At 46.7% G+C, this 72,089-nt stretch overlaps 2 protein-coding genes and 3 pseudogenes across 2 annotated transcripts in view; all 5 read right to left on the bottom strand.

Moving 5' to 3' along the window:
* Positions 1 to 21,458: 21,458 nt before the first annotated feature.
* LOC121836794 lies at positions 21,459 to 22,314 on the bottom strand (annotated as a pseudogene).
* Positions 22,315 to 32,827: 10,513 nt separating this feature from the next.
* LOC115323424 lies at positions 32,828 to 45,984 on the bottom strand (annotated as a pseudogene).
* A 1,342-nt stretch (positions 45,985 to 47,326) lies between these two features.
* LOC115323419 lies at positions 47,327 to 54,458 on the bottom strand (annotated as a pseudogene).
* Positions 54,459 to 67,342: 12,884 nt separating this feature from the next.
* Positions 67,343 to 70,699, bottom strand: LOC121836788. Its single transcript, XM_042291996.1, has 2 exons — positions 69,778 to 70,699; positions 67,343 to 67,416 (listed from the first exon to the last, which is right to left on the bottom strand). The coding sequence occupies exons 1-2, from the start codon at positions 70,082 to 70,084 to the stop codon at positions 67,343 to 67,345; spliced, it is 381 nt and encodes a 126-aa protein (XP_042147930.1). The 5' UTR covers positions 70,085 to 70,699.
* Positions 70,700 to 71,963: 1,264 nt separating this feature from the next.
* LOC121836786 overlaps positions 71,964 to 72,089 on the bottom strand; it is a 2,550-nt gene continuing 2,424 nt past the window's right edge. The window contains exon 5 of the mRNA XM_042291994.1: positions 71,964 to 72,067. Within this exon, the coding sequence (XP_042147928.1) occupies positions 71,964 to 72,067 (104 nt within the window). The remainder of the gene's footprint in view (positions 72,068 to 72,089) is intronic.

The raw sequence follows: 72,089 nt of genomic DNA, 5'->3' as shown, positions 1-72,089 counted from the left end.
GGATCTCTCTTCTCCCAATGTGTTGGGAATGTCTTGCAACTTGTTGTACGAAAATGAAAGCCTCCGCGATATCCCGGCGGGTCGGGGGGTCGGTGACGGTGAATAGTCGCTGTCGGGCGGTATGGGGACCGCGAGGGTCGGCGTTGGCAGCGACGGTGGGCTGAGCCTGTACAAACGACGCCCCGGCGTCGTAGGGAGATCGTGGAGGGGCGATGTGAAGGGGGAAGTTTGTGGGGAACCCGGCAGCGGCGTGCTGGGTCCCGGCGCTTGGCTGGAACTCGCCTGCGTGAAGTGGCGGCCAGGCGTCGGTGGTCGTGGCCCGGGTGAAGGGGGGCTGGGTGTCCACCGAATAGGTGGGGGGGAAGACAGATCTAGATGGTGCGGTGGAGACTGCCGGCTGGGCGGGGATGGCCTGGGCTGCTCCAGCGGAGACGGTGGAAGTTCTGCTGAGAGCGTCAGCGACTGCCGCCGCCATCTCGACGTTATTCTCTCGTAAGAGAGAGCGTCCTTTGGACCTTCTCGTTTGAACCTCCTCCAAACATCTCAAAACTTTTTTCTTTTTTTTTGCATTTGGTCCTGTTCACACTATGACCAAATGGCATGTGGTACATTTTCAGCTCAATTACTTTGTGTTTACAAGTGTCTTCCCAAATTTTAGCCGAGTAAACGAAAAATTCAAGTTTATGCTCTTCAGCTCTCAAAGGCAAACACGAAGTTTGTCCCCATGCTTGGCTTCTTCAGACACTGCGAGCAACACAACAAAGTATGCATCTATGGTTTTGGCATTTGACAGGCGTTAATGTTTGGTCTGCGTCTCCATCTTTTTTGCTCCCAAAACATTAATCACTCATCTTGATTTCAATTTTCAAAAGGAATTAGCAGTACCGTGTGAATCCACAGTACAATTACAGTGATAGCTGCGGCATCTTATCGGACCCTAATGTATTCCTTTGTTCCTCCACCTTATACGGAGGAACCATCGCCAATTACTGCTCGGAAAGTGACACACTCATTCATAACCATAAAACTATCTAGACAGATGATGTCATGCTACTACTCTCATAGTCGCATGATATTGTCACAGATGTAGGCGAAGAGACAATGAATAATGAATGGAAGCAAACGTTTAATGGGGCGAACTTGTGCCCAAAATAAACGAACAATGAAAAGGGTACATGAAGATAACGACAGAGCGTTGTAGGCGTCGGAGTCAGCGGAAACGCAGAGTCAAGCGCTGGCGAAAGGGTGTGTCATCGTCAGGAGTGTGAGTGCTTCGGCAAAGCCACAGTCGTTTCCTTATCTGCTACACTCAATATCTCGAATGTTCGACCTAGAATGTTCGGAAGTGAGGCGTGCACACAGACCTTCAACTGCCCCTAGAAGGTCTTGTGGTGCAGGTCACGGTGCGACAAGTTCATGCGCACACAGAAGCCTGAAAAGGCTGTGACACTTTTCCCAATAGACTGAATCCCCTTCATTTCGCTCTAGTTCACTTTGGAGAGAGTAATCTTCGCCTCTCATGCAGCTCTTGTTGAGAATTGCTTCTTCTCCATCTTGCATGTGATACAGACAAGCAGAAGTTTGGCTGCCAAGCAATGCCCATCAGCTTCCACACTTCACCTACGTGAGAAGGTCATTGAGAACCCTCATATCCACGACAATGAACTGGGTCCCAGCATCGCTTGCTTGCCTGGCCTCCCGCATTGATTCTGAGAAGATTGAATTTGCGCTGGGTCGCCAACTTTCCTGACAAGCCAAGTTTGCATTCCTCTGATCGTTCGGCATATTGTGCCTGTGCAACTGTGGAGTAGCATGCTGAGTCGACTCGAGCAACGCTGCCAAAGCTTGAGGAACTCCCTGTGCTTGGACCCTCTATGTCTTCGGCAGATAATTCGGCCAAACCTTCTGGAAGATCAAAGGCTTCCAGCGGTGCCAATCGCAGTGGCGCATTTGTGGGAGACCTCTTTGGTTTGTTCCATGTGCGTTTAATCTTCCTTCCGAAAGCTTGCCGCGTGTTCGATTTTGACTGCTTACTGTGGGCCATTTCGAGAATTCAACAAAACTCTATGTAACAAAACAGAGCAGCGATGTTCAACACACATGCACAAATGGGCACTAAACAATGTGTGCTTAACCAAGGAGGGACCAGACCAGATAGGCCGGTTGCAAGGGGACAAGAGCAGACAACTCTTTCGCCAATGCGTGAACCGAGAGGAGTAAAGTAGAAAAGGAGCAGCGGGCTGCGTCTTGGCCAATAGCAGGAATGCGCGCCGTGGCACACGCTCTGACATATGCACACCTAGTTAGCTGGCCAATGAGCGATTGCAATCGTGGTCTTAGAAACTCGCGGAATGCAAACGTTCCTCGACATCGTCATGTTATTGAATGGCATTAGGACATAGGGGAAGGAAGCAGCTTTCAAACAAGACCAAGATTGCCGTGATATGATGAGGAATTGCGGAACTCGCTGGCCACAAAGTTGAGTGGTTTCTTTCTTTTGAACTCGTGTTTCGTAAGCTGCAAAAACACTCTTATTTATTTTATTTTTTTTGGGGGGGTTAGACATTGCTTTGGGCATTGAAACTTTGGAGACAGGTAGTTTAGACTATATTCAATCCAAATATGTCAGTTTCGAAAAATGAAAATTTCTTTTTTTTTTTTTTACTTTCTTAGGACCCGCTCTTCCCACATGTCATTCTATCAGATTTTCCTTCAATTTGTAAGCAGACTCGGGAAACTGCTCATTTGGCTTTTTTTCTGCGCCGCGGAAGCATTGTCGAAAGGTCTATGCTGAAAGACGAATACTTCCTAATTAGGCTGGACTTTACCCTGTCGTATTCCTCCGCTTCTTCTTTTGTGAGCATCGCCACAGCCTCTGCTGCTGGACTTGGAAGGAGCATCTGGAGGTGCTGCGGCCAGGTTTGTCTAGTGAACCCTACCTTCTTGCAAGTGCATTTGAAGTTCACTAAGAACAGACCAATGTCCTCTCCAATCTTGAAGGGTTGCATGAAGTTCTTCACTTTAAATGATTTCCCTTTTCCTATGCTGGAGACCAGACTGCCCTCCTGATCGGGTCTTTCCCTGATAAGTTTGGCATCAAGCCTCCTTGGCTCGAGCTCCTGCCGTTTAAACTCTGCCTGTTGCAACTGGTGTTGCTCGCTGCGTCCCTTTTTTTTTTTTTAGCTTTTTTTTTTTGTGCTTTTTGCACCTCACTTTAACGCTCGGATAGCAAGGCGTCATCTTCTCTGGTGTGTAGAAACGCCTTTATAATCTGCGGTTTTCTTCTAGAGCACAGCTCTTCAGTGCTTGTTTCCGTGCATAGCGGCTTCACCATTGCCGTCGGCGTAACCCTGCTAAATTGAGCGATAAAACTGACATCGCATAACCTCAATACCAATTCAGTTTTTCCCGCTAAATTTAGCGGGAAATTGAATTGGTGTTGAGGTCGTGTGACGTCAATGTTCCTGCTAAATCTGGTGGAGAAACTGAATTTGTTCATGGGTGACGTGACACGAAGTCGTGTGGAGGAGGAAGATGGGAGGGTATGGAGGAGGAGGAGGGAGGGTATGGAGGAAGAGGAGAAGAGAGGAGGAGAAAATGTGGGGGAAGAGAAGACGATATGGGAGGAGGAGGAAGGGCATACCCTCTCTTCCATACTCTTTCCTGCTCCTCCTCAAGAGCTGTGCTCTAATTTCGCATTACAGAGATCCACAGCTAACTTAACGCAGATGAATATCAATTCCGGCTTGCACAGCAAGCAAATTGAGGTCCATGGTCACACCATATACTGGTACCTAAACTACTATGTTGACGTGCAGCTTACACTGAGTCAACAATGGCTAAACATCACCTGCTTTCAGCAATTAACCCAGTAGTTCAAGCCTGGTGAATACTCAAAGGGAAAATCCAGACACTCATTCACATGTGTGATCCCTGGTGCTCTAAACTCGTCAAACACAAATTTAGTGCCGAAGTTTACAGAGCACACTGATTGGACTATCACGATAATGACTTCACAATCTTGTCGCCGGCGTCTAATCGGCGCGCTCCGAAAACTTTTGGCTCCAACTTTTTGTTTGACGAGTTGAGTGCCCCTGGTCTTCATAGCTTATCCCATCGCTGCCAGCGAGTTGCATAGTCAGGGACTCTAACCAGTTAGTGTGCCAGGAGTGGAGTCGTAGTGTCTTCTGCCTTATGATTAAGAGGGACATCACGGTATTGTTGATTGTAATAAAGCCAAGAAACTTGTAGACTATATGAGGGTTTCTTTCTACTCCAGGACCTTCATAATTTCTGTAAGCTTACTAGGGGCTTCGGGAGAATGTATCATATTTCCTGGACTATAGTCCGCACCCAGTGCATAATCCGCAGGGGCAGATCTGGGATCAAAAATAAATGTTTTTGGTTAGATAGTATGCACCTGGTGCCTAGTCGAAACGTAAAAATTATACAGTGCACACAATGACCAATGCCTGCTGTATTAGTTCACAAAGAAGCTTTTATCATACATAAATCAATATTAATAACCTTTGTTATTCATAAAATCCTTCACGACTTGTCAAAGTGAACGATCTAGAAAAAACAAATTCTTGTATAGTCTGCACCTGTAGATAATCTGCATAGGGTAAAATTTCAAGTTTTAAACATGCATAGTCCGTAGACTATGGTCTGGAAAATATTGTAATGTTACCCTTACAAGAAGTTCATTCAAAGTTTTTAAGCCTCTGGCATGGCTTGCCAATTTCGTTGCTACTGCTTGGAAATGACACATTTGGGCACCACCCATCCCTCCACTGGGACCTTGAAAGGTAAAGCGCCGTTCACACTCTTGCGACCGAGTACGACCGAGAGAGACCAGACCGGTTTTTAAGCTTTTTGCGACCTCTTAGGACCGGATACGTTGCAGCGGAGCTGGTCATAAGAGATCGCAAGAGGCTTAAAAACCGGTCTGGTCTCTCTCGGTCTTACTCAGTCGTAAGAGTGTGAACGGGCCTTAGCCCTTCTGCGGCTGTTGGGTGGCCGAGGACGTATCGCAGCTCTGCAGAAGAGCGTGGTTGGACTTGTTCCTTGAGCCATGCAACTGGCCTTCTTCCGTTCACAAAGGGAGGAGAGAGATTCGAACGCAGGCTTTTTGTGAGCAGCTCGCACATGGAGCTCCGCAAGAACACCTCAGAATACCGATCTAAAAGAGATGTAATCTCAAATTCATGCCAAAAACCGTCTTGCATACCACCGAAAGGACCACCATCAGAATTCTCACAAATGTAGCGAGTTTCTTTAATATTAGGACCACTTTTTGCTCGGACCAGGCAGTTCGGCACGAAGCCTACCGAGGAGTACGGTTCTGTGTGCGCCCACCTTGGCTACGGAGTTCGTCGCCCTACCCACAGAAGCCCTCGAATTCAGTCCGAGACCCTCGGAAACTGCGTAAAAGCCTGCTTGAAAGAACCAGGAGGCCCAATCAACTACCCTTGCCGGTCAATATTGCCACCAAGATGGCACAATTAGCTAGCGATTGCACACAAGCCTCGTGGAGTAGTCGTCTGCTCATGGCTGGGGATCTGCATGACACCACTCCTCGGAAAATTTTACCGGGGACCCAGAAGCGTCTAGAGAACCATGAAAGTGTGATTATCAAGCTGAAAACAGGACCTGATCTTTGCCAAGTACCCCATAGCCTCGCCATTGTCATTGCCACCGAGCTCATACCAGCCAAACGCAGAAACCTACGTCAAGGTCCTGACTTTAACAAAATTTGATCACCATGGACACGTACATATCCAGTGCACAAGGCAAACTCCTGTGCATCCAATCACTTTGAATCCAAGGTTGAGAGCACATCGCCCGTAAGGCCCTCCAAGCTCGGCCCAGAGGACCAGCCACCCGGCAACAGACCCCCAGGACAAGAGTTCAGCCACAAAAGACCATTGGAACCCAATGGGCCAAGGCTCTCCCGAAGGTGAGCGATATATATCCATTCCTCTCTTGCGCCCCACAACGCTCCTCAACAGACGTACCCATGCACACAAGCATCGACCTACTGAGAAGCCTTTACCAAAATGTGCCATAACCCTCCCATTAGAAATCGGGTTTGAGCCATCGCTATCGGGATCCAAAACAATACGCAGGCCCCCAAACCCTAATAGACCCATCGCTGTAAACCGCTCAACTGGCCAGGAGAGCATAGATATAGGCAGATCCGGGCGAAACCCTGTCACAACCCTTGTGACCACAAAAACCAGCCTGATTGCACTCATTTATCTTGTGCACCAACTAATGCAACAATGAAATGCAACTTCAAATCGATCATATAGAAGCCCCTGTTAAATCTCCTCACAAGGCGCAAAAGGTTCCAACACGAGGAACCACACAAAAGGAACAGAGCAGTCGAAGAGCATACCGACTTCCAAGACCTGGAGCACGAATAAGACGACGCAAGATAAAACTACCACTGTACTATGGCAATGGAATAATAGAGGTCTTCGAAGAAAGAGAGTGCAACTAGCTCATCACATATAACAAACAAAACCCAAGCTAAACATCATCCTCATGGAGATGTCAGGGATCTCAACATCCCAGGCCATCGAAAATTCACACAACCCAGCATCTGCATCAAACAGGAATGCAAAAAATGTGTCCATTGCAACCTCTGCCCCAATCATCATGACAGCGACGTACTTCGCCAAGCACATACTACCCAACCGACTCTTCACTGACCACCTCAATGACCATGAAATTGTAGCCATTGAATGCCAGCCGTCAAACCAATCCCCACCACTCACATTCATCAATGTGAACTGGCGACCGAACACAAAGATCGCCAACACAGTGGCCCCAAACCATAGTTAAACTTTCAAAAGGCCTTTGAATCATGGGGGGTGACTTCAACAGTTGCCATTCTCTTTGGGGATATGAGAACACAAACCACATTGGCAAAACACTACGCAACCAGACAGCACAACAGAAGCTTCACCTCAGCAAAATGTCGCCGAGTCGGCAACAGCGTAAATAGAGACATCAACCCCGATCTCTGCTAGTTAAGCAATCTCACGCACATAACATTCTTAAACATTGGGGAAACTCTAGGCAGTGACCACTAGATCCTCCAAATAGAAGTTGACCAATTCCCCATCAATCGCAAGAAATGTGACAACCCCAATCAAAAGCACCTCCCTAAAGCAATTATCGCCAAATGGGAAAAGGTCAGAAGTGTCTTGGAAAAAGAGCACCCCAAAACACTTCGCCGATTGGACTAATGACATCGGAGAAATGGAAAAAACACAGCGCGAATCAGAACCTTGAAAGGACCATCCAAAATATCACTCGGGGAAGCTTGAGCCCATGCCCAGAAAATCGTCAACGACCACCGGTTAGAGCTATGTGACATATATTCTACGGCCAACTCCACATGGCCAGGGTCTGGAACATTCTGAATGCACTCATCAACGAAAAGAAGCCACAACACTCATTGGAAACAATAAGAACTTAAATGGGGATACCAAAACGAAGGCTTTGCCACCGAAATTCACACGCTCTTCTACGTCTCCTCCACACCATACAGCCTGAAACTGCATCAACCCAACACCTCCTAGAAGAGAAGGCTGTAGTGCTCTTCTCGTGATGTCGCGAAGGAAGGCCATCGGGGGTGCGCATCGAAACGAAGGTAACGCGCGTGGATTGACCATCGTAACCCGCTTTTAGTCACATACGCGTGTCTTGTTAGCTAAAATGAAAGCTTCACATAGCAAGGGGTCTCAAAAATATGTTCTTACACGGGCAAAATATTATACAGCTAAATAATTGGTACGAAATGGTAGGCGTATAAGAGAAAACATTGAGTCTTGCAATTATTGCTGTAGGAATGCATATTTTACACAGAAATAGTTTGACAAAATGGCGAGACACGCAGTGATTGGACAGAGCAGAACAGATCACAGTTAAAAGTCAGGTAGACATAGTCAACGCGGACACTGCTTGACAAGTGTCACGATCATTTAAGCAATGTTGTCGCGTGCAGTCACTGAATTCTTGCATTATACCCCGGCCACATGGCAAAAGTAATGTAATTTCCATCCATTGAACATATGGGGTCGACATATCGGCTTGCGACGCTTGTATAATCACTCAAGACCACAAGCTGATTAAGTGCCATATCATTTAATGAAAATATATTAAGTTTTTCGTGTGGCAGGGGTACTAAACTTGATATTTACAGTCAACTAATTTACTTCTCCCTAAGGGCTCGAGCTGCCTTAGAACAAAATATTTTATTTTGTATACAATAATACTATTACCTTAATACAGTTAAATTTCTAGTATAAAAGTGATAAAGGCAGTAAAATAACTTTAGTATAAATAAACACATAAGCGCAAACAATGCACTTTGTATAATCACACAAACTTGTGATTGTCGACTTGGCACCTTTACTGGACAGTCATGCACCTTTTCAAAGGTAAATTGCAATTGCATACTTTGTCAGTGTCACGTCTATACTCACAAACATCTGCCGTGGAGACGGCACGAGCATGTGGCTTTATAAAGTGCCTCTTATGCACGAGTCCTACAAACAAAAGCATACCAATGGACTTGATTGGATCTTTAGTTTGAATAAACCGAGATTCCATCCTGGGCCGCATTGGTACTTGTATGCACTTGTCATATGTGTCAACTTGTGCAGCCAAGGTGTCCGTCGTCCTGCTGATGTGCACGGGGAGCACTCAAGTCTAGGCACTGAGGCTCGTCTTCTTCACGCACTGCCTCACTGCAGTTCAGTGTCTCAACCTGGGAGGAGGAAAGGGTGTTATCGTCCACTTAATACAGTTCATCCACTTCCCCACAAAGTTCAATATTGGACAAATTACATTACATGCATTTGTATTTGTTAGTGCTGTATTTGCTCTTGCCAAGGATTTCTAATGTGAACCAAATTATAGTTTAGTAGGGGTATGTCCCAATAAGCAAAAATGACAAGCGTTCTGCCTTAGACACAGATGAGAACTGTCAGCCAATGATGAAGATATGCTTTTGACTCTGTGACCATCTTAGACAAAGGTGAAGAGAGCAGTAGGCCAATGATGAATATATGCTTTTGACTCTGTGACCATATGTTGCTACACTGACATTTTGTTTCTTAGACCATTAACAGTAATTAAAATCCCCCCTTCCCCAGAATTTTCTACACAAAGTGCACGTGCAGGCACCTGAAGCCCTCCCAGAGATTTTTTTAGCCTTCCTCCAGATTGATGATTCTGGACAAACCCCTGACCAAGACAATCACAACAATTCCAATGGAGTGAGAATAATAATAGAGGGTGGCTATCACAATCTTAAGTCCCCATTTGTGTATAGTATAAAACCCTTAGTGTTTGCGTGCTCCTATGTTTTCAAATTTGCTAACTGTTTGACAGGAATATTTTTATTGTCTGTAGAGGTGAACTCCAGCCTTTACAATTTGCAGAGCTTAATGGTCGCGAATATGGCCCCGTTGCCCAATTCATGAAAAACCAGGGCCGCAAAAATAAAAGGTTTTATAGTAGTACCGAGTAACCTGCATGCTGTCACATTTATAAAGGGGAAATCTCGCTTGAATGCTTCACCACAAAAAGCTAATCTTTACAATCTTAAGAATACCAACTCACTGACTCGGAAATTTAACGCTTGCCCAAAAGGCTGGTATTTTCCACAAATCTTCTCTCCACAATTTCAATATTTACAAATGTTACATCCATGAGGTTGAGCATTTTATTCTTGGGGCACAGGTGCTAGCGCAAATGAAGCTCTTTGGCAGGCTACGCACTCCCGCCTTCTAAAATAATCCACAAACCTAATTGCATGCTTTTGCAGAACGATCAGCTGCAACCCTTAGCTCGTTTCATCCCCATTTTGCGTGAGCTCCTCGGATTCGCTGAGGTGCCTGCCTCTTATGTAGAGAGGTGCTCAGAACTGCGTCGCGCTTCAGACAAGCAGTTTTGACATTCATGCCCATCTTACTCATAAGTCTCACTTTGTCGTCGTGTGACGACCACCGTACGGGAGTCGCAGACGTACCACGTTGGACCCACGCTAAGGAGAGACAAGGTGAAAATTATATCTCCGTTGCTGGTGTCGCCCGCAGCTCACCAACCGTCGTGGCGTTCTGGAGGGGTGGTCTCTTGGGCTGCCCGTCAGTGTGGTAATGCCTAGGAGAGTTCGTCTGCCATTTTAAGGCCCGAAAACAATGGAACATGAAATTCCTTGATAAGACGTGTTCAGTCATGACGAATAATTGTTGCATCTTCCATGACATGAGAAGGAGAAATCTCCCCTCCCTCTTGATCTCTCTTCCTTTGCCCTTTAGGCCAGTGATTAAATCATCACGACTTAGCCCCGAGTCATTTATCTCCTGGAGAAACTCCCGTACAATGACCTGCGGGGTTTCCAGGGCAGTTCTCAGGACCTTTCTTGACGGGATTTTTTTCTTTGGGCTACTCCTGATGTGTTGGAGTACTTCAGTCTTACTCATGAAGTGACTTCTGTCACTATAAAGTGCAGCTGGATCTATTGTCTGCAGGATAGTGTAGCAGGCCAATAGAAGAAGCTTGTGCCATTTGTCACCATAGTCATGTATTTCTAGGGGAGTTTCAACTGAAATGCGGTATCCCGGCACGTGCACACTCGTGTGTCCATCTTTTCGAACGTCGAGAAGTTGTTGTTGATGGGTAGATCCCCTCCAAGAACTGTGTTGAAAGATGTTCTCAAACAAAATGTTCACACTAAAACATAACACATTTCACAGTACAGGTTTACTTGTGTGTCCATTTCAACAAGCGTGGAACTCTATCATAAAAGCTCATGGGTGAGTAGTATTTTTCCTGCAAAATCTATCATGAGATGGGCCAGAGTTTGTAGCCATTTATTTGGCTGTCAGAGTTCCAGCCTTCCTTTTCCTTGCTTTCGCGTTAACGTCAACACTTCTGTCCTTTAATCTTTGGCAGACATTCGTGAGCAAGATGATAGTGCTGCACCACAGTACGCATTTAAAGAGAAGCTCGCTTGTGTGCTCGTCCTCGCATGTGTTGAAGTCGGATGAGTCGTCACTGGCTAGAAGCCCCAAGGTCTGCGACCAGCTGGCGGTGGTTCGGCATCCGCAGGAATTCCGAATGCTTCGACAGTTGTCTCACAATGACGTAGCTGTTTGTAATCGCATTAACGGCAAACAGTGTGGGGTGTACAAGCCCTCTTTTGTTATGTGCCATCACAAGATCATAGTGCTTTTCCAGGACAGGAGCTGATAATGCCTTGTCCACCGTCAGCGTGGCCCTACCTTCTGCTTTTGTAATAAAAAAAAAACAGTTTCATGTGCACCTTGCATGCGATCAAAGTTATAAAGCGTTGCTGATCGTCAAGCTTAAAGATCTTTTTTATATAACTGAGGAATGTTGCCTTTTCCTGCTCTGCTTGGGGGTTCATTCCGTACGAAGAGCAGACTGATAGGATATTCATCAAAGGTGGAAAACAAACGTTTCCACTGCTGCGGACACATTTGTAGACATGAGGGGATATGGTGAAAAAATTCAGCAAAAGATCATAAAGTCCACGGAGCAGCGCCTCCGCTTTTTTTTCTTTGAGAGCAGTTCCAGCTGCTTGCAGAGGAACTGGATGGCACACACCTTGTCCTCCTCTGGTGTCATGGACAACATGCTCATCAGCTCACAAATTGTCTTAATTTTTTTTTCTTTTTCTTTTGGTGTTTTTACTGCTTACTGCACTATCCCATTTTTCAATGCCATCCGGGAGGTCCATCACCGCCCTCTTGCCATTGACATCTGATGGGATACATAAGTTTGATCCCAGTCTTTTTTTCACTGTTTTCACCACATGAAGAGTAAGGCTGATGTTGGCGTTTACAGAGATTGAGTATTTGATCTATGGTTCTAATTTTTCAACTATGTGCACCAAAATGCTCTCTAAATAGCTTGCCACAATGCACGCGGCTTGCTTCTTATGTGGTTGGCAAGATCCTTTGGGCTAAGAATCTTATCTTCTTGGTCGATGGCAAACGTTTTCATGGAGTCGGCCACACCGGTTTCCACGGCTCTTAAGTTGAGATGCATCCTTCGAGCCTCTGGGGCTTCTCTTGCTTATGAGAGATATGTAGAGAGGTAGCTGGGGCGGCTTGGAAACCTGCTGGGCACTGCCCCAGGGCGTAAGCAGAGATGCTTCAATGGAACGGTGACCTGAAACCCTGTAGCATCATCCACGTGTGACGTCTCTAGGTATATTGCCCTCTGAAATGACGCTTGCACACCTAAATCACAAATTTGCCTTTGTATAAGTGACATAAATTTGTGAGCACTTTTTATTTGGTACCCACGTGTCACACAAAGTACAGTTGTCCCAACAATACATTCCCCAGTTAAAAATTTCCATTACATTCCAATTGGAATTTTCCCTTGGTACCAGTTAGGTTTTCGGACAACCAATTGGTCACTGTCAGTGGGAACCAATAAAATCTATTTGGAACCCATTCAAGTTCCATCTGGAAAAATTATTCCAATTGGTAAGACCCATTGGCCAATGTGCTTCTAACTGAAACCCACTAAAACCAATTGATTCCAATTAAAACCAGTTGGAATTCCAATTGGATCTAATTGGAATTTTTAGCTGGGTCGTGCTTGTACACACATGTCAACATTTCTTCACATGCACATCTTTTTGCATGGATAGATACGAAGCCTTTTATTTTTATGCTTTACAGTAAAAACAAAACAAAAATTTGCAGTTGCTTGGTCTTAGTAATTAAAATAAATTGTTTAATAAAGGAGCCGTTAACCTGGCCACCTGGCACAGCACTCAACATCTTACCGGTCTGCAAGAGGAATTACATGGGCAACACGAGCGCTGTATGAACAGGCCGTCAAAGCACTGGTCGCCTCTCAAGTCCTCAGCGTAAGCTGTTGAACATAACCATATACTACAAGCTGGCTTTGGGCACATTTAGTCATTTTTGAATGACGCCCTACATGATGTCAACCGATATAAGCTATTTGATGGAAGCTCGGGAGTTTTAGGAAGTGACTGGCACTGTACAAAGAGGCCCGGCGAATCAAAACAAGGAGTTCTTACCTTGCTCTGTTCAGACACGAGAAGATTCTCCTGGGGGATGGCTCTTGTCCATGCTTGCCACAGGTCACCATCTTGAGAAAACTTAATTACATGGACTTTGTCTATGTTTTTTCAGTTGCCGCGACCTCCAGTAGCTCAACAGTTGTTCGGCATTCCAATCTACCAAACAAACGCACATACTTTTTAAAACAAGGCAGGGTAGACGGGGCACATGACGGGTGGAGAAAAGCAAGGAAACAATGTTATACTAGGGGTGTGCGAATACTCGAATACCAAATTTTGTGCATAATTTGCATACTTTTTAAAAAAAATATTTGTCATCAGAAAGGGGGTGTGCAAATTACGCGGATATTTTGTGAGCACATCGCAAATAACACATGTGCAAAGGCCTGGAATGTATATAAAAATAAAAATATACAAACTGCAAGCTTTTTTCTTTTTTCATTTTACAAAATGCACCTACTTAGTTTATTCCGAGTCGCTGGTGGAGCTCTTGCACTCAGTACCATGTCTGCGATCGTCGTGGTTGTCGTCATCACTCGCGTTCCAAATAGCATTGTCTTCAGTTCCGTCGAGCGCGTTTGATAGTCCCGTCTTCTTGAAGCTGGACTCGACAATGCTGGGAGAGACCATGTCCCACGCCGTTAGAACCCACTCGCAGACCGGATAGTCCTCGGGCAAACGCTGGCAGAGAGTCGTCCGTCGTCTCAGAGACAGGTGGTGGCGTCTCATGAAGCGTGTCACCTGTCACCTGCTAGCCTTCAACGTTGCAGCCAAGATTCCTCTTCCTTGTGCAATCTTTCTTGCATGAAACTGTAGCACGACACGGCGTGACCAGCCAACCTGCGATCACAAAAATACTGTAGCAGTTCATCTTCAACAGCAGGAAAGTTCCCTCGTTGGGGCCCCTGAAACGCTTTTCTTCCCAGTCTTGCACTTGCCAGTTGCGACTTCTGTCTTCGCCAATAACATACGTGGCTCTCGCTCACCCTAAATTGCCTGGCAGCTGCGCAGTTTCCATTTTCCTCAGCAAACTTGACCACGAGGAGCTTCAACTTCGCTGTATACCGTAAAATACCGAGCATGGGCTTTTATGACTTCGAGTTAACGGGGGTTACTGTCTCCTGAAGTTGAAGCGACCGGCACTAGTTATGAGTTGCGACAGCGCGGACGAAGGGGGCGAAGGGCGCCGCGGGAATCGGGCGAAGTGCTCCGGCGCTGCGGGAGTCGAAGCAGTGAAGATACACTACGTTGGAGAGGAGGATCTAGCGAATGGAATGGAGAGCGGCACAGAGCTTAGCGCGTGTGCTGCACACGTGCCGTGTGCCCGTGTGCCTCTGCCCCTTTGCTTCCGCTTGTTGGGTGGTTCGGTTAGTTCCGTGTTCATCGCGCTGCATTGCTTGTGTTCGCTCGGTTCGCTTGTATGGACGATGCACTTGTATATGGTCGCTAGGAAAGTCGAAGTTGTTGAATGGCATAGGCGCCACGGAAAGAATGTAAGCCGGACATGTGTGAATTCAAGATTCAAGATTGACCGTAAAAGATTGCGCGAGTGGGACTCAAAATACGAACTGCTCCTGCAACAGAACCACGGAAGATCACGGATGACGAACTGCTCCTGCAACAGAACCACGGAAGATCACGGCTGAAATGCAAGCTGAGTGACGGGGCACCCGTCTTCACTGATCAAGACTAGAGTTCATTAGTGCTTCTTTTTTTTTTTTATTTCTCTCAATAAACTGTTTATTTCCATTCTTCTGCAAAGTTTCTCTGCTTTTATACGTTCGCACGCTCGGCGAATGATGGCCCTTTTCCAAGTGCATCAAATGGCCGCCATTTTGAATTTGGCGGTCAGGCCGAGCAAGGGCCCACCCGACTATGCGATCCTTCTGCGTTTTTGCTCTCGGACCTAACAAGTGCCCATCCCCGAGTTTTCCGCGATTATCTTATAATTTTGTGTGGGCGTTTGCTCGGTATTTTACGGTAGTTATTGTAGCCCATCTCAAGGGCAATCGTCGGGAAAACCGTTTATGGCGTCAAGCTTGAACCTCACAATCCGAACAATGGAAAGCATGCGCTTTGGCGTCGCAGATATTGCGCCACTTCACACGACTGCAACAACACAACACACGACACATTTAGGAATCTCGGCGTGACATCATGCCTCCTTGTTTGCAGGCCAGCCACCCTGCAGCATTGAGCCAGCGGCACGCATGCATCTCATAGCTCCCGCAGAGAAGCGCAGAGTCGCATCTTTCTCTCACTCTTGCCTCTCACTCCTCTCGCGGCTGCGCGGAATTTCCGCAGCTTAGCTCCCGCGCCCGTGGGGAGTCTGGAAACTGTTGGCGAGCTGGTGCAGAATGGTGCAAAGCGCGCAAAATACGCGAGCAAGTTTTTTTTTCCCTGGAATTCTGGGCCTTAGTTAGGGGTGTGCAAATTACGCGTGGGCGCAAATCAGTGTTGCGGAATGGGCACCCCCATTCCATTCCAATTCCATTCCGGGGAATTAGAGTTTCGAATTCAATTTAGAATTTAATTTCTTTCAACTCCTAGGAATGGGAACAGTGGGCCCATTCCCACTCCCGGAATGGCTGAATTGTTCCATTCCATTCCGCTAATTCTTAAACGTAAAAATTGGCACTTGACAGCTATGTTGTGTTGTCGGCATAAGCAGCATAAAGCTGCCATTATCAATGCAGAGACAATTGCAAAAAAAATGCTAAAGGCCCATAAAGACACTGAATTTGCTAAGCGAAGCGCTGGTGGAACAAAGTGTTTGTTTACATTGTACTGCAAACACTGAGAAAGCCCCTTGATATGTCAATGTTTGTTTAAGACACTGGTCTTTCGACCATGTGGCTCACAACAAACAGCAACACTCAAATTCACTCTTTTTTTTTACTTTTTTTTGCATCTGACTTTTAGGACATACGCGACCAGCGTGTTTGTCTGATAAGACCATAAAAATACCCAGTTTGTGCGTGGCGCAGAAATAAGCTATATTGCTGTATTCTTCAAAAACCAACACGGCTATAGTACGCTGCTGGAAGCGAATCCTTGCACAGCGGCAAGAACACATCCTCTGACAATGTGAAACCTCTACAGCGCAGTACGAGGGACCGTATAGACCAGGTCACGAAACTGTTTTTCTGCAAGTCCAGTCAGTTCGGCCACGCAACAAGAGCAGTTACCATAGTCTGCTTCACCTTACCATGAACTGAACAGACAGCACGAGAGCTATCCAAACCAATCCAGTGCCTTCTGAGTGTCGCGTGACCCTGGGGCGCAGCAACGCGCCACGCGTGTAGTCCCGCTCACAGTGCTGGACTGCCTGGGGTCACTCGTAACGTCCACGGCGGTCCATCGCAAGGTAAAACAAAGTATGCAGAGACTCAGGTCAAATGAAATGAGCGGAAATGCTCTAGCTTGCTTGTAACCCTAACCCACTTCAATGTAAAACATAGAACACAGAAAACAAGCATTGGAACAAAGACCAAGACACATAAAAATGCAGTATAAAAAAACAAGCGTCGGAGCAAAGCGCAACTCAAGAAGAGAGAAGTGAATCTGGTTTTGTTTTAATGCCGAAGCAAACCCACATTTCGCACTTCAAAGGAGTGCGCGGGGATGAGCCTGGAAGGCGGCAGAATTGGCCGCCTGCTAAACAACGCTTTTTGAACTATAAGAAAACAATAACTGATCATCTTTCGGCGGCGCGCAAGTCAACGAGTTAAAGCTGATGAGGAGCCGTGCGCGGCGGTTTCTTTCATTGCCGCCCCCTCCGTTTCTTTTGCTTGGTGCTTGGTTTCTTGTTTCGCTCTCGTGTAACGCCGGTGGAGCTCGTAGCCTGCGCGTCCATAAACGCCGCCACCCCACCCTCCTTCCCCCCTTTGCTCTTTGCTTTGACGCTTGTTTTTTGTATTGCATTTTCTTGCGTATAAGTCTGTTAGGGCTCTACGCCGGCTAGCAGTTTCCCGCTCATTTTATTTCTGAGCAACTGTCTTGCTGACTGGCTCAATTTAGCTAATTGTAAACACTAAAAAAAAAAAAAAAAAAAGGAAGAGCTTGACTTTATTCCATTCCCATTCCATTCTTTTCAACGTTGCCGCCATTCCATTCCCATTCCATTCTGGGGTCATGAAAATGCGGAATGATTCCAGAATCATTCCAACTCCGGAGTGGCAACTCCGCAACACTGGTGCAAATTATGCGAGTAAATATGGTATATGAATTCAAATCGAATGGAAAGTTCCCAAATAGTTTGATTCGCGAATCGAATTCCTAGTATTCGGTCACTCGAATATTTTATATATTCGGCCAAAGATACGCGGTCGGTGCAGAGCTGACAAAGGAGTGTTTTTTTTCCCGATGTTAGCGCCGTGATGTTCGACAAACCATGCAAGAAATACCTCTTGGTTTTACCATTCCACAAAAATCGTAACGAACATGTTAGGGAAGAGAAAAGTAACAAACGCCACAAACTTTATAGCACGCAGATTTACTCATGATCGTGACGCAATCTAACCTTTCGTCACAACCAAAACATCCCATTTGTGCTGGTTCCAGAGAGGAATTTCGGGAGGCCGGAATTTCGCGCCATGCCTGATACTTTTCACGAGTAAAGCCCCTCATTTCGAACTGAAGTGCTGATGTAAAACACTTGCCACACTCACAGAAAGCGGCAACTACAAGATCACAAAAAGAAAACCATGCTAACCACGTTGATGAAACCGGCCGAGTTGTCATCGTTAATCTTTCGGAACCGCAAGCCGCAGATTCTGATTCGGAACAAACCGGAACATAAAAATAGTGTGCCTAGGTTTGAGAGGGTTTCCAACCGTTCAATAGCCGCGTTGCCACGTTTAAATTACGAACTGCGAGAAGGTGACAAAAAGACGAAAGCGCCGATCGGGCAGGCATTGTCGCTCTTCCATTTGCTTGCCTTCTTCCAGCGCTGGATTAAAGGGGGGGGGGGGGGGGGGGGGGCCAGGGAAGCTGCAGCCCAGGGCCTCAGCCCTAAGAGCAGAGGCCCTTGCCTTGGCTTATTTTTTTTTTAATTATTTTTATTCCTGGATAACAATTGCGGAGGGGGCAGAGGAAAAGTCGAGAAGCCTGACAGCGTTCTGCCCCTTCAATTCAATGTAACTCCCGATAATAAAACTTCAAGCAGCGAAAGAGGTTGGGGCCCCCGCCTAATGTCGCTTCCTGTCGCTTGTTTCCTTCGAGTGACCTTGTCAGCACTTACAGAAGCGGGGCCTCCTCCTTTCAGGGGGGTCCCCTGTCCTATAAGGCCCTCCCCCATCCCTTCCCTCCCTCTCCCTCTCCCTCATTTTTGGCTGGGGAAGGGAGGAAAGATTTTAAGATTTTAGGCATTTTAAAAGAGGCTTGGGGTGGTCTCAATTTCACAAAAGTCACTGGATCGGGAGACCCAGTGGGGGACCCGCTGGAGTTCCGGCGATGAAGTTGGGGGTGCACGTGTGCCTGTATATACAACACAGCACTCTTACTATTACTGCTAACCAGAGCCGCGTGAATTTCAGCGCATCTTACCCACGCCTCGAAAACCGCAACTTGTCCAGCCACGACCGGTCTTTTCAGAGCCATTCCGATAGCGCCTTCTGTTTTCCCCTCTCAGCCAATGCCTGGCTGCCTTCCCCCTCGGCAGAAGATCCAGGTCCCTGGGCGCCTTGCTTCCCTATCCTCATACCACACTCCGTTCCACCGCACAGTGGACTGTAGCGGATGCTAGAGACCGTCTTCATCAATCGAGGGCTGAGAGAGAATCGCATGACCTTCAGCTTCGCATGGCACACCGCTGAGGGTAGGGTTACACTCTCATAGAGCTGGATTGGCTGAGATGACTCGTAGCGTCCTCTGCGGTCCATTATAAGGTGACGCAGAGATGTTCGCTCGAGCAATAAACGCGTACATTTCAGAGAAGCCCATATCGGTTTTCTGTTCAACAAGTCCCATACCGTTGGCGGGCTTTGGGGAGCCCGCCAACAGTATGGGGTGTTTTGCGCGGTGAAAAGAGGATGGAAAGAGAATGACGAAGATTCGTACCCAGCTGTGTCTATATAGTCGCAGGGGTTCAAAGTGTCACTGGACCCTGTTGAGGATGCGCAGGGCTGCGGTTAGGGAGCTGGGTCAAGTATGTCTGCATACACTTTTTTTATACTCTTACCCCTGGTTCCCTCTCACCCAAGTCATGTTTACTGGAGCGGAGTTTGGCAAATGAGTAAAATTTGTCGTAAGCTGCAAGCATGTGTGAATATGTGTAGGTGTGTGTGTCGTAGTCCCCCTATGTTATTCTTCCCTTCACATCCCGGAGACCCCCGTTACTTCGTTCCTTTTCTCCCTGTATCCTTCTTTCCTTCCTGAACGTTCCCCACGGAGCCCCCAAGACGCTCCCACCACTAGCCTTGACAGTGGACGGAATGATGTGTATGTGTCGAGTGACACGCTGCAGGTCGACTGCCTGGTGTGCAACCAGTGTGCTAGACCATTCTGCCTGTTCTCTGGCCTCCTCTTACCTTCTCTTGGTCGAGCGAGGCAGCAACCCTATATACCGTGGGAAAAGACGAGACTCTTAATCAGTCTACACCAAGTCTATACTTTGCAAAGAGTTTTATAGAAATTTATCAATTCTAGAATATAGTTTTAATATATTTATAAATTGTTTAATGCGAGAAGATCATGAAAAGGCACGCTGCAAGACAAACAGTAAGATGGCTTATAGCTCCAACTGGGCAAGGGCAGTTCCCCTGGTGGAGTTGCGTGATGCAAAAATGCTGATCGGCTGTGCACAAGGCCATGGTCTTCCAGTTCGCTGCTTTTCTGGGTGTCTTCTCCATCATTCACCATACCAGTGTACGTCATGGTTGTTGAATTTACAACTTTGCTCTTCCTTACTTGAATTTCGTCAAATATCAGAATGCCATGTTTTTCAGACTGCTTTGTGCTGCAATTTGATCTTCAGGGCTTGGAAGAAGTCCTGGTCGAATCCACATGCACTTAAGGCCAACCATGGAGATGTACTTTCAGACAGTCAGATGGCAGAGGCAGATTGCCATTGTCCCTAAGAAATTGATAGTCAGTAGGTGTGCGGATATGGAGCAGCAGAAAGAGCAGCAACCAGTTGTCATCATATCTGTGTTGCAGCTTGGTCTTGCACTTTGCTGCAGCAATGCATTCTTGCAAAACGTGTTCTTTAGTTAGTGACAAGCAGGTCACTGCCCATCAGTACTGGTGACGAAGGTAAATTGAATATGTCGCCACATTTCATGCAGGTCAACGAATGCAGATTCTGGTCGAACTTGAGGGTAGTCCTTGGGCATAAAGCCACTTGAAGAAAGCACTAGTTGATCATCCTCCTTCAGGACATGTGCCAGGTCATGTACGCTTGCGATCTTGATACCGTTGATGGTCAAGTCTGTAAATACAGCTTTTCCCCAGGCAAAGGTGTTCACTGACAAACCTCCGCCCTGTTCTGGTGAGATGGAGAGCACCCTCTCAAATGTGAGGTTGTGACATTTCAACCATTTGAGCATATGGTAGAAAAGTCTATTGCTTGTACCCCAGCATAGTCAATGGTGTGGACGTCCCAAGTCTTTCCTGGAAGGTCGACGAGATGTTACTCCTCAAAAAGTTCAGAAAAAAACAAGGTGATGATCACAGGTGCCTTAGAAAGTTTCCTCGCTGCTTTGCACCTTATCATCAGGAAAACATCCTTTCCTGCGTGAAGGGCGCCGTAGTATACTCAGCAATGTCGTCATTAGTTCGACTTTGTGCTCATACTTTGGCGACAGGACGTTTCGTGTTGTCACCGCATTGCATGGACAGCGCAGTTGGTGCAGGCCCCGCGCTGTTGTCAAGCCCGCTTGTGTTTGGTGCGTCAGCTGTTGGATGATTCAGATCATCGCCAGAATATTCCAGCCGTGCACTTGTGGACGGACCATTAGATGTTGGATGCCTTTGATGTGCTGGAGAAGAGAGATTTCGACCGTCGTGCAGGCGGTTTCCAAATGTTCTTTGCCTTCCGCGCCATCCGGTAGTCAGGGTTTCCAGAGAAAATGGAGGGCACTCTATTTTGTGATAGCCTTGGTCTTTTCTGTATGTGCAGGCGAACGCGACCATGGTACTCTATATGGGTCGCTCTGCAAGAGATCATATGGCTCGGAAAATGTTTTTCACAAATTTCGTCCGAACTTCGAAGCTCGCGCTTCATTTGCGGCACTGCTCAGTTCCATGTTGCTAATCGCTCAGGATCAGCTGGTGCATTAAATATGATAGCTTTCTCTTTCTTCGGGCCATAACCCGACCAGCAATTCGGAACGCAACAAAATTGAAGTAATCATGCACTCGCGTGGGGACCATGGGGGTCGCGGAACAGCTCCCTCGCCAGTGCCTTCACTTCCTCAGGGTTTGAGGGGATATTCTGTGTCCGCGCAGCCGGTAGGGGGGTTTGCCAGAGCGTCGCCGCCCGCAGCAGAGAGGACTCCCGATGACGGAGAGTTCTCGATAGCATTGGCTGGAGTCTGCCAGTTCGAGAGTTCAGTCGGGGGGCACCGTAGAGCTCTTGCTGGTTAGGTGCCATGACCCTGCATAGCAGCCGCACAGAAGCCATTTGCTGCCGCTGATGTAGGCTCCTCCAGGCAGCGGCGCTCAGAAGGTCGATGGTGCGTGTCTCTCTGTAGGGGAGCACGAGGGACCGGGGAACAATGCGGCGGTAGAAGGTGTACGCAGCACGACGCTGTACACCCCGGAGCGTAGCTTGCAGGTGTTGTTGCTGCGGGTACCACACCGCGGAGCAGTACTCCAAATGGGGGCAGTGCCAGTGCGGTGTACAAATGTCGGAAGGTGTCAGGTGTCATGCCTCTTGTGACCCGAGTAACGAAGGCTAGCAGTCGTCTGGCCTTTGACGCATTGCTGTGGACGTGAGGTGCGAAGCTCAGGCGGTTGTCTAGCATTACGCCGAGAAGGGTGGTCTGGGTTACCCGACCAAGTGGGAGACCGCCAAGGTTTAGGGGTAGGGCCGGGCTAGGAATTTTTAAGGACGAGCTAAATGTCATTGATATGCTTTTTGAACAGTTCAAGTAAAGTTTGTTTTGGATTGACCAGCGGAAGCAGTGGTCAAGGTCATCTTGGAGAGCTTGGTAGGAGTTGCCAGATTGAATTGGCTGCAGAAGGGAGAGGTTGTCAGCATTCATGATTGGAGTAGAGTACAGGTTCGTAGCGATGTCGCTGATGTAAACCAGGAATAGTGTCGGGCCCAGCACACTTCCTTGGGGGACTCCAGAGATTGCTGTGCAGGATGGGGATTTCACCTCCCCAAACACGACCTGTTGGCTTCTTCCAGTGATAATTAGAAGTAGGTTGCCCCTTACACCAGCGTTGTGCAGTTTGTGTAGCAGGAGTTGGTGGTTGATCTTGTCAAACGCCTTCGAAAAATCAAGCTGTACGAGCTCGCATGGCGTGTGATTGTCAAGGTGAGCACTTACTGAGTGTGTCACCGTGCAAAGTGCGGTTTCACAGCTGCTCCCTGGGCGAAAGCCATGCTGGGCTGTGGACAGTATGTCTTTTGTCTCCAAGTGGTGTAGAACCTTTTTGTTAATGATTCTTTCGAGAGTCCAGCAAAGGACAGATGCAGTCTTGGGTAAGTTACTTTTAAAAAGTAATTTTTTACAGTTACAGTTACTTTCAGAAAGAAGTAGTGAAGTTACCGTTACAGTTACCGCAACAAGAGTAACTCATTACAGTTACTTTTAAAAAGTAACAACGTTACTTTTCAGTTATTTTTCTATAACACAAAAAAATTAGAAAAACTAGAAAACGCCCCTCAACGTTTTTTTGCATAAAATTAAAAAGTATGCTTTTTACTTCATATTGTAACTTAGCGGCAGTTACTTCTCGAAGTTAGTGTTTGTAAGTTTCCACGCCAGAGTAGTGGCGCAAATCAAGATACGAAACATGCGCAGTGCGGAGGAGTGGCGCTAATCAAAATACGAGGCATGCGCAGTGCTCTCCATCTTTATTGTTGTTTCACGGTTGATTTACCCGGTTAAAAAGCGTTTGCACAGAAAAAAGAAAAACCACAACGTAGATAGTGCTTCAAGACACTGAGATGTAAGTGTTCAGTCACAAAGTACAAGCGCGTGCGTAAGGATAACTAGATATTTTTTCATAAAATCTACACATAGCTATATTTGGGTCGTGACTTACGAGAAATAACGTATTCACAACTTTGTGCGAGGCCAACTTGATACTCGAAATGTCGGAATAGACGATCTGGAAAGTGCAAGGAATGACTAAATTGCACTCGTTCAGTGATATATTATTCATAAAACACTGCTGAAAAGTAACGTCGTTACTTTCATCGTTACCTTAGAAAAAAGAGATAGAACTACAATTACAAGTTACATGTTTAAAAAGTAACTCGTTACAGTTACAAGTTACCAAAAAAGTAATGAAGTTACAGTAACGAGTTACTACCCAAGACTGGACAGATGTGGATGCTATTGGGCGGTACGAGTCCACGAGGTCTGCGTTCGGACTGGAGCCCTTGTAAACAGGTGTTACTTGCGCTGTTTTCCATAGTGAAGGCACAATGCCAGAGTCTAATATTCTCTTAAACATTTTTTGTGGCACAGGGTTGAGGGTAGGGGACGACAATTTAATAAGGAAAGGGGGCAGACCATCTGGGCCCGGGCATTGGTAAGGGTTTAGGTGAGCCAGTGAGTCAGTTAGATCATCTTCTGACACAGTTATAGAAAACAGGCAGCTTGATGGGGTGTCATCGGGATCTAATTCCAGGTGGGAAGAGTCAAACGCCTCAGTCTGTTTTGGAGGGGGTGCAGACCATACAGAGGCAAAGTGTTTGTTGGAGAGTGCAGCAACAGTGTCGGGGTCACTTACAGCCACGTCGTTGTGGAGGAAGCAGGGACGTGGGGATGATACTACGAAAGATTATTTGGGGGCCAGGAAATTCCCGAGGATATGACAGGTATAATGAGTCTTACTAAGATAGGTTTGTGAACTATCGGATGACATTAAAGAAAGAATGGAAGAACCTTTTACGCTGGCTGAGATAGAACACGCGATTGATATGGTTTGGCGTTCTATAAAACTCCTGGTCCGGTGGCCTTTCTGCCGAGTTTTATCAAACATTTAAGAAAGAAATATCTGCCGTTTTTGATGATCTACACGAGGCCTATGAGCTCCACTTGTTGTCGCCCTATTTGTTGCAGTCGCTCATGGTACTCATTCCCAAATCAAATGAAAAGGTTGTCCGTCAGCGTGTTTGTGGTGCCTGTCGTAATTCGGTTTGGACTGAGATACAGTAGTCGTCAGGAACAACACGGGCTGGTTGGCACAAGTCGGCACGCCGAACTGGGTGCGCTCCCTCTCGGGGGGGTTTTATTGAAGCTCATAAACGTAAATATTTCCAGATCTCTTTCGCCAGAAAGGAGGTGATACTATTCCCTGAATCTTGAGGCACGGACAATTTGTCTTCCTGCTCTCGTGCGTATGCGAGGCTCCTCTTCCTCTGTGCTGGAGTCAACGTCGGCTTCCCCTGGCATGAGAGATGTCGCCTCTCACTCCAAGCCACCTCGGTGGCTCCGAGGCGAGAGCGTCGGCCTACGGATCCCCATGTGGCGGGTTCAAATCCCGGCCAAGGTGCCCGCAATCTGACGGAGGCTTATTGCGGAGAAGACGCCGTGTAGCCGAGCTTTCGGTTGCACGTCAAAAGATCCCCAGGTGGTCCAAATTAATCCTCAGTCCTCCGCTGGGGCGTGCCAGATGCCCGTCGTTGGTTTGGCACGTAAAACCCCCAAATTTGGCCTCTCATTCCAGGACCCGGTGCTGGTTTGTTCGTTGGTTCTTCGTCCTCAATGGATGGGGTTTGCATACTTTCTCTTGGTGTTTCTGTTGGGACCAAGTGGTAGGTGTTCCTGATGAGTTGTCTGGATGATATATACCACGAACGATGTTGGGTTGTTTGTCTTGCTCACTACCGTCGTGCCAGGGTCTCTGACCCTCACCGAACTTCCTATGGGCAGCTCCTTGCGATAGCTTACTCCGTGTCGTTGGTTGTACCCTTGGGCTTGCTTTCGTTTCTGTTCTTTATCTTTTCTCCGAAAAACCATATGGTTAGGCATTTTCGGGAACAGCTGGGATGGCAAGATAGGCAGTGTTGTTTGTAGCCGCCGTCCCATAAGCAGCTCTGTTGGACTGAATCCACTGGGGCCTGGAGTGATTCCGCATATTAAAAGTGCCAGGCCAGGGTCTTCAGCCTTCTTTAAGATCTCCTTAGCAACTTTTACCATTCGTTCTGCTTCTACATTGCTTTGGGGAAAGTTGGCTGCTCTTTATATGCCAAATCAGGAACTTCTTCGTAAATTCTTCAAACGTTTGGGACGTTAACTGTGGTCCATTGTCTGACCTGAATGCCTCAGGTATCTCATGGCTGGCAAACACAAACTTGAGGTGGGCCACATCCACCTCTGATGTTGTTTGGCATAGCAGGCATACTTCTATGAACTGGGAGTGGTAGTCAACTACTACCAGATAGTTCCTGCCCTTCAGTTTGAATAGATTTGCTGCTACTCGTTGCCATGGATATTCCGGAAGCTCTGAGGTTATCATCGGTTCCACTCTTGGCGTGCGCTCTTGGATACATTTTGGCATTGGAGCTAAAATTGCCACCAAGCAGAAGGCTGAAATGTTTCATATTCAAAACCTGAATGCCAACCGATATTCAAAATACGACCATTTCCCTAAAAGAAGTCAATCACAAAAAGAGAAAACAAGCCACCAAGAAACTCATCGGAGGCACATTGATGAGATGTTGCTGACTGGAGCATTTAGCTTTTTTGTCATCCACCCACGGTGGAATGGTGCCACCCCTTTCAGCAGACATTGCACGAGACCTAGGGTTTGGGCAAACCCACTGGGATAAGTTATGTCTTTCAAAAGTATACTAGAATGCACAGCACTAGTGCCCTCTCTATCGTGCATGTTGGCTTGATCTTGATAACTTCCATGGGATCCAGACTACATAGAATGACTCTGTTTGTTGATCTAAAATATATGTGGGGACCTGGTGAGACTGTTGGCGGTAGGGCCATGTCACCCTGAAAGAAAGTTGCAATGGTACTCATCAAAATGGCTGTGACGTATTTGCTTTAAACCGCTTAAGACCCTCACTCGATCTGGAGCAGCTAAAATAGCTTTTAGAGCGCAAAAATTAATTTCGTTCCCATTCATTCTCTACTGGGATCAGTGTGCTAAGTCTGTCAAGCTAAAATACAATGTACTTAAGCTTGACATACATTGTACAGCACAGTTTAATTTACACACAAACTGGACTAGCCGTTTAAACAGAATCAGGGTCGGCCCTGCAATCCTTTGTTCTGTTTATTTTCCTGTGTTATATGTATCCTGAGTCAGAAGTGCGCGAAAAATTTCGGGGGTCGGACTCCAAGGGCTACACCATCTGCGACTGGATTGTTATTCTTTAACCATAAGCGGTTAAGCGAGTTGGCTGAGGCTCTGCGGCCCGGGATCCGGACGTCAGCCAGTTGAAAACGCATTAGCAAAAGGGCGAATTCCTTTAGTACTTCATCGTTACAAGTTGGAACCGCATTCCTGCAAAGATAAATTGTGATTTGATTGAACTGAAACGCGGTCCGATCCAAAAACTTGCCGGCCAGCAGCTCTCACGCGAGCGGTAGATCTGCTCGGCGTACTTCAATCTTGCTCCGGCTCATCGCTTGGAATATGATAACTCCGTTAATCGTAGTCTGCTGCTTTGATATTGAGTTGTAGCACAGTAGCATAAACTCAAAATTTGTTGCCCTGTTACTCCGCGCGACGTCCGTTGCTTACGCACGTCATGTGGTTTGCACATATAATTACTATGTCGAGCACATGTCGGTTGTGCGATAAGCACTGCTGGTTTGCATTTTGAGCAGCTGAAAGGCACTCAGAAAATATCAAGGACACTATCTTCAGAAACATATGGTACTTTCTTTTTGCCCTTGAGAAGAAAACCTCTGTAGTAATTTGTGTTAGCGCTCGTGTCCAATCACTGCTCTTGCAAATATTGCCGAGCTTCAACAATGCCCGGAGCAGAGCACGTGCTCTCTGCATTGGTAAACCTAGTGCGTGCCTATGATAAATATTGGTGGCGAAAAAACGTGGCTCCGGTTCACGTGACCATTTGATTGGGTTGCGAGTTGAGGGACTAAAAGCTGCTAGTTTTAAATTTTTTCAGCAGCTGTAATTGCGCTGAGACGAAAGCTAGCGCGATTTTTATTCATTATGAGCCTCAAGGATTCTTTTCGTACAATATTTAGCGAGAAAATAATCGTTGGATAGCCCCTTTAATATAATAATTTAGGTGTTTAAGATCTAGTTTAAAAAACTACAAGACAGCTGTCTCGTTTTCGATACTAGTTATATATACATATATATATTTTTTTTTGCGGGGAGATAGAATAATTTTATGCTTAAAAAAATACAAATACAGGGACTTGCAATAAACTTAATCAAATATGACATAATAATGTTCACTTAATCTATATACCTGATGTCATCACAAAACGGCCGTAACAAAAGACCGGTAAGGAGTGTTACTCATTTCTAGTGCCAAAATATGTATATTTTTTTACTTGCAGGCTGGTCTTGAACATAGAGACTACTTCTTGCAGTATACGAACTATCTGCCAAATGTCTTTTTAGGTGACAACGACTATTGACACATGCTTTACAAATTGTGCAATGCTGCTTTCACATACTTTAGAAAATGGATGAGTTCGTGCCGTAGTTGTCTGCAAAGATTATCTTGCTGCTTTTCTTCTAAGTCTCCTTCATGAAGCAGGGGCTGAACAACTTCAGAAAAATGCGGCAGTTCCATGTTTTCAAATGAAAGTCCTGTGCTAACCTCCTAGACAGAAAAATACCAGCTCAATGTCAGTAAGGGGGACTGGCAGCCTTTTCACTATTTCAACATGGCCATCAAGAAAATTGAGGTTGCCGTCTTCAAAATGCCTCACGCCCGATAGCTACGCAGAAGTCAAAGTAGCTCGGTTGACGTCCCTGCTCTGCATCGGGCCGGAAGCACAACGTCTACAAACAAGAGTTGATTTTGGCAGTACCTGCAACCAAAAGGCCCCATCCATGAACACTCGTTCCACGTGTATATCTTTTGTAGTCCATACAACAATGTCACTGTACCCGATGTTGCAGACAGTCATTTGGGTTTGCACCTGGTAGAAATACATGTGATTGTGCTGGAGTGATAGGCATTCATTCGCACGTTTCAGGCAGAATTTGGTATCTGTGCAGACATCTCGTGGTTCAGAATCAGTGCCACTGCACTGCGCCAAGGCATCACTGCTCGTCACGATGCAAGGATGGGAAGGTGAGTTACCAACACAGCGGTGATCAATGACATGCAGTACTGATTCCCGCAGTGTGTACGGGCACTTAACTTCAAAAAGTCCACTGCCACAGCAGTCGCACTATACCGTTGCATCTGGGCTGGCTACAATGTGAGGATACTGTGTACTTAGATACACCCCAGTCCTGCGGTACGTGAAGTTAGCATGGGCACTTTTGACCTTGACTACGTAGATATGAAGTACCTCCTCTTCATGGTCTAGTCCTCGTCTTGTTGCAGGTGTTAAAAACTTGCTGTCTTCGGGGTAAAAAATGTGCTGAGGGACGGTTTTTCAATGCTAGTCGAGCACACCGACTTTATTGTGGACGCAGTAATTCTCCCCGCCCGGTAGGTGTACCATGTGGGGCGCTTCGACTGGGCTTGTGTTGCTTCGGCGAACTTAACGATTGCAGCACTAACAAAATGAGGCGAAAATGCACCTGCCCGTTCAATCAGCTTGTCAAGGGTCTCGGAGAGGGCTTCTTGAGTAAAGATTCCCCGAAGTGTGCTTGGCTCCCTTGCTTGTGGAGGGGGAAAGACATTGTTTCGTCCCTCGACCATCATCAGCACTGCTGGTTTTTGTTCAGCAGCAGAATATGTATCATAGATCCTTCCGAGTTTATCCTCGGATGGTTCCGAGATGGGGACTGTCTTGCTCAATGCAATCTTTTCCTCACTGCAGCTTTGAAGCCGTTTCTTCTTGCTACTAGCCGAGGAGAAGTCGATCCCTATGAGTCTCTTGTACTCCACGGTCGACATGTGAGCAGGCAGCCACCTGCCTGCCCACATGTCGACAGCATCGCCAACAAAATACAACAACCTACTCAATTGCCAATGTAAGAAAGAAGCCACGAAAACCAAGTTTCCGTTTCGTGCGAGGACGCCTGTATGTAACTTTCAGTCACTAACTTGATCTGTGCCTTCGGTTTATGAAGTAGGAGCTTCATTGCCATGGTGATGCTGACCATAGCAGACTGACTTTACCGTGTGGAAGGAGGAGGAGGCTGTCTGTGAATAAACTGAGTTTGAAATAAGGACTAACAGAGATGGCTGATTTTCTCCAGTGCCGAATATTCTTTCAATCCTCCCACCAAAAGCATGTTCTTCTGGTCATCTCGCAGACATATTTTTTTTCCTCTGGAACATGGGCTAAAGTTTCAAACTGCCGTTAAGCTTAACCGCAGTCAGCTTACCTACCGTGTGAGTCGGAGGTTGTGTTGGCGGTTTGAAGGGGCAGCATAAATCAGTTTCTTCGTGTATCGCGCTAGGATTTACCGCAGAGGTGCCTGAAGGTGGTGGATCTTGTGTATACAAATATCACTAAACAAGCTGACATGAGTAAAAAATTAAAAATCAAAAACTTGAAATCTCTACCTTTGGCATTCATCTCCTAACTAAAGGCTTCTGATTATTGTCACAGCTGACAGGTAGCAGCATGCCATTTGTCGCACTTCCTTCGACCTGGACAGTAGCCGATGATGTTACTGAGACAGATATGATGCCCTCTTTTTGTGTGTCAACTGTCAGTACATGATACTTTTATTTTTACCAATAGACCATAAAAAGTGAACACAGAAAAAAATGTTTGTTGTTTTGTATTTTTCATTATTTTCGGCTACAAGTTGTCGTCTTTGTTGCACTCCCTCGTTGTTACTGAGACTCTCGTCTGCAACATTTATTTGTGGTATCTTAGGCTGTAAGGCATCTTTATTGTGCACTTAGCTCCCACCAAGTGAGCTGAGCGAAAACTGTTCTTTGGTAGCATGCCTAGATTACAGTGTTTCCAACTGCTTGATCGGGATCCCATGATTCGTTGGCCGTGTTTGTATTACGAGCTGCGAGGAGGAGCCGAAAGTGCCAATCGTCCGCAAGCGTCTCTGCCTTTCCCACTCCCCACGCAATGGTACGACTCATGCGCACTTGCAACCAATTTGCACGGGAGGCATCTGCATTTACATTGTAAATACTCTCCAAGACTTCAGCCTTACAGATCTAGGCTCTGTATTCTTTGATACAGTGAGTGCTGCTATCTCTTGTTGGTTGCACCGATCAGACACATTTCCTTAACCCTTCACGTATTTTTATATCTTCGCTTATTTTTATATCAGAAATGCCTCATTGAACAAGAAAAAGAATGCAGACTCCCCGTCTGTCGTCGTCAGACGGGGGAGTCTGCATCATCATCTTCCGGGTGGGGCACAGGCTGGTTAAGCTGTAGCCAGCGCAGGATGCGAAGTGCCGCATCGGCGAGGCTGTCGTCGTCGTCGGCCAAGGGGTCCCGCACAAAGTCGAGGTCCGGGGAAGGCCCGGAGCAAGACGATGGGGAAGACCCAGGCGTCTCCCGATGGTCGGAACTGGTGTCGGAGCCAGCGGGGGGTGCAGGGAGGGCCTGGAACGGGGAGTCCGGGGAAGGCCCGGAGGTCGGCCAGGTAGAGGGTTGGAGGCCGGGAATGCCGGCCTCACGGAGGACCTGGGCGAGTAGGCCCTCAGGAAAAAGGACATTCTGGACCAGGGCAAGGGTCGGAATTCGGTCCACGACGACAGCTGTAGGACGGGCTCCGCTAAGGACGACATCAAGCGCTCGGGGAAGGCCCGAGGGGGATGCTTCGAGGGCGTCCAAAAGGGGCCAACATTCGGGGGGGGGGGGGGGGGGGGACTTGGATGTTGGCAGGAAGGTTGGCCGGCTCACTTCTTTTTGGCTGGGGGCTTCTTAGGGGACTTCGGACCCTGCTGGGACCTGGTGTTGGGTCGTGAGTTGCGGGCAGGGCTGGTGGATCGATCAGGTGAGGTGCTGTGGTTGGCGGCCATGCGGCAGGGAGCTGGAGGTCCCAGGAGGTAGGTGGCAGACGGGTCTGCGTATCCATCAAGGGCAGTACCCCATCCTGAGAGTGCGACATGATATAAGAGCCGGACTTGGTCGAAGACCCGAAGTTTAAAGCGCGGCGGGAGGCCAAGACATCGGCAGTCCCATACATCGATGAAAAGTTCAAGGAGCTGGAGTTCCTGGATTTCTCTTCTGCCGATGTGTTGACTGTGTCGGGCGACTTGTTGGACAAAAAGGAATGTTTCTGCCAAATCGCGCCGAGGCAAAGGGTCGGCGACAGTAAAGACCCGCTGTCAGGAGGGATGGGCAGAGCCAAGGTCGGTGTGGGTGGCGATGGAGGACTTAGGTGGTAGGAACAACCCAGGGTCGTAGGGGTCCTTCCGGGGGGGAAGTGGTTGGAGAAGTTGCTGGCATAGCCAGCGGCGGCGTGCTGTGTGGAGGCACTGGGCTGGAACTCTGAGCCATGTCGTCGGAGGTTGTGGCCCTGGTGATGGCGGGCTGGGCGTTTATAGTGAAGGGGGGCGCGAAGTGGCCTCCGGCAAGTCCAACGGGGTTGGACGGCCTGGGCTGTTCCGGGAGTTGCCGAAGATCGGCTGAGGGCCTCGGCGACGGCAGCTGCCATCTCGAGGTTGTTCACGCTTAAATGAGTTTGTAGATCTCGCATAGACGATGCCCTGTCGTCGGCGAGGACTTGCCCCAGTCACTGAGAATGTTGGTTAAACAGTGTAGCCCAGCTAAAAATTATCATTAGATCCAATTGGAATTCTAACTGGTTTTAATTGGAACCAATCGGTTTTAGTGGGTTCCAATTGGAAGTACACTGGCCAATGGGTCTCACCAGTTGGAAAAAATTTTCCAGTTGGAAACTTAATGGGTTTCAAATGGTTCCCGTTGGTTCCCATTACAGTGACCTATTGGTTGTCCGAAAACCTAACTGGTACCAATTGGAAATTGTAATTGGAATCTAATGAGAATTTTCGACTGGGAGGGAAGTCAACCTACTCCTGCAGGTCATCGTCGCTGGCACTGCCGTCAGCGGGAGGAGCAAGGGCAGGCTTAGGAGGCATGAGAAGACGAGGCACACAAGGGTTTGGCTAAAAGCTGTGATGGGCGAGGACGTATCTGCCACACTTGGAAAATTCGGTCTATCCTCAACTCGTGAAACATGGTCTCATTCGGCGCAGTCCGATGGCGTCCCAACGACTGACCCCTCTGAGAGGGAGAGCCTTTATATAGGCCCGTGCCCCCTTGCGGCCACCCCACCCGTCTCCACGGGTGGGGGTTCGCCAATTTACATAGTTCTGCAACAAAATTCAGAGGCACAGTTGGTGGGACCACATATGTCCCACTACCCTCTAAGCACCAGAAACTGAAGTGGGACAGCGTATGTTCCATTGCCCATGAGGGACAATGACAAAAAATGATGAGTGCCCTCTATTTGAGTTTACTTGGACGATTAAAAGGAGGAGAGGCACCCAACACGCAAAGGGACGTCGCAAGTGCAGCACGAAAATATTGTGCGGACTTCCTTGCCCTTTGTGAAGGACCGCTGACACCTTCACCTCTTGGCATTCTCCTCAGGAAAGTGATCTCTTCCCTCAAGACGAATTTCATTTGGCACCCCAGTGATCAACGACCCACTGCGGCGTCCTTGTTTTCTTTGGAAATCTACTTGTGACTTTCTGCCAGTGCGGAAAGTCTGCCTTTTCATCAGTTGTCGCCCGAGAAGCACGTTGAAGTGAAGCAAGGCCACATCGTCGTCGCTGTGGAACGCCATGTGTTGCACAATTAGTAAATTGCTGCTTCGACAAGAAAGTAAAGAATACGATGCCACCACTTCTTGGACCGTCGATCGATAGGCATTGCGTTTTTGATCGAAACAGTCTAGCTACGCCCCCCATCCAGTGGTTGTAGTCCTTGACTGACAACGGGCATATAACCTGAATCTTCTCTTACGCAGGGACGCTTCCTTTTCATCAAAGCTTGTTCTTCAGGGTAATGAAAATTGGACATCATGTTCACATTTTTTGTGTCTCGCCATTGGTAAGCCGACACTGGCCCTTTTGATCGGTAGAGGTACTCTCCACGAGAAAGCTTGTTGTCAATTTTGACTTCTGGGGCCAGGTCTCGATTGTTGGTCCTGAATATGCCACAGCCAAACACTTCTCGTTCTCATAGTTGCAGGAGCATTCTGGTTTACGAAAAAGAATTGCCGAAAAAAAAAAAACTGGGGATCCTTCCTCCACTATATTCTCCGTCAGCGAGAGAACGACATGTCCCCCAAGAGTCTGATCAGTGGGCCTTTCTCCGTTGCGTCAATGATGTACTTTTAATCGGCAGAGGTATATCCAGTCTCACTGTCGGCGAGGCTCCAGAGTTTGTACCCCCGTTTGATTTTCGGTTTCATCGGAATGTATTGTTTTATTGCCGATCAACCGTTGAAAAGAATCAGATTCATCAACTGTGACGTGAAAGAATGGGCTATATGCTTTTCGGAAATTCTTGTTGATGGCCTTGATAAGAGGTCGCAGTTTATAGCACCTGAGGCATCCTGGCGGGGTCCGCTCTGGTTGCTGCGTGTTGTCATTGAAGTGCAAACAGCCTGTGATTTATTGAAAACGCTTGAAAGCCATCACGCGAGAGATTTTCTTCCCAATGAAGAGCTGATTTGAGCTCCAGTACAGGTATACTTGAGGCAAGGAATGAATACTGATAAGAATGAGCATGCCTATGTAGGCTTTCAGCTCACTGAAAGTGGCTCCCAGTTCGCTTTACCATCTGATCAAATGCAATATTTGTCAAGTATGACAAATATTGTCCACAATTTTTCATCGAAAGAACGAGCTAACGCGTCAAATGCACTGCTATCTGCGCTTGGGTTAGGAGAGCATGTTGGAGGTTTTTCAGTGACCTTTTCAAGAATGTCTTGAGGTTACCCAGGTATCCATACCATAAACGGTGATTGCATCCCATTGAATTCGCCGTTTTGACTAGTACAGTATCTGCTTCAGGCTGGGCATGCGTCCTCTTGTTACGTCATTCTCGCTGTACGTCTTTTTTGGCCTCTTCGTTGCTTGTTCGTTCATATCATCGCTTTCTGATGACTCTGCTGAAGCCCAAGCTGATATTGATGGCATTTGTAAATCGTCATCCGAGTCGCCAAACGCGTCACTCGCCGAGTCGTCCGGAAGGCTAAGAAACAGTTCTAATTAAAGCATCCTCGTCAGTGAGTTTTCTTTTTTCTATAAAGAAAAAGCACTAATAGATGTTCTGACATTAGATGGAAGCTCTGGCAGCTATTAGAAACAAAAAGTATCACAACAGCAGGAATGACGAGCCACCTAATAACATTGGCTGGAAAACGATTGTTGCTAAGCCTAACGAATTCACACCTGCTTGTACATCGTTAACAATATAAACCCATGTGCCATCTAAAACGTGCTAATACTTTATTCACCTACTCCTTACATGCTTAGGAAAACGTAGAACGTAAAGGGCGACTTAGATGACATTCGGGAACCAAGGAAGTGTCTTCCGAAAAATGGGCACCTAAGCATCCGTGTTTCAAAAACCGATGGTAAAAGCAAGTACATGTTTTCAACGTTCCGCCGCCTCGTGAAGAAAAAGAAAACTGAGGAAAAGTTGCATTTGACATTCATAGATGGCGCTAACGGAGGAAATGGGACGCCGGTGTCCCACGAACCCGAAGAGACTCGATTGAACCAATTCTCACAGGTGGGACATATGTGTCCTACTGTCTTACAAAGGAGTAACAGGCTGATGCCTTAAGTAGGTACTGCCAGGTTATTAATTTCTAACTTTTCACTCGGGTAGGTTCATTAAAAATTTGATACACAAGATCCAGCACCTTCATGTACCTCTGTTGTTAATGTTAGCATGACATGTTAAGAAACTGTTTTATGCGGTGCTTTCAGTCACCAACCTCTGAGTCCTACGGTACAGTTAAGGCTTCCTGTGTACCCAGGGTATAACCCTTGTCTATTCAAAGTAGGCAGAATTTAACTTCTAGTTACATCTTCATCAGAAGGGTTCCTATCTTCAGGCATGACAGGAACCCTACTGCCGCAGTTCTGGCACTTGAAGTGCCTCACCAGCTTCTCCGCTGTCTCTAATTTAAAAAAAGAAAGCTAAAATGAAAACACACACACACACACATATATATATATATATAATATATATACACATACATATATACATTTCAATGCAATAAATCGGAGAGTAATTAAAGCACAGTAGGGAGAAAAGAGGTGCCAGACATTTATTCCTGAGCATTTTTTAAGTGATACTTATTATTCTGTTACTAGAACAGATGGTGCCAAAGCTTCGGTACCAATAGCTGCATCAGCATGGCACTTGCTTCTCAAGCTAAATTTTCTTCTTTCACACACTCATACTTAAAGGAAAACTGAAGCCGTTCTTTATTTGAGGATAAACACTTAAATCGACTTCATTTGGCCTCCAGGATCACAAATGTCGAGATTATTTTTCAATTTGGTGCTCAGAGGCTCCAGAAAATCATTTTCAAAGTATCGCTGAAGATCCTCCTTCCTGGAGTGTGACGTCATATCCAGAGATTTCGGAATATCCGCTCCTGCTATCTTCAGTGGGTTTTTAGTGTTTTCTTGCGTTTGGTTACGTCTTCAGGAAAACTCTCTCTTTTTTTCTGAAGAAACTCTTCACTTTCCCTTTAAGCAGCCATCATCACTCCTTCATAAGTTTCGTAACTGTACAGTTTTGCAAAAGCCAGTAACAAACTGATATGCTGAAAGAAAGAAAATTAGAGTTCAACATCAAATTATTCAAACGAAAGGGTATAAATCGTTACAGGGATAGGGGTCAGTGTTTTCAGTTTAAACCAAGAAGAAATTATGCTTAGTTTATTTTCATCATAAGGACTTAAGGGGGGACATGGCCTCGGAATTCAAAATTTTCAGAGAAAAACATTTTTTTCAAAAATGATATGTTTATGCTTATTAACTTCCAAAGAATGGTTTCAGAAACTTTCATTTATAAACACGCAGGATTTATCTCAGAATAAATGATTTTTGACATGTCGGCAGCCCTCCGAGTCAGCAGGGAGCAAGCTTTTTGCGTTTTTTATTGAGCGCTGCTTCATACTCATTTAACCTAGCCACAACATCTCACCCTCATTGGAAGTGCCATTTACTCTAGATTTAGCTCGTAGAAGCTTTCCAAGTTTACAAGAATCAATGGCTAGGAGGACCCAATACATCCAAACAGAAAAAATTCTGAAAATTTGGTATGAGCAATCTTATTGGTTGAGACCCGAAACAGGGTTTACGAGTGGCCCTGCCCGGTGACATGATATTGTGTCATCTTCAGTAACACCCTTTCACAGTATCTTCCACTTCAGACCATATTCCTGCTTTGCTGCTCTTCCTTAGTATGATTTGCCTCTTAGTTCTTGCCAGTTTATTTGTCAACAAATGCCTGCTACAAACGTTAGCTAGCCTACAAATGACACAAACTGGTAACTATGCCAGGGGAACAGGGAAGTCTCGAAGAGGAAGGTGCTAACAATGCACCAGGTGAATTTTGCCTACCTCGAACTCACAGAAAAGAAAGAACCTAAAGTTGAAACTTCAAATGCATTTTTATCAGTTTCACTTTTTGGCAGGAAATGTGGTACGAGGAAATGTATCATTGGACATTTTGAAAGTGCAAAGATTTCATTCAGTGGTGTCCTTGACTGAAATTTCCTGAGGAACAAGTTAAGGTACTCATAATCTGAAAAAGCTAAATTCTTAATGACAAAAACTGAATATTTTAAAACTCAGAAATTTGTTAAAATCGTTTGCTCTTTTTGGGTGTTATTGTTTTTCTCTAGAATTGCACTTTCTACAATTAATTTTTATCTTAACTTGCACTGTGGGTATTCTACTTCACATTAAACCAAACATTTTTTGGATTGCAATTATTATTTTTTTGAAATACATTTCCTAATAAAGTAACCTTTTTCTGAAGCTTGTTAAGCATAGTATGTTGTAGAATTGGCCTATAAGACTGAAACTTTAGATGTCACCAATCCTAATGGGGTTCAGTTCACCCTGAAAGTTTGAATCACTTTGAGACAATGGTTCAAAAGTTGACCCTCCCAGACCATGTCCCCCCTTAATTAAAAATGGTCAGTATGCCAGAGCAGTACTGTAGTGCAAAACCTTTTAAAGCAGTGATTCGAGATCATGAACAGGGAAGCACACTTCACTACAACCAGGCATTGATCGGATGCTCGTAGAAAGCATGTGCACATAGAAAAAACTCCCCACAAAGGGAGTTACAAGGTGAAGTGGTAGAAAAATTATGAGCAGCACATGTATGCTAAATATGGGTGTGTCACCGATTCATTTGATTGTTCATGCACTGGAAGCCCGTGCATGATAACCAAAAGTACTCACGGCGATGGCACCGTTCATTTTGACGACAAGATTATGGACACGAATGAACAATTACACAATGGAGGCACCCAATAGCACTTTTCAGAAAAGTTATACTCTCAATATGAAACAAATACTTGCTCATCTTGATATCTCCTGTGCGTCGTACCCCCGTCCAGACAGTGAGACCGTGATAGCGCACCGATAGTGGTTGCTTGCGCCACCCTCAGTGATGTGATTGCTGTGCCAATTGCGCCAAACTGCGCCAAGCAGCTAACCCTGCTACATCCTGCTACATTTTGTCAAATTATGGGTAATTCGCGCCAAGCCTGCGCCAAAGGACCAATTTTGGTCTCCTTTCAAAACCGAAACTAAACTGAGTACCACAATTGAGCATGCGTGAGCTAGGTGGTGCAAGCGGCCGCCCGACACAAAGTACTTTTCATCAATGGTCCATTCGGTCTTGCATGGTTTTTCCCATTGGTTTTTCCCGCCATCTCTCTTTTGACGCTTTCGTCGTCTCGCGTGTTTAAAAAAAAATTTCAACGGTAGACGCAGGCATTTGTGGATGCACCGACAGTAGCGTACCGGGTATCAGGCTAGCCATGCCGTCATACTGTGAAACGAAACCGCGTTTTTGCGCGGCGGGAGTTACTTTGTGGCTTGAAGCACTCGCTCCTGAAAACAACGGTTGTGGGAAAACTATATTTGGTCTCTGCCTGCCAGTCACGATGGTTGCGCAACGTAGGGTGTTGCCGTCCCCATGTCGCTGCAGATGTGGTGCTTTCTAAACTGAAATGTAAGGACTGCCGCATGTTCATCAACATTCCTGCTTTTAAAATGTGGGATTCGACTTGCCTTACTGCACCACGAGGTCGATCCCACTCCGTAGTTCGATGTTGAGGACTGCTACGGCCGGGTCTGTCCGGAGGCTGCCGTGGACTCCAAGAAGAGGATTCTCTCCAAAACACAAAGATACCCAAGAAGCGGGTTTATTCGGCTGTTGTGCCACCACGCTGTGCCCGTCGGCCAAACTAATAAAAGAAAAGAACAGAAAAAATGTCGGCGCTGTCGCATTAGACAGATTCACCTGGAGGGGGCCCACGCTGCCGTAATAGGCAGATTCGCGGAGAGGGGAAAGCTCCAAAAAGAACGAGGCTCCGTGGCCCAGAGCCTTCCCCGACGAGAGTCCGGGGCCGCCGTTCGCGGCCGCTTATCTAGCCAGTGGAAAGTGGACGCGCCCAGGGTAGGTAGTGTGGCTTATCCCGCAGATGGGCCGCGTCCACAATCACTTCCGATGGGTGCACCGGAGGCACTTTCACCCAAAAGGGCGAGGGAAGACACGCCCTCTTGGAGGAATGCGGCCTTACCCTCTTATCCGGGATGACGTCGCCATAACACTCCCACGGCCTGCTTGTGCTAGGCCTAGATAGGGAGACGGGAAACACGTGGTTTCCACAAAAATCACACGGTACTACAAGAATCTCTCATTAACTCCGTTTGCTGTGTCAAAGCATTGATTACCTAGGTTTCTCTCGGTAGGCTTTCTTTCGAGAGGGACCCCGTACGTGAAAAATCCCGCCAAACAAAGTTGGTGAAGAGAAGTGAGCTGAAACAAAAAAGGCGATGTATGCACGCTGGACCCGTACAGCGCGCTTGTTTGTCTCGGGTTCAGTCGTTGCACAAAGCGATCCAAAAACTGTTTGACCGTGGCTCGCGATGTCTTGCCTCGATGCGCTCAGCTTCTCTTTCTGTGTGTGTTTAGCATGTACCCTGCCTGCCCACCTTACAAGCACGTGCCGCTGGACTTTTTTGTCGTATGCTGGACAGTTACGTTTTGCATATAGTTTTGGGAACCAGTTGGCAACGGAGCGCAGTGGCATTGTTTCAGTCGAACAGCCATCTCCGCTCGCACGACGAAGCACGTGCAGCTGCGAGCCTGACAAAGTTGCCCTCATGTGCATGCGAACATGATTGCACGACAGAGGCAAGAGCCGGCACGCTTGCGATTCATTGTTTTACGTTTGCTTACTTTTGACGAAAATCTGGCACTTCAGAAACCAGTAAAACGGCGGCAATTGCGGCTTTTCGGAATTGCTCGGCAACGCCTACAGCACTGTACACTTATGGGATGTCTCTTTGGAGACATTGAAAGTTGATATTCATTACTAGCCGAAGGCAAAGCGAGGCTTGGAGCAGCCTTGCAGAAAGTTTTGAAAAATGAAATGGAAAGCAATCGTTAAGTCTCGTAATCCACCTTTGTCTTGTGTAACATTTCGCATTGCTCTGCAGTAGTTACGTGTTTCATCAGTCGGAGACTGCTTTCCTTTATTGTATTATATAACTAGTCAGCCTACTTAGTGCTGCTATGATATTTACTACTAAGCTGATCATTTTCAAATAAATTTTATTATGTGCAGTTTTGTTCTTATTTATTTATAGAAGGTGCATAATATGTGTCATTTAGCTGAATCATTGCAAAATGTATCATGTCATTGGCATTTCAGTTACATGTTGAAAGACTCCCAGGTTGTCGAGCTTGACCATAATTTGTTTTTGCAGCGAGAAAAGTGCCCTTCCTTTGTTCACCACTTAAAACAAATATTTTTATTTTTATTAGAATATCTGCTTCAAAAGCCACTTGTGCTGCTCCAAAGCACTGTTTTGGCTGCTCCAAAGAACTGTTTTGGCTGCTCCAAAGGCCACTTTTGCTGCTCCAAAACACCGTTTTGGCTGCTCCGAAAAGTGCTCCAAAACGGCTTAGGCCAATCACATCACTGCACCCTGTACCCGTGACGTGTACTCTGCGACGAGATTGACTGTTCCCAACCGAGCTCTCGTTTTCTGCTAAATCTAGCATCGCCACAAACTTGTTGGATTTTAAGTTTCTTTGGCGCAGTGTGGCGCAATTTTGACCGATTTTGCGTTTTTGGTGCAACTAGGCGCAGAAAATTGGGTTTGTATCAAAATGGCACAATTGGCGCTGCTGTCACACTCCTGCCTTTTCGGAAAAAAAAAAAAAAGTGTCGTCCTCCTGCCTTTTCGAAGGCTGCAATAAATGACCATTGAAGAAGCGGACTGTGGTACCATGTAGAACCGCACAGCAGGCAGGTGCAAAGAGAGGCCATCCTCGATATTTAGAATAAAAAAACAATGCTCCACAGGTAAATGTGCGGCTGCATACCGGATTACATCCAATCATTCCAATACCAATTATTCCATTCTATAACCTGAGTAACCAGAGGAGGCTTGTTTTAGTCATTTGATTTTTTATTGTAGCATTGAATATAAGGCACACTTGATTTACCTGTACTAACCTGAACTATAAAGCAGAAAAGTGCAGGTGGTGCACTTCAAAATCGAATATGGCGGTGTACTTGTATTCGACTTATGTAGGTAATATCAAATTTACCTCATACTACAAACCACCGTAACGCTGCTCAAACACTCATGGCGAATCTACTTTAAAACAAATGTATTCTGAGCTCATAGGAAATGTTCTGAATTTGGTATTTGTACTAAGAAATAAAATCTTGACAAACCAAGAAAACGCAGGATGTCTAACTTTCACACTAAACCTGTCCATGTTCAGGGTTGGCTTCTTGTTTAGCAGGTCAAGATTCTACTAGAATAAGGGGAGCAAATCTATTTCAACTATTTGAAGAAGAGGCATGCCCAATAGAACAATTTCACTAAGCGTTAATGGCGCACGCGTGGAGCCGCCATGTTTTTTGTTCAAAGGCGGCAGGTGCCAGTGCCCCAAACGGCACGAGCCGTCTCAGGCTCTGCACACGTGGAGCTCCAGCAAGGCTGTAGCACGTGCAGAAAGTTGAAATTTTCTCGATGGTATTGTGGCAGTGTTGGCATAACCAAACTGGCTGGAAATGTTGGTCTATTCTTTAAAAGATGAAATTGAACTGAACAAAGTTGTGAAAAGAATAAAAGCTTACTTCGGTGGTTCTTCAATTCTGCACGCAAGTCTGCCACCTTTTTTTTTAATTCCGCATTCTTTTTCCTGGGGTTCGTTTCTTGTGCTTATATGGCGGAAAGGAGCTGCTGCCCTTGCCGCTTTTGTTGCATTCTTCCTTTCTAAAGGAGAGAAGTATTATGCATGCAGGAGAATCATGAGGTACATGCACTACGTCCACTCCGTCTAAGTAATCCAAGAAACTGCAACCTCTTAATTTCAGCTGAGTAATAGATAATCTCACTGAATGTAAAATATACCATACATTTTTCTTTGATGCCGTTTGTTGTGGCCGTCTGGTTTTGACGGGTAATTATGTGTTCCATTTTATCGATCAGCTGGTGCTTGGTCTCTGAAATAAACAATCTTCTTACAGTTTACCACTTACAAATTATGCTCTTCTCAATTCCAATGTCAGACACAGTTGGATCTATGCAGGGTGAAAGAGAAATAGTGAATTTGAAATGTAGAGATCATTTACCACATCTCATCTCACTCACAGCTTAAGAAACAAAGTATGATACTGCATTCAAACTTTATGAACAGCATTATGACACCAGCCCAGCCAATAAGAGAGTACCACCACTTCACCAAGTTAACTCTAAAATGCAGGCACAGCCTTTCCCTTCCTCTCTTCAAGTAGCCTGTAGTGCACGTTGCACTCATGACACACTTTTATACAGCACTATACATCAGTTCAAAGGGATGCTGCACTACTGACACTACCAAAAGGAGCTCTCCGACCATTGCCATTTTGTGATTCTCGCAACCCCTATCAGCCAGAATTGTTTTATCAGCCTTTTGGGCTATGGAAACCTGCTTAGCACGACTCTCCACCTGCAACGTGCATTCTCAGTTTGCTGGCCTCTTTTGAAAGTTTTACTCTATAGCCATGTTCAGGTTGCTTACCCTTTACGTGCTATCTTGCACTGCGAGAACCACGGCTCGTAGCCCATTTGGTCTTCGGAAAAAACGGGAAAAAAAATGATTGGATGCGGTTTGTTCTTTGGGGACTAATTCCACTCAGATAATTTCTGGAGAGTGTTTTTGGTCTTCTACAAAAATAGCTGATGAAGTTGGGGAGGACGGCAGAACAGATGCAATCATCCCTTTGCTTTGTTGCTGTGCAAAAAGCAAGCTCTCCTGAAAACGTGCCCCACAACAAGCCCAGATTACTCCCGATTGTCATGAAGTGACTTGTCGACACCATTAGTTGGATAAGCTATGTTATTCAAGATCTTCCTCCGATAAACCCTATTCGGATAGCACTGCACCGTGTGGTACCAAAAAAATATGTTGTTCGACTGCTGGGCCTTGTTGAACATCACATTTTGTGCAGGTACCACACAGGATAGCCTTTCAGCAATCCTGTTCAGTCAAATATTTTTGACAGGTAATTTCTTTTTTGATTGACGTGGGGGCTGTGAAAAATCTGCATAAAATTAAACATTTTAGTTACATACAACCTGTTGTGTTCAGACTCGCCAAAACTAGCATACATTCGTTATGTTCTGAAGTATGGTACAATGCTTTCTCAGATCTCGAGGTTATGAGGAAATATAGTCGCCATAAAAAGCACTACAAAAAATGCAGCAATTGAGGTGGCGGCAGTGTCCAGAATTTTGCCTATGCAGGATGCTACAGCTTACCGACCGGAAAACCACAGCCCAGCGAAGTTCGGCAAAACTGATGTTCACTCGAAAAGCAAGGGCCGTGCACTGTAAGTCGCTTTGCTCAGGACTGCCGTTGGAAAGGTATATAGGGAGATTCAATTTTACATAATTTCACGCTTAAGTCCTATGGCATGCCATGTTGATAAACCATCATCCTGTTTCTTTTGACCCTAAGTGTCGTTGTGTGGGCAAAAAAAAAAAAGTCTCATTGCACCCCAAAATTTGACGAGCGGCTCTACAAGCCGCTTGTAGCAAAATTGTTACGCTTTTGCGAAGTACTGGTAAACAACGCAAGATTATCACCATAATCTAAACCCTTAGACAAGGAGACATAAAATAGCGAACAAGATGACCCTCATTGTCTCAGGGTTTATATTATGATGTTTCCTAACCAGCTCGCCTGCATACTCCTTGCAAAGGTTTCCGTGTCACGGACGGCACAAGCCGATGTCCTGGTGACGGCGTCTCGGCGATTGTGCACACAGTCCGCGCTGACCGATCCTCATCTGGCCGGGCTCCCTGCACGACACTCTTGCCTTTACTCGGCAGGGAGCCCCAAAAGCGCATTCGAAGCGTGCAAACAGAGTGATGAAACGAAAGGCAAATGGCATCTACATCATGAACGGGCAAAGTTGATGCAAAGTCGTGCACAAATGTAAACATTAATGGTAGAAAAGTTTTGTCGCTCGCCTCTATGAAATACGTCCTGCAAACTCAGTAATGCGCGGCCACATGCCTTCTCTGCCGCGCGTGCTTTCTCTAACGTAACGTCTACTTTGTCACGGGGCATGTTAATGAAATGATTGTTGAGATACGTAGCAATTCCTACAGCCGAGCACGGCACAGCTTACCTTGGCACTCGTTGCAAATGGCCATCGACTCAACCACCACCATGGTGGTAGCCAGTGTTAGACATCATCATGTTATGTAGATGCAAGACATATATATATATGCTCGCACATGTTTCCACCATGTGCATTGCATGCAACCTAAATGATCATACTTTGGAGGCAAAAGGGATATGTTTTTTGTGCACTCGGTGTGAACGTAAAGCACCAATATGGCATCCAGTGAATACAGCGATAATATTTATTGCTCCTAATTTACGGTGCCGCTCAATGTGCCGGTGAGCAGGGAAAGGCATTGCACCCATACACACGACTAGTGTGCCTGGCACCAACAGGATGGCACTATGTTACAGAAGAAAAAAGAAGACACAAACACATGCAAATAATTTCAAACAAACACACACGTCTACACTAACACTTGGGTGATAGTTCTACAGAGCCCCGGGGTGTCTTCTCTGTCACAAGGTATTGTCTCCGTTAATTGAAGGAGAAGCGTCCTCAAAAGGGCGGCTAGAGCATGATGCAGGGCTCCCTGTGGCGTAGGGTTCGTGCTAAGGGTTACCCTAGCAGTGCGTTTGTACCTATGCTTGACAAATGACGAAGTTGCGCTTTGCACGTGGCACATCAGCGATGAGAAGCATGTCAACACTCACAATGACTCTCGGAGCTTACCTGATATGGCGATTAACGTTGCTTCGAAAGTCCCTTGTCCCGCCAGCGGATTTGAACTTGATCTTCTTCAGTGAGGTCTTTGCCGGAGGGGCTACTAATGAAGTTCATTTTTTTAGTACATCATATGAGTGTTCTTTCTCTAACGATACAAGCCCTTACTCCACCATGACAAAAAGCCGGAGATTAAGACTACCACGCACACAACTTAACACATACACGCGGAAAACACGGAAGTAAACGGCGGCTGGCCGGACAAATTGGATTGACAAACGACTATCGAACACTTCTGTGCTAAAAAAAAAAACTAAAAAAACGCGGAGGTGCTTGGAGCATTTTTTTCGTTTATTTTCGCAGTTAACGTGATCAAAGAAAGAAATATAAATTATGTGGATGTTTTAGCCAACAATAGTTTCTAACTGAAACCCCGGCCCAAACTGCGTATCAATTTCGCGTAATGTTGTTTTCGATATGCTGTGTGTGTGTGTGTGGAGCGGAAGAGGGAGGGGGTCCCAGAGAACCACAAATATCCCATGGATCTTCCAGGGATGTCAGAATCGGAGCTTCAGAAACCCCTATGGATATTCGCACAGCAACAAATGATGTCCAATGGATCTCCAGAATTGGTCATAAAGGTGCCCCATATGATGTCTATATATCGTCCAAACGTATATTGTAGGATATTTTTAGGACATTCACTGGACATTTCAATTGCAACATGAACCGTAAAGCCATTATTAGAAAGTTCATTAGCAACTTTTAGTCAGTTTATTATTCTGGGTATTAAGCCTCATCTAATGTCTGCCTGGCATATAACTCATCTGCACAAGCTGCAAGTGTAGATTTTAAAAGTTTTTTTTTTTAATTCTGTAAAAAATAATGAACACCCTGTATATGACAATACTGTTAATTGAGGGAGTTATGTTTTGCAGAATATCCCAAGTAATCTATTTTCATGGGTTCATTACCAGGAATTCAGTTAAGATCATGGTGGAAACCACTTAAATTACCTTGATGTTAGAATAGGTACATTTCACCATACCTTACAACCCAGGTAAATACTAGTTTAGGATAATTGGATAGCGCCGCATCCATGATGAAATTCTTGGGCAAAATAAACCCGAAAAAGAATTATGAAATATCCTGCCAAACATTTCACACATCCTTAATAAGCTTTAATAATGTCCAATTTATAGAAAAGCACAGACGCAAAAATATCAAATTCTACCCAAGTTTTATTTCAGAGTGAGTAATTTTTCTTTTGCCCATCACACTGGGTGTACCTTGCTGCAAAAACAAGAGACTGTATAAGTTGAGTGCCAAGGTGAGAATGATTTTGTTCACTTCTGTGCTGTGCTGTCACATGCCTCGCTTTGACGCTATGATTAGCTCACTGAATTTGCAGCTTTTACCATTCACGTAAGTTATGCTGAAATGGAGCATAGGTCTGTTTATTGATAGTTATAAAGAAGCCTTTGCAAGGTATCCAGCTCAAATTCACGAAAAACATCATTACTGATTTGTAGTAATGCCCTCTGCGAGTCCATTTGATTGAGGATGATGTGCACAAGTGATATTACCTTGTCCCTTGTGAAGGAATTAGCAGGACTTCCTGCTGATATATGCGGCACTCACAAATCTAGAATATGTGAATAGAGAGTCGCTGAATGTGCGCCACAATCAAATGTTCCTAAGAAGCATCTGTATCATGCTGGTGTTTGTCGCTGCAAAAGCTGCCTGCTTTAAAAAAAAAGCTTCAGGCAGATTAGTAGAGGTAATGGAAACTGGTTTGACATTTTCATTGGACCACAAAATTTGTGTTTTAAGTTCTGCAATTTTTGTTTTTAATGGTAGCAGTGGCCTACATGCAAGCTACAGAAACGAGCACAAAAAGGGGATAAGGAAGGACACCTGTAGGACTCGATTGGCCATCCCGTTTCCTTTTCGTAGTTCTACAAGCTATTGACTGATCCAAGAAACAGTTTGGTTCAGTAACTCCTTGGCATGCTGTACCGAAGTACAGCAGGGTTGCTGTGCTCGATCAAAGCGCATGCCTTCGGCCAGAAAATTTATCAGCCAACTGTCTGTTTGGTGGATCACACTTTGTCTTAACACTGCAACTGATGCAACATAGGCAAAAACAGGCAAGCAAATGCAATTTTTCTTTTTTCTGTATTGTGCGGTGGGAGCAAGGATGTTTTCCAGGAGCATACAGGACGTCCCCACAATGTATTGGGTGCCAGCAAATCATGCGTTGGGTACCATACAGGACGTCCCCACAATGTGTTGGGTGACAGCAAACCATGCACTGGGCATAATCAGCAGATGTGGTTTGTTATAACAGACTCGTAGTTATCTCAACAAAAGAAGTCTACTTACACTTCAGTCATCATTTGCTTCTACATTGTTTGCTTCTTTCTGTTTAATTCTGTCCGGTGCATGCACAAGCCAGGATTTGATTCTAGCTTCTACGCAGAATTTACCAGCAGGATGTGCAGCGCTCACGACATCTGAAACATGCAAATAGTCACTCGATCAATGCGTGAAGGAAGAGTATGTCTAAAAAAGCTACTAAATTACGCCGTGAATGTTTGTCAAGTTTCGAGTTAGCATGAGCATCTATGCTGCCTACTTACCTACGATGCAGCTCGCCATCGTAAATTTGCTGAAGTTTGTTTTCCCTTTCCTGCCAAGCCACGAAAACTTTGCAGCCAACTCATCTGCCATTAGGTACACCAAGATTCTTCTGGTGGCTTTAAGGACATGATCCCCGCCAATTTGAGACAGCTCATTGACCTGGAAATAGACATTGATCCAAATGTTTCCGTGCTTAGGGAACACATGTTTCCTGTTTCGCCTGAAGATGCTTTAGGCAAATGCTTCATACTTACAAAAGCTTGCTTTGTGTCACCAACCAGACTGCTATCAAAAGCTCTGAGTTCATGGTATGAAATGGCCCAGACACAAGTCGAGCAGCTATAGCGGCGTCCCTTCCTGACTGCTGCGTTAAAATGGCAAGTTGTTCTCCCTGCTGTTGCTGGAGCAGCTGGATCACCTCCAGCCTCCGTAGAACTTGACGCTGGAAGTCTAGAAAAACAATCTTACTAGAATTATCTGTACGAACTGATTGTATTTCATGTGTACAAACTGATTATATTTACTTAAATGCTGATGGGCAACTGGATATTGAGAATAGACCGATTGCACCAAACGTTCGGCGCATGCATGATGCCGCCATAACTTTAGCTCTCAGGAGGCAGCCGGCAGTGCACGACACAGCTTGTTCTCTCTCGTGTTCTGCGCATGCAAAGCTTCAGCGAGGTTGTCGTACGTGCAGAAAGACTAAAGTTCCCACGACACATCGCGGCAGCGGCGGCGTAGCGAAACTGGGGGATGAGATCGGTCTATATGTAACCAAGTTGGACACAGCCTGCAGTAGGTAACACTTAAGATAGTAGATAGAAAACTCCTTATTTATTTATCAACATACCGCTTGCTGGCAGAAGTACCCTGCAGCTGCTTAGGCTGATAGAGCCGTTTGAAGAGGATCCTATAATAGTAAGCAATAAAGAATTTATGTATACAAAGTGATGGAACTGTATAACCTGATAAAATCAATAGGTTGCTCAATGAAAGCATACCAGCATTTGACGACGAGTGATGGCTCTTGCGTTGCAGTCCAGAGGGACCTGAGATAATACAGCAAAATAACAATTTGAAAGGAATAGTGAAGCTGATATTTCTTTAACAAAGACTACCTCTATTACCAATACATGCAGCTAATGTATGGACTACTAGACATTGATTGTTCACAGGCTGACACTAACTTTAAAACTCACATTTTACGAATTTCAGACCAAAAGAACATCACTTGGGTTTGGCAGTTTTGCTATTGCAGCTTTCAAGTGTGCCAACATTTAATGAAAGCTTATAGCTTCTACGTCTCCGTTTAAACAAGCTGATGAAAATGTAGCATACCAGCCGATTCATAATGAGGAATGTGCTTAGAAGCGGCAGTCACTCCTTCAGTGCCCTAGGTGCGGCGGTGCGGTTGTGGTGAACAAATTTCTGGAGGCTGTTCGTAGCTCACGGATGGTGGTTGCTCCACTTCGTCCAGCGCTGTTCCTAGAAGCAAGAACGGTTTTTGAAAGCCATCATTACAAACGAGTTTTGCACACTTAAAAATCTCTTGAAGGCAGCTCACTTGTTCTCATTACACCTATTCCAAAGTTTGGAGGAGGTGTAGGTGACTCCAGGTCATCATCATCAGAACTAAAGTCATCAAACCGGGCAGGCCGTGTCACGATCTTTCTCGAACGTGGACGAAGGGGGCCGAAGCACCCGCCGAGAAGAGACGACACGCAGCCTGGTTGAGGGTGGACGATGTCTGCCCGGAGCGGCGTACGCTCAACGGCGTTTATTGGCACGGTGAACAATGTTGCCCGCCGAGCCAGGCGGCCGCAGACGGGCGGACTGGAGGGGGGCGCCACTAACTTGTCACACTCCTCCCCCCCAGTTTGTTTGTTATTAAACAAAACTAAACACAATGCACACGGCCGACACCATCTCGGCGTCTGGTCGTGCAAAGTCCCGGCCTGTCGATGGTGAAGATCACCCCGGCGAGTACCGGTCAGGTGGCCTTCGCTGCCGCGTACTCCGCCTGGGCCCTGGAGTCGACGGGCCAGGTGTGGCAACGCCGGGCGCTGCCTATACAGGTTGCGCTCCACCCAGTGGAGCCGCAGGGACTGGATTTGGGTGTGGCACCGGTCCAACTGGTGCCACAGGACTGGCGACACTTGTCGCCTCCGGGGTGGATGGCGCTCCGCTGGCCGCTACTGGTGCTGTTGTTGGGCCCCCTGCAGGCTGGTCCTCTGAAGAGACGGCCGAGGGTGGAAGCCAGGTCCCGAGGCGAGGCCTGACATGGTCGGCGTGCCGGTGCCAGGTGGTCCCGTCGGGCATGCGGACGAGCAGCGATGAGGCGCTCGCTGGTGAAACCACACGCCTGGCAGACCAGGGTGGGCCAGGACGGAAGTTCCTGGCGTACACCGACGCTCCCGGCTCCGGCAAAGGCCCGGAACGGCACCCTCGATCAGCAGCCAGCTTCTGCTTCAGCTGCTTTAGGAGCGCCGTGGACCGGAGGTCTGGATGGAAGACGTCCAGGGGGGTCTTGACCATCCGGCCCAGCAGAAGCTCGCAGGGGGCACGGCCAGTGACCTCATGGGGCGTGGTCCTGTACTGGAACAGTACCCGGGCCACCTGCGTTCGGAAATCCCCGGGCTGGCTCTTCTTGAGCTTGCCCTTGATGGTCTGGACCACTTGCTCGGCCGCACCATTGGAAGCGGGGTGGTACGGCGGAACCAGCATCCGGCGGATCCCATCCTCGTCGCCAGTGTCACGATCTTTCTTGAACGTGGACGAAGGGGGCCGAAGCACCCGCCGAGAAGAGACGACACGCAGCCTGGTTGAGGGTGGACGATGTCTGCCCAGAGCGGCGTACGCTCAACGGCGTTTATTGGCGCGGTGAACAATGTTGCCAGGCGGCCGCAGACGGGCGGACTGGAGGGGGGCGCCACTAACTTGTCACAGGCCGGTGCCGCCTCCTTTTTTTTATCTCGTGGCCAGACTCCAAGTCGGAGGTATATTGAGACTGATCGAGCTTTTGTCGACCTTGTGCGTAGGTTTCCCAGTCGAAAATTAGAATTCCAATTGGTACCAGTTAGGTTTTCGGACAACCAATAGGTCACTGTAATGGGAACCAATGGGAACCAACGGGAACCATTTGAAACCCATTAAGTTTCCAACTGGAAAATTTTTTCCAACTGGTGAGACCCATTGGCCAGTGTACTTCCAATTGGAACCCACTAAAACCGATTGGTTCCAATTAAAACCAGTTAGAATTCCAATTGGATCTAATGATAATTTTTAGCTGGGTTCTGAAATTGTGTAAAATATGCAACTATTAGTACTGAGGCATTCCTGTGGAAGATCAGGGCGGTGCTGGCGCGTCGCGGCTCAAAGCACGTGGATCAAAAGCTCACTGGATCTTGAGTATGAATCCCCACCCCGGCCCGTTTCCTGGATGAGCATCGTACCAGAACGCATTCATGTATCACTGTTCCATGATGCACAGCAAAGAACCCGGGCTACACCATGTTTCATCTTACAATGGTCCCTGGGCCAAAGGCCTGGGTTGCCAGAGCCAATAAAGCACCTGTTTAGAAGAAGTTACGTCACCTCCCTTCCAATATGAATGAATGCTGTGCAGGAGCTGCTCGCGGTAAGGACGACATTTTCCGTCTGCTGTTTTCGATTTGTTTTGATTCGATTCAACCTTGGGTGGTCGTTGGAGACACTTTTTGGTCTCCAGCTCCAGTGATGTGATTGCTGCGCCAATTGCACCAAACTGCGCCAAAGAGCTAACCCTGCTACATCCTGCTACATTTTGCCAAAATATGGGTAATCTGCGCCAAGCCTGCGCCAAAGAACCAATTTAGGTTGCCTTTCAAAACCGAAACTACACTGAGTACCGTAATTGAGCATGCGTGGGTTGTGTGGTGCAAGCGGCCGCCCTACACAGAGTACCATGCATCCTGTCTTGCATGGTTTTCCCGCCATCTCACGTCACGCGCTCTCGTGGGCATATCTCGGCAAACCTCACTCATGAGGGCCCTCACTCACCCTCATCTTCACAGGTGAGGTGAGGGTGAGTGAGTTTCTGAACCAGGAAAATTCATGAGTGTGAGGGCGAGTGAGGGCTGTGAGGGCCGTGAGGGCCGTGAGGGCCCTGAGGGCGGTGAGGGCGGTGAGGGCGGTAAGGGGTATGAGGGCCATGAGTGCGTGAGGGCAGTGAGTGGCGTGAGGGCCATGAGTGCGTGAGAGGTGTGAGGGCGGTGAGTGCGTGAGGGGTGTGAGGGCCATGAGTGCGTGAGGGCAGTGAGTGGCATGAGAGGCGTGAGGGCGGTGAGCGCATGAGGTGTGTGAGGGCCATGAGTGCGGTGAGTGCGTGAGGCCCCCTTCAGATCAAGCATCTTTCTCAGCAATTTTGGTGTTAATGGCGGGTTGTTCTCTAGTTTTCCCTAGATCGACACGAATTGCTGAGGTCGGGTCCGGCTCGAAATAAGCAAGCAATTCGGAGCAATTCGAATGCGTTTGAAGCAGCTGCATCCAATCAGGGACGCAAAATTTTCACGTGATACCGCGTGCTGGTGATGATGACACTGAAAGACTTGGTTCTCGTTTGAAATCTATCGTTTTTTTGGAAATAAACTGTTTCAGAAAGGTGCATTAGTATTCTTAACGAGATTTAAATGCATAAAAACACGTTTATAACGCGTAATTGTGTCTAAATAGTGCAAGAAAAATAAAATTTTATGATGACGATGGCAAATTGCAGCAATTGGTTGCTGCGTGTGATCGCGGGCGGCCCGTGTTGCTGGTGTTGCGACGTAAAGTTTCTGGGCGAATTTGCCCCATCTGAAGCTGGCCTGAGTGGCGTGAGGGCCATCAGTGCGTGAGGGGTGTGAGGGCCGCAAGGGCGGTGAGTGGCGTGAGGGCGGTGAGTGGCGTGAGGGCCGTGAGGGCGGTGAGTGGCGTGAGGGATATGAGTGTGTGAGGGCCGTGAGGGCCGTGAGGCGAGTTAGGGCCGTGAGGGCGGTGAGTGGCGTGAGGGCCATGAGTGAGTGAGGGGCGGTGAGGACCGTGAGGGCGGTGAGTGCGTGAGGGGCGTGAGGTTCAGTGAGGGTGAGTGAAGGGCTGAACGTGAGTGTGACTGTGAGGGGCTGAAGGTGAGTGTAGCTGTGATGGTGGGGGTGAGTGAGGGGCTTAGGTGAGTGTGGCTGTGAGGGCGACGGTGAGTGAGGGCGACCTAAAATGCCGACCTCTGCTCGTGGGTCTCTTCTCGGGTCTTTTGTTTAAATATTTTCAATGAAAGACGCGAGTGTGTGCAGACGCTCCGACGATACCGTGCCGGGTACCTGCCATCCCGTCATGCTGTGAAATGAAACCACGTTTTTGTGTGGTGGAAGTTACTTTGTGAGCTGAGGCAACTCGCTCATGAAAACAATGGCCGTGGGAAAACTATATATCGTCCCTGCCTTCCAGTCACCGTGGTCGTGCGACGTCGGGTGTTGCCGTCCCCATGTCGGTGCAGATATGGCGCTTTCTAAAACGAAACTGAGTACGGCTGCATGTTCATCAACATTCCTGTTCTTATTTAAATCATACGTTACTACAAAAATCCCTCTTTACCTCAAAGACTGCTGTGACGAAGTATTGATTACGTAAGTTTCTCTCGGTGGGCTTCCTTTCGAGAGGGACCTCAACATGAAAAATCTGCCATGAAGGAAAGTTGATGAAGAGAAGAGAGCTAAAACAAAAAAGGCAGTGTATGAACGCTGAACCCGCACATCGCGCTTGTTTGTCTCGAGCTCAGTCATTGCACAAAGCGCTCCAAGAACTTTCTGACCCTGGCTCGCGATGTATTGCATCGATGTGCTCAGGTTCTTTCTTTTTGTACGTGTTCAGCTTGCACCTTGTTTGGCGGCCGGGCAAGCACGCGCCGCTGGACGTTTTTGTGTCGTATGCCCGACAGTTACATTTTGCACACAATTTTGGGAATCAGTCTGCGACGGAGCAGAGTGGCATGGTCTCGGTTTCGATCAAACAGCCGTTGTCTACGTTCACGCGACAAAGCACGCGCAACTGCAAGCCTGCCGAAGTCGCCCTCAAGTGAATGCGAACGTGATTGCATGACAGAGGCACCAGCCGAGACGCTTGCAAATTCATTGTTTTACGTTTGCTTACTTTGGCCGCAAATGTGGCACGTCGGGAACCAGTAAAATGGTGGCCAGCGGTTTTTGGGAATTGTTTGGCAATGCATACAGCACTGTACATTTGTAGGATGTCTCAGCACTAAAAATACAAGCAGCGAGTTCCGTTGCAACAAGACGCATCAGAACACAACAAAGCACGAAGAGCCCTTCGTTAAAAGGAAAATTTTTTTTCTAAGAATATTTTGCCTTAAAAGTCACTTTTGCTGCTTCAAAACATTTTCTTGGTTGCTCCAAAAGCCACTTTTGCTGCTCCAAAACACTGTTCTGGCTGCTCCAAAGGTCACATTTGCTGCTCCAAAACACTGTTTTGGCTGCGCCGAAAGGTGCTCCAAGATGGCTTAGGCCAATCACATCACTGCAGCTCTCAAATGTGCTCATTACCTTCCACCGTGCTATGGCTACACGTGCACACTGGTGTTGCCAAGCTTTGAAAGCCCGCACTGGAGGTGGCGCTTCTACTGCATTCTTAACCTGTCACCGACTATAGTCTTTTCACAAGTTAATTTACATCTAATGTGCTACAAGTTGCACTAAAATAAATGTATTAGCATGTAGTTTCACAATGCTCACTCACCAAACAATCCTTTCAGGTCTACTTTGTATTCCTTCCAGTCCTTTTCTGGGTCACAGGCCTTTTTGATCATCTTTGACACATCGCTTGTTTGAGGTGGCCGTTTGCACATGTCCCCACTGATCCAGGACACTGGGACAAGCTCGACGAGGTCCTCCCCACTAAATTCCACAATCGCATATTGCATCTGAAAATACTGAAGCAGCTCAGAACTCCTAAGGTGAACAATGACAATGCACTGCATTTTAAATTTTTACTTTAGTTTTAAGCGTAAATAGCCGAAGTTGGTGCATGAAAATCAGGCAACACAATGCATGCAATTGCATTTGATATGATGACATTGGTAGACCATTAAGCATAGAGATAAAATGTAACTCAAATTTCATCTGGTAATATTAAAGGGCAGCAAAGCCAAGACATGAAAAAAGAATGCAAAGGTTACTCTGAGGGGGGCAGGCATTTGGATCACAAGTGAATTAGTGGCATTGTGACATACTTCTCATGGTACGGCATTCTCACAAACTTTTTTTACATTTGTAATAGGCCAGCACTTCAGAGTGGAGAGACCTGAAACAAATGGGCTTGTGTAGAGTGATGCCTTTGAACGGTACACCTTTCCAATGATGCAAGGCTGTGGACGACTTGAGAAATGCGAAGTTATCAATGAGGACAATATGTCCTCATCCACAAGACAGCAGTTGTCACCACACTTCAAACTCAATGAGAATGTTGGGAAGTTTAGCCTGCTGTACTGTGGAGGCTTGCACTCGACAGGAAGAGCTCCTTTCACGTGTTCTCCAGAAAACTCAAAGCTAGATAGAGGCTGCTCAGAACTAGGGCCCGTGCAAATTTGTCCTTCCATCATTCTGTTGTACAACTGGTGCAAGGGAAACTCTGGCTTCCTTAGCATCTTTTTAATTGCTTGCATATAATTTTCAAACAGAAAGGCAGAGAATGAGTCAAGGGGTCCATGAACACGAGCATCAGCAGCGAGATGCAGGAAGCAATGCACATTATATGATACCTGGTCACTACCGTACAGTCTGGCAAATGATTTCACAAAGTGACTGAGGAGACACTCGGCATAGTCAGAGTGCACTTCGCACAAAACAGGATGGGTCAAGATAGCCACAGCACCATGCAGTGTCAAGAAATTCTTGTAGGCCTCATCTGGTAGACAGGATTCAAGCACGACAGGGCCAGTGTAAAGGAGCAAAAGGCGGTATTCTGTTGCCTTCCATCTATCTTTCTCGTCAAAGCTTCTCGGCTTGCGAGCAAACTCTGCTGGTATGTAGCTCGCCATAGCCAGGTTCTTTGTAGAATTAAATCTCTCTGCTATCCGACGGGCCCAGACAAACTGAGAGGGGGCCCCCAAACCACAAGCTTCCTAGCGACCCCAAGGAAGACGAGATGCATCAATTCCAAAGGAGCGCATTGAATGCAGTCCATTAGCAGCTCTGTCAGTATTGATGTTCCGTGATGGTGATCATAATCTGACTGACTTCGGAATGACTGATCAGTTCTCAGAGTTGCAGGCACTACTGGGAACAAGACTTTATTATCATACTCTCCTTCCACAGTGCATTTTGGACAACCTGAGTAGCCACCATGCCCCTTGATCATGAAAATGAAAGACCGGGCAGAGGCATCACAAATGATGCTTTCAACGTGCACCGCAACAGTGTTCCCCTTAATGCAAACACCAGCATTCAAAAGAACCTGGAGTTCCTACAAACGGCCGCAGAAAGTCATTAGCACTTTTTGGTTTTGAAGGACCTGCAAAAGCTCCCACCACAAAGGGAGACAGCTGACCGCAGTTCTTGACAAGACACTGGATTGGCCAAAGCTGCATGCGGGAGCTGCTTGCCAGAGGAAGCCCGTCAACATTAAATGAAAGAGCAAGTGACTTCGGGAGAAGGCTTGTATGACGCAGAATATGCTGGAGCCCAGAAGCAATTCCAAAGTGGCAGTAATGCCCGGGGGGCATGGGAGAAATACCAGAGCTAGAGCCTGTTGCTCGAGGCGTCGAAAGCAAAGTTCGGGCATCGCTTGGCAAGTCAGCGTGACAAGGATGCGATTTCAGCAACTTTAAAAGTGACGTCAAAGATTTCTGTGGAATGTTGCTGTCTAATGCCCAAGTTGCCAGTAACCCTGGAAAGCTACCATTACTTCCTGACTCGGGCAGATTGATAGATAGTAGAGTACAGGTAAGGGACATGGAAGTGTGATGGTGCGAGGACGACGGGGAAGTTGCTTGACAAGCGACATCCTCATCATCTCTGGAATCAGAGGGGTGAGCAGTTGATTCACCAAGAGAAGCAACATTCTCATCATCACTCGAATCAAAGAGAGGGGAAGTTGATTCACTAAGAGGAGAATCAACATTCTCATCATCACTGGAATTAGAGGGAGGGGAAACTCATTCACTAAGAGAGGTTTCATGAGCGTCTCCATCAGTGGGTTCCCCTGGCTCAACAGAACCCCGAGTGCTTACAGAAGTTGCACTTGACGAGCTAGGCTCCCCAAAAACATGAAAAATTTTACGAACTTGCTGATACGCTTTTTTTCGAATATAATGCATGGATTTATACTTTGGCATTTTGTACCTGATACAGCAGAACTCTAGTCTGTTAAAACATACAATTTTGCCGAGGTTTTGGAGATTTTGATAAAACTTAGGCAGGCAGCTGGAGCTTGCCCAGAAAAACTTGCGTTGTAGCAGACTATTGTAAAAAAGTCATGTTAAGATGCAAAGAACTGGAAAGAACTCGCCCTCCTGATATCCCTGATCACGTACGTAGGCCGCAGAGGTCTGCAAAAAGTATTTCCACAAAAATGCCGCATTTTTCTTGGCACCGAAAGTAAGAGAGGGACTATTGACCGCAATTTTGTAAACTGCAATCAATAGGGAGTTTTCAGACCGTCTTTTCACATCCGCTAAGCTCTCCGCAAAACAGACGTGGCGATTACGCATGCGCCAAAAATTAAAGGTCTATTCACACGATGCATCTTGTTGGCGAATCTTGTGTCGTGAAACTAGGTTTCGGGAAACAGATTCCCCGTCTGAACGCGACCAAAAAAGTGGCGCACCTCCGAAAAAAGTGGCGCACGTTCCTCGCTTCTGGAGCAATTTTTCGCTGAAACCTCACCGAGGCCTGTCAATCACCCGAAGGAGAAACGCAAACACTGCCAATGGCCGCTCGACTTCGCTCTGACGTCTGACTTTCGAGGAGGAGCGAGCTTTTGGAGAAGTCTGATTTTTGGCCGATTCCGTATCCGAGCCAAAGCCGAAAGAAAACAAACATGGCGAGCGACAGGCGAAGAAGCGGTGCTACGGTGGCTAGAAGGGGGAGGTGGCAGAATCGCGGTGCGACGGAGAGAGCAGCCGGTTAGGATGCAGCGGTGGCGCTGCTGTCACCACTGAGGTGCCCGTCCGCTCGCGCGTCCGCTCTGATGCGTGCGCTTTGGTACTTGCTCCGCGCGTTCGTGCGGCGCTTGACATGAATGCTTTTAAGGTAACTTCCACCAAGCTCCACTGACTTCAAACGTGTGGCTAAAGCAACCCCCTAATAAACCTGCTAATCATTTTATAATGATTTTGTTACGCGTGGGCGCCCAAGGCTCTCGATACGCTGAAGCGTTATCAATGAGAGAAACTACTGTAAAACCTTTTTTTTTTTTTCGCAAGGCCCTAATTTTTGCGAACTTCACAAATTAAAAAATTTGCAAAATTTGGGGGCACGCGAAAATACCGGCCTCTAGAAGCCCTGAATTCCGTTCTCCAGAATTTGTGAAATTAATTGGTCCTGAATATGTCTCTCTGCACGATTCTCGAAAACATGGGGCTGCGAAATGTTTTACACTATTTAGTTCGGCTGGTTGGTTCACGATCATCAAATGAAGGAAGCCCGCGCAGGACACAACGTGCACAACTTACGCATTTTATGTTTTATTTATTTCTGGGCTTTAGTGAACGTGTATAGGTCGGCTAGTAGCGTTGGGTTGTCTGGTGCTTGACAAGAAATGGGCATGGTTCATTGAGATCGTAAACATTCGCGCTTGAAAGGGGGGAGGGGGGAAAACACTCGATTAAAAAATGAAGTTTCACACCTGGTAGATATGGGGCCACAAGGGCCCATATTTGACACCTTTTAACAAATGGAAAGAACACCTTCATTTGAATATTCAAACCTGTATTCTCACTTATTTACAAAACAACCAATATTTTAAAAAAAACAATGTACAGAAAGTAGTTGGGACGGTAACCAGAAACGGAAATCACGTTGTATGCTTCAGCATGAAGTACTTCATCTTGTCCCTCTTGCCTTGTCTGGACGCATTCTGAGCTGCAACAAGGAAATGCATTCTAGTCAGCACGAAGAAACGAATAATTTGATTTGTCACTTCGACAGTGTCTCTGTGCAGCCAACCAAGTTCGGTCTGTTTTTGGAGAGGCAGGAGACGGAGGTCCCTTACGCTGTTGGCCCTCAACTTATTGAAGGTGAAACAGTATGTGAATCCATCTTCCATTGTTCCAACTAGGTCCTTGAGTGCCTGGGACTGGTAAAGAAGGCCTCCTTTGTCCATGTACTTTGTCAGGCACGACTCTCTTGGGAGCGAGGGCGAATCCTTGGGCTGAGGAAGCAACCCTGAACACTCTTCGCACTTGGTTTTCTTCAGCATTTTGCGGGCGACGGAGCCACTAACATAGTAGGTTATCCGAGAGTCGCTTTTTGATGCAACCATGTCACCGTGCTCTGGCAATGCACGACATGCTTTTATCATCTCATGAGCCTCGTTCAAGTAGCCCACATCCAAGAGATCGTCCTGCTTGTTTTGCAGTTCCGCCGGGTCAGAGTTGCTGCGAAGATCAAGAAGGCTGTTAAAGAGTCCTTGTGAAATGTGGCCGCTTGTAGGTGACCGGGCTAAGCTGTAAAAGCTCAGGCAGTTCACTGAAATGAAGAACTGCGTCGGCGTGGGGTGGTCGTTGCAGCCTGACATCTGTCTCAAGATTCCAAACAGGTTCTCGATACAGTCCTGACTGAGACGTGCGGTCATCAAATATTTGAATTCCAAGATCTTTGTCACGTATGTCAGGAGCGAGAGTGTGCTTGCAAGAGTCACCGGAAAGCCTTAAGCTGTAGCTTGGCTCAAAAACCCCAGCTTTCCAACAGTGGCTTCCCAGATGTCAAGGTATTGTTGAAACCTCTTGATGTGCTTGACTTGTTCCGTCTCTGGTCTCAAACCAGTTCGGCGGTGCCTTGGAAGTCATGGAAGCGATGAGGTCCCTCAGCATAGCGACAATGAAGTGGCCACTGGGCTCCCAGGTCCATAACGGCTCTCCACTTCATGTCTGTATACATAAAGGCCCCTCACTACCTCGTCACTGGAGAATCTAAATGCGAGATTCACTCGCATCTTCTCGAATCCATTCGGCTGAAAAACAGCCATTGTTACGTGCGGCATTGCTTTGAGAGGCACAGTACTTGCACTGTTGCACTTCCATGCTTCTTTTACGAATTCGCTGCTCACTCGTCCATCTGGATTCTGAAGCCCTGTTGAAGATATAGAGTTCCGCGCACATTTCACAAGGTGCGGGAAGTCTGAAATGAAGTGTAGATATCGGCCCGGGTCCACTGGATGTTGAACTTTACAGACTTTCTTTGTGAGCTTCCCGGCGATACCAAACATTTTCCACATACTCCTGTTCCAGGAGGCGCCATCGCATGTGATGAAATCAACAAAAAGTCCAGACTTCTCCGCAGAAATCACAGCATCCACAACGATTCTGGACAGCACATCTGCCTTCACATTACCTCGTGCACCAAAGATGCCGAGGATCTGCTGCCATTTGCCTGTGAACGGCTGAAACAGTACCACAAGCCTGTGGTCGCAAGTGACACCTTCCTGACCCGCAGAGCTTTAGCTGCCGAGGTCAACAAATCCATCGATGAGTCCTTTTTTGTTGAACATCAGGCTTTCTGAAAGCTTCATTTCATCAACAAGAATCCCTCCATGTCGCCGGTATGGATCGATGTCCTTTGACTTCTCGGCTATTGCTGCAAACACCTTCTCATTGAAGCCAAAGCTGATTTTGTAGGTTTCGACATATGTCCGTAGGCATGAAGGGCTTGGGACTACCATGAGCTTGTGTGTTCAAATATGCTCGTACAGTCGAGGGCTCATCATGTGCTTGTCAATGCACTCAAGTATCCATTCTTGATCAAACTTCATACCGTTGGTCCCCTTCCTCGTTGAAGCTTCGAAGCATGCCTGTATTTGCAGCTGCTGCTTTTTGGACAGGCCTTCTATCTTCCGCTCCAAACTAGCGGTACTGGTGGACTCGTTCGCCGTCTTCATCCTTTCAATGTCTTTCTTCAGGTTTGCGATGTTGCGCTTCTGACGTCGAAGTTGCGCATTTTTTCTAATCAGCTTTCGTGATGCCTCAAGACGGGTCTGTTTTGCTCTTGTGCGCTTGTAAGAAGCCTGGTTCAAGAGCAACCTGCGTAGATTATTGCATTGCAGGCATCGCTTTTCATTTTGCGAAACTCCACCACATTTCACACTGTGAAACTTGCCAGCATATATCTCGTGCCTTGTTTTTGTTTGCATCATTTCAATGCCCGTCACCATCTCAAACCCTTCACAAGGAACAAGGGTATCTATCTCCGAAAGCAGGTCCTTCACAGCATCAGCGCGTCCAACTTGCGGTCAATAATTTGGTCAGATAGGCCGATACGAATGGTTTTAAATTTTCTCCCGAAAAAACAGCTTGTGTCAGCTTTTCTCGTCGACGTGGTGTTCTTCAGGAACCGTCTTTGAACATGTATGGTTCTCCTATTGCTGTAAAAAATGAACACAAGTTTTTGGGCCTTGTGTTCGGTTCCAAGTTGACTTTCGTTCCACACATTAAGAGCTTAAAACTCAAGTGCCTTAAATCTCTGAACATCCTTAAGGTCTTGTCACATGTATCATGGGGCTCTGACCGACTGTGTCTGATGCGTATCTATCGCTCAGTCATCCGCTCTCAGCTTGATTATGGTTGTATTGTTTATAACTCTGCTCGGGCATCAGTTCTAGAGATGTTTGATCCTATTCATCATCAAGGACTGCGATTGGCTACTGGTGCATTTCGCACCTCCCCAGTGCTTAGCCTTTACGCAGAAGCAAACGAACTGTCCCTTGAGTATAGGAGGTTTTCTCTGGGTTTTATGTACTCTGTCAGGGTGCTCTCTGTCGCAGAGCACCCCGTCCGAGATAATATTGAGACCATCAAGTTCCAACGCACATTTGAAAACAAACCTACCATAGTCTCCCCTTTTTCTATGAGGATATATAATACTGCAGCACAATCTGTTGGGATGGATGCAAAGCCTCAGTTAGTCCAGTACCCACCAGATATAGCTTCATGGAACAGCTGCCATATACATTGCAACGTTACGCTGACCAAGTATAACAAAAAGGATGTTCCACAGGAAGTCATAAGGCAGGACTTCTTTGAGCTTCGGACCAGATATCACGAGTATGCCAGTTTTTATACAGACGGGACAAAAAAGACTCGGTAGTAGGCTGTGCTATGGTGGGACCATCGGTAAAGCAGGTGAAGAGAATAAATTCAAAAGCCTCTATAATAACAGCAGAGCTTTATGGTTTGCTGCTGGCTGTTGATTACATAATCAAAAAACGACTTTCTCATGCTGCAATCTTCACAGACTCTTTAAGCTCTCTGAAGGCAGTCGCATCAATGGACCGTCTAAAAAAACCCACTGATTTCCTAGTTAAAGTACAAGATTATCCTGGCTGCAAAGAAAAATCTTGACATAGTGTTATGCTGGGTTCCTAGCCATGTTGGCATTCCTGGAAATAAAGCAGCTGATTGTGCAGCCAGCTCTTCTAATGGTAGAGAAATTGACACACACCAAATACCCTACAAAGATTACCACAACTCTCTGAAACGTTGCATCAAAGCAAAGTGGCAGCTGCAGTGGAACAGCGAGACCGCCAACAAACTACACGCAATCAAACCTCTTCTAGGCGAGTAATAGAGTGCCCGACATCGGGAGCGCTTTTATGAAGTCATACTCTGTAGGTTACGAATCGGTCATACTTGTCTCACACATGGACATCTGTTGAGCGGGGAGGATGCCCCTGAATGTGTGCACTGTAACCTATCTCTAAGTATTATGCACATACTCATTGAATGCCCTACAGGGTATGACCAATGCCGGTATAAACACTTCTCACTGCTTTATAAAGACACATTCCACTACACCTTGCCCTACTACTAGGGGACGAACCGCTCATTCCATACAGTTGTGTTTTTAATTTCCTCACAGATATCGGCCTTCTACACCGACAGTGATTTTACTTTCTATCCTAAATTCATTGTCATATTTTTTACACTTATACACATTCATGTTCATGGTTTTATCATATATTACGCTAGTATAGCTCTTTCCTCTTCTTAAACCCGAATTGCAATAGTCTAAGCTTGGCGCAGTATAGCCTTAGTTGCTTATGCGCCATAAACATCCAATCAATCAATCAATCAATCCCCCCCCTTTTCTACTCCTTTAAACCAGGCCAGTCGCAAAAAGTTTGTTGCAAAAAGAGCATGCAGGGCTGTGTTCGACCATGGCGATGAGTTTATCCAGTGACGTGTCATCAAAAAATTGTTTTGTCGACATCCCAGTTGAAAATTCCCATTAGATTCCAATTGAAATTTCCAATTGGTAACAGCTAGGTTTTGGGACAACCAATTGGTCACTGCAATGGGAACCAATTGGAACCCATTAAGATTCCAACTGGAAAATTTTTTCCAATTGGTGAGACCCATTGGCCAGTGTGCTTCCAATTGAAACCCACTAAAACTAATTGGTTCCAATTAAAACCAGTTAGAATTTCAATTGGATCTAATGGGAATTTTCAGCTGGGATGCGACGCTTATTCATCATCGATTCGGTTTATGGAAAGGCTCCCTGCATTCGTTTTGTCGACACCCCTTGCAACGTTTTGCCGAATGCAGCCCCTCTGTTTTGCCCTGCAAGGGGCACCTGTGAAAGCAGGTGTTTGGAGAGTGGCGTCTCCACATACCCCGGGCCCGGAGGGGGCGCCTGCACCTTAGGTGCTAGGTGCTTGGTGAGTAGCGTCACCACGGACCCCAGCCACGTGGGCCACCATACCCGCATGCAGGGGGCACTACGTTAGTAGGTGCTTGGTGAATGGCGTTACTACGAACCCCGAGCCATGTGGGTTCGCCCACCCACGTCTGGCTGTGCGTGGCTTAACCCGTGTCGGGGAAAAGGGGACCCTGGTGGTTGAGCTGAGCCCGGGGTATGTTTGGACCCTTCGGGGCCCCCGGGCGAGGCAATACATCGCTTCGGCCCTTGCTTCTCGTAGACGGGTGTCCTGGCTTGGCCCGACCAGGATGATTCAGTCAGTCGCCTCTTCTACCCTCTTCTTCCTCTTATACAATCGTGTGCGCAACAAAGACGAGGACAAAAGCAGAGAAGGGGACACAACAAGGCGCAACTTTCAACTGAATTTTATTGAAAACGTGTTCCGGTATATATATAGTCTCAACCATCGTTACAATGACAAAAAAAAAAGACAAAAGTATAGGAAGAAAAAAAGGCGTTTTCGGTCGATGTGAAAGACCTTTATTACTCCCTCCCACATTCCGGCTTGCTGTTGTGTGTGGAGGAGTGCATCAACAAGTTTGGAGTAATAGCCTTTCAAAATGAGCTAGGGATATCAAGCAGCGGTTTTTTAGAATTACTTAGTTTCTATCTTCGAACAACTTTTATTCAGTGGGGAGGCAAGCCTTACTTGCAAAAACAGGGCATATGCATCGGCTCGTGTATCGCGCCTGTTCTAAGCGATATATATTTAGCACAACTTGACAGTACTCTTAACAGCCGGCTTCAGGGATCAAAGGTAAAAAAAGTTTTTAGGTACGTAGATGACTTTTTAGTTTTCATCGCATCTGACACAAACGCTTTTGAAGCAGAGGCTGTCAAAACCCTGACCACTTTTAAGGAATGTTTTGGCCCACTCGAGGTCACGCATGAGATACCTGTGGACAACACTATTCGCTTCCTTGACATCAGATTTTTATTTCTCAACGACCACATCTGTTGGTGCTATGAGCCACGTGCGAATAAGTCGTTACTTCCCTTTCATTCAGCCCACTCGAAGCTAGTCAAAAGGAGTATTGTTAACCTGTGTTTCACCAATGTACTAAAAAAGTCCTGTGAGCATTTGATCCCCCAGGGTTTTAATCAGCAAGTTTTGCGCTTGCTCGCAGCTGGGTATCCAAAACACCTTCTTGTTGCGGTCGCGGAAGGCCTTCTAAGAAAGCGCTGTCTCGTAGAAAACAATGAGAGCCAGCCGGTAAGACAAAAAGGAAAAGTTGTTGTGATTCCGTATGTACACCGAGTGTCGCACTATCTAAAGAAAATAGCAATGCGATCCAATGTAAAGGTAGTGTTTTCTGCGCCCAATAAGCTCATGGAACTGTGCAAACTATCAAAGCCTGGCGTGCGTGCCAAACACGGTTGTGAAAAGAAGCACAGAACGAAATTTGTCGACTGTACAGATGGCGTGGTTTACCGCATTCCGTTGTCCTGTGGCAGCCACTACGTCGGGCAGACGGGGCGCTGCCTAAATGATCGGCTTCGCGAGCACAATAACAACGTGCAAAAAAAGAACGGTGGCTTTCTTGACTTGCATTGCAGGACATGCGGTTGTACCCCACTGTTGGATGAATGTGTAAAAATTGGGAAATGCAAGTCAGCGGTAACACGCGAAATCATAGAAGCCGAGCACATTGATTATTTAGGAGACATGTGTGTTGCTATGCCGTCGATCGCATTATCGGAGAAGGAATTGTTTTTCCTGAGAACGAGATAGTGTTGTTTCCCAGTTATGCTCTGTCATGGTGTTTTTCTTCCTATACTTTTGTCTTTTTTTTTTTTTTTTTTTTCATTGTAACGATGGTTGAGACTATATATATACCGGAACACGTTTTCAATAAAATTCAGTTGAAAGTTGCGCCTTGTTGTGTCCCCTTCTCTGCTTTTGTCCTCGTCTTTGTTGCGCACACGATTGTATAAGATGTCAAACCAACTCGCCCAAACAAGCACTCTTCTTCTTCCTCCTTTCACATTTCCTCCCACTCTTTCTTTTTTCTTCTACTTTCTCTTCCTTTTTCATCTTCTTAGGCAGTAAGGGCCAACCTTGAGTGGAAACAGGCCCTGTCCCCGCAACCACACTAAGGTATAGTGCTCGGGCAGCACTGGTAGTGTAATTGTGTCAGCCAATTAAGCCTTTCTTAATTGCTATTGCACATTACCTACCCCCCTGTTGGGCTCCGTGCTGATCGGTGCACCAGGGCACTGAACTTTCCTTCCCATCTTTATGGGTTCTAGCACTAAAACCATCCTCGATCGGCCCCTGAAAGGGGTCCGCACCGAAGTCCAAGTTCCAAAAAAGGCACCACCAACACCGTCTAGATTTCCAAAGTTTTTGATTCTTCACTCCGAAAATGAGAAACAGCTCTTGAAATTATCTCTTTTCCTTGTCGCAAAGACACTCAAGGGTGTTGTCGGTAAGGAATTCAAAGCCAGGAAAATGCCATCCGGTGACCTACTTGTTGAGATTGAATCAAGCGAGCAGAGTACTGCACTACTAGGTTTAACGTCTATTTCTGGATATGACATCTTTGTCTCTTCCCACAAAACGCTTAACAGCATCCGGGGAGTGATTTCCGAGGATGACCTCCTTGACAGCTCTGAAAGTGAAATCGTTGAAGGGCTCTCTGACCAAGGTGTCACAGCTGCAAGACGTATCACCATACGTCGTAATAGGAACGAGCTCAAGACAAAACATACTGTACTCACCTTCCAATCAACCGTCCTTCCTGAAGCTGTGAAAGCTGCATGGGTACCTGCGCTGCAGGGTTCGGCCTTATGTGCCAAACCCCCATAGATGTTTCAAGTGCCAGAGATTTACCCATGGCTCTCAGAGCTGCCGTGGTAAGGCCACCTGTGCAAAGTGTAGCAAGACCGACCACGAAGCTGATGCCTGTACTAACAACCCTCACTGTGTGAACTGCTCAGAACCTCAACCCAGCATATTCCAGATCATGCAAAACATGGAAAGATGAGAAGGTGGTCCTTACCTTTAAAGTTAAAGAAAACCTTTCTTACCCTGAAGCACACCGTCGCTTCGCATTCGTGTGGAAAGGCGGCTACGCCCAAAGGTGCAGCGGGGACCTGCACCACTAAAGGTTGCAGTGGCAACCCAGACGTCCTTTCTGGACTATGGGAAACCACGGCAGTCCCCCACGCCCCAGCTGAAAATTCAGCTACCAGGGCGTGCAATCTCGGCTGGTCGGTCGGCTGACCCCAGCCAGAGCACAAGCACTAGCGCCCCTGCGAGACAGCAGCCTCTGCCTTCTCATGTAGAGGGTGCGCAGGCTGCTTCCCGAGCCCAGGATGGGCTGGCGGCTGCAGCAGCCATCCCTACTCTGCGAACTCCTTCCAGGGAGAAGGGTCGACACTCTCGCCCAGACTCCCTGGAGAGAGCATGCATCATCGAGAGAGCGGCATGGCTCTCGTGCCGCTCCTGCAGCACTTAAGGGGCATCACCTAAGGGGCATCACCTAAGGGGCATTATACAGACTTCTCAATCCACGTCCAATGACAAAGTGTACTGTCACAAGTCTTATCGGAGGCACAATACTGCTCATGGAGCTCATACAACAAAAATAGGTTGAAGAGCAGAAAGATGCAAGTAAGACATACATGTTCCAGAATGCCTGGAGCTTGAAAGTATAGCAATCGCACCACTAGAAGAATGAACCTGTCACCGCTGCCAATGCTTTTCTAGACAATAAACACCGCTGTTTCATGGTCAGCACAGCTACAAAAACAGTGCAGTCATGAAATATTCTCATTTCATGAGAATATTTCTCATGCCTGCTCGCCTACCTGCTCAAAGAGCAGGTAGGCGAGCAGGGACAGGCTGCACAGGACGATCTGTTCTCAGTGTTTTGTGGAGAAGAGTGCCTGAAAGCATAAAGAAATGACTCGTACATAACAATACTAAGTTACAAAATGATCCGAAACAGATCAGACGGAAGCAGGCCCCGAGTGGGTAGTGTAACGGTATACTTTATGTTTTGTTGCTCATATCACCATCTTCTCCCCTACCTGTTGTGATGTGAATGAACATTGTACCGGCAACCAGTGCTGATTTCAGTATTGTGTGATGTTAGCAGTGTTGCTGCACTGATTTAGTTTTAGCAGAGCAAGAACCAGCGTCATTATGTCTGGTAGGAAGACGCAATGCAAATTAGACATCCACCCAATTTGCTTTCTCGCCCATATTGAATCTGTTTTCAGTGTGTTGAGTCTACTCTTGAGCATAAGTAGGCATTTTAGAGCCCCTTCATTCACCATCGCATCACGAACAAAATCACGTCTCCAAATTCATTCGCATTCACGTCACAAGGTACTCCGACCTCCCGAAGTCGCGGCCCTTCACATCCCGGCGTTCAACCGCGCCAAAACTTCATCCCCTTCACATCACGGCTTTCAAACTCCGCCGAGAATTCATCCCCTTCACATCACGTTGTTCAACCACGCGGGGAATTCATCCCCATCACATCACCGCCGCCTCCAAGTTCACGAAGTCATTCACCATCACATCACCAATTTACGAAGTCATTCACCATCACCCCGAATTTATCGGAATTCACCATCACATCATGAATTCATCCGAATTCACCATCACCTAACGAATTCATCTGAATTCACCATCACTTCACGAAGTTATTCACCATCACGGTCAACACGAATCCACCGGAATTCACCATCACGGTCAACACGAATTCACCGGAATTCACAATCACATCATGAAGTCCGCATAATTCACGAAGTCATTTAGGTTCATGCTAGCTAAATTCGACTTCATGGCTGGTAGCCCTTCACGAGTTCGCAGTTCTTGTAAAAGGGGACTGGTGGCGCCTTTTTGTGTCAGCCGCTTGAAACCAGGGCCTGACTCGACAAAGGGCCACCGCGCTGAGGCGCGCATGGCTACGCAGCGAGGCTGATGCCTAAACCGCTAAAGTCAAATGGGTCCCTGTCGTTTGCGGTAAAGGATGAAAACAACCTGCAAGCAAGCAAGCAAGCACCTGCGTAACATGTTTTCCACCTATTCTGAATTCATAACCGTACTCCCTATCACGTTGAGAATTGAGTTTATGGTATTACTTCCCATCACAAACTTATTAAGTTCACGAGCCACTTACATTACAAAATCATCGTGTTCACGAGCAATTCACCATTACGTCACAAATTCATTGAGTCATTCAATCACAATGAATTCTTCACTTCACGAAGTCATTCACAATCACAACACATCAACACATCACAACTTCATTCACCATCACATCACGAATTCATTCAAATTCACAAAGTCATTCACCATCACATCAAGACTTCACGACTTCATTCACCTTCACATCACGAATTCATTCAAATTCACGAAGTCATTCACCATCACATCACGAATTCATTCAAATTCACAAAGTCATTCACCATTACATTATGATTTTTTTCAATTTTAAGAATTCCTTCAGGGCCATTCAGATTCACGTCGTGAATGTGAATGAAGGTGAATGAGCGAGTTCATGAATAAGTTTGCCGAGGTATGCTCTTGAGAGTCTTGAGAACCCACAAACAATTTCCTTTTGTTACATAGATTAGTGGTTAGCATTACAATTTTCCTTGACATTTACACAACATTAATGACTTGCTTCCTTACAGGCAATTGCTTAGGTAGATGTTCGGCATTATTGACTAACCTCCTCCCCGAGACTGGGACATGAAGGGACGGACAATGCAGTCTCAAGGAGACTGTTGTTTGTCCCTTTATGTCCCAGTTTCGGGGTCTTATTCAATAATGTTCAACCTTCACCAGCTCATTTACACCCTAACCTTATGTTTGGCATGAATTATTTTTACTTTTAAGAAAATACTAACAGCGAGGAGAGTAGTTCTTGGGGGACAATGGTGTCTACTTTGATAAATATTACCTGCAAGTGCTCCACTGCAAAAGAATAAGCCTCAGGGTGCAGAAACATATAATAATTAAGAAATTTGCTAACCAGGTGTTGACAACCAAAGGAGCATAGTTGTTGCGTAACACTGGCTGGCTCGGTCGAAGGTGCCTTCATTAAGCCTTGCACATGGTTTGAAGTATCATGCACGAATTATCTTGTCAGCTTGGAAATACTTTCCATAACAAACCGACTCAAACTGGGATTTGAATTTCTTTTTCTAAAAATAGGCACTCAGTGTTGAATAGCGTTATTTCTTCTAAACTTGCTTTCATTTTTATTCAGACCTACAGATTGGTATTCTTACCTGAAATACTCATAAGATGAGGGCAAGGAGACTTGCTGTAGAAATCCGAGAGCTGCTCGTCAGACGTCAGTTGGGGCGTTGGGCTTCTCTTCGGTGGCAAGACGTCCTTGTTCTTTTGCATGGTGCCTGTTTCCAGCTTGAAGTTGATGTCGGTCATTGCGGCTTGCTCAACATTCCTCTTAGTTCCCTTGTTCCACGAGGCACCAGTGTCCGTACACGATAGGCCTGTGAGCCCCAGCTGCACCGCCATTTCCACCTTCCACATGATGGCACCTGCATGGCTGCAAACGCGTGCTTGGCCAGTCATGCAGGTGCACCCTGCAGTCAGCACCTCGCCAGATGGTCTGGCACAACACCACGCAATACGTGGTTTCTTGTTGACCGCCTGAGAGGGCCTCACTTCACCTTTTAGGTATGTCAGATCTGGTGTGGGGATGTGAACGAGCACTTCCCCTACCCTCCCACTTAGCACATAGTTAAAAAGAGTCTAGGCTTTTGTAAGCCTTCGCCTCCTTCAGTCACAGGCCTTTGTCTCGAGAAAGTAGCAAATTATATTCTGTCCGCGCATGGTCGGCCACACCTTGGTGTCGTCACTCCAGCACTTGACCATTTTTCGATGCACATACTTGATGCTATCTGTTAATAGTATAAAAAGAGATGTTTCAGTAATGAGCAGAAAAGTTAAGAAGCTAGATTAATGGGCGTTCATTCAAATACTTTAATGGAAGAAAATATATATAATTTCCTGAACACTTCAAGCTTCTGGTCATCGCAGTTCGAACGCAGAACTTTTAATGATATTTTGACGGCACATGAGAGCCGAAAACCCCGCGACTTAGAACTGGAAGCTCATCTTGAGAGTTTGCAGCACAAGTCGATAAGTCGCTAGTAGCGATGCCGACACGCATGGGCGTACCAACGGGGGGGGCAAGAGGGGCCGTCGCCCCCCAGGTCTCAGAGAGGGGGGAGGGGCAAGGCATCCGTTTTGCACCCCCTGAAGCGGCCGCCACTGGGCAGGGTAAACACTGGCCGGCGGTGCCCAAGGGAGACCAGGGGCACCCCCCCCCCCCCCCCCCCCGCCCCGCCCCCAATCGAAAACAAGTTGGTACGCCACTGTCGACACGAATTAGCGGCGGCCCGTTAATGGCATGAAATAGTTTGTAAACTCACGTGATAAGTTAGCAGTCTTTAACAGTCATGGTCTAACTTTTCTTCGTCCATAAAAAAACCAATGATACACAAGGAAGGGGCACGCTAATGTGAAAAGATTTAGGGTTTACATTATCGTCGCGTAAAATGAAGTTCTTCGCGTAACTTTGCGTCCCTTGGCCAATCTCGCTCTCTAGTTAGGGATCAAACTAACACAGCAGGGTTTTTGCATGCTTGGAACTCACCTATCAGAAACGTCTTCTGGTCCGATGGATTCAATGGTGTCGCCGACCCCACGTTGGAGCTACATCCAGCGGATGCGGTCGCCATCGTTTTAGACAAACGAAATATGATGCTAGTTGTATTCTTGTTGAAAAAAAAGAACTACCATTTGATATCCCTTGCGTAAACGAGCTATAAATTGCTTCTAAAAATAATTGTGACAGAACAGCTCGAGCGGCCACTAGCTCACCACAACCTGGTACGTCTGAAGCGCGCAGCTACAGCTCAAAAATGCCGGACTGTCGGGAGCGCCGGGTGTGCCTGGACGAATGTAGACAGCGCTGCGCTCGAACATAATGGCGCCGCCCTAAGAGCTGTAAGTGGAATGGTCCATACACCCAGGTGAAAATTTCCCAACTGGTATCCAACTGGTCCCAGTTCAACTGGTTTAAGGAACAATTCCCAGTTGGACCAGCTCGACCAACTGGGACCAGCTGGCCCAGTTCAAGTGGTCCGAGTTCAACTGGTTTAAGGAACGGTTCCCAGTTAGACCAGCTGGACCAGCTGGGATCTAACTGGAACCAGATGCAACTGGGACTAACTGGGACCAGTTAGATCCCAGCTGCAACTAGGACCAGTTAAATCCTAGTAGCAGCTGCTCCGTTGTCGCTGGTCGCTTGACACTAGAAAATCCTCTTTGAACTAGTTCAAATAATGAAATGCGATGCAATTGCACTTTGTTTACAATTTATTCCAGGGAAGAGAGCTGCAGTAATAAGATGCTCATTATGTCCTGTGATAGGCCTCTTTGCACCTCACTGATTTAATAGAATCTTGTATTTTTTCGGGCAAGATGGTTTCCAAAGTTGGAGACCACTCGTGATGTCCACCTTTACCCATGCCCAATGGTGCAAGGTAGCTGCAAATGAATTGACCAAATT

The sequence above is a fragment of the Ixodes scapularis genome, unplaced genomic scaffold (genome assembly GCF_016920785.2).
Source record: "Ixodes scapularis isolate PalLabHiFi unplaced genomic scaffold, ASM1692078v2 PGA_scaffold0__279_contigs__length_252992795, whole genome shotgun sequence".
Lineage (NCBI taxonomy): Eukaryota > Metazoa > Arthropoda > Arachnida > Ixodida > Ixodidae > Ixodes > Ixodes scapularis.
Note: the sequence above shows the minus strand (reverse complement) of the source record. Positions and strands in the feature narration are given on the sequence as shown.

Coding starts and splice junctions, on each gene's coding strand:
- LOC121836788 (XM_042291996.1), bottom strand. CDS start 70,084: ATGACTGGCCAAGCACGCGTTTGCAGCCATGCAGGTGCCATCATGTGG. Junction 67,417..69,777: donor TCATCTTATGAGTATTTCAG/GTAAGAATACCA, acceptor TTATGCTTTCAG/GCACTCTTCTCCACAAAACA.